The 69,762-nt window shown below is 43.9% G+C and overlaps 5 protein-coding genes across 6 annotated transcripts in view; 3 read left to right on the forward strand and 2 right to left on the reverse strand.

Annotated features, from left to right (window-relative positions):
- Positions 1 to 7,444: 7,444 nt before the first annotated feature.
- Positions 7,445 to 9,072, reverse strand: cdkn1ca (cyclin dependent kinase inhibitor 1Ca). The gene is made up of 3 exons (XM_062989930.1): positions 8,562 to 9,072; positions 8,046 to 8,145; positions 7,445 to 7,918 (listed from the first exon to the last, which is right to left on the reverse strand). Coding segments are annotated over exons 1-3 (612 nt in total). The 3' UTR covers positions 7,445 to 7,917.
- A 3,805-nt stretch (positions 9,073 to 12,877) lies between these two features.
- Positions 12,878 to 27,964, forward strand: trpm5 (transient receptor potential cation channel, subfamily M, member 5). The gene is made up of 26 exons (XM_062989467.1): positions 12,878 to 12,904; positions 14,351 to 14,418; positions 15,542 to 15,695; positions 15,975 to 16,155; positions 16,283 to 16,449; positions 16,553 to 16,730; positions 17,291 to 17,355; positions 17,454 to 17,636; positions 17,832 to 17,931; positions 18,508 to 18,626; positions 18,799 to 19,137; positions 19,426 to 19,569; positions 20,303 to 20,426; positions 20,613 to 20,758; positions 21,359 to 21,471; positions 21,561 to 21,659; positions 22,023 to 22,272; positions 22,361 to 22,479; positions 23,053 to 23,185; positions 23,683 to 23,857; positions 24,667 to 24,835; positions 24,919 to 25,097; positions 25,306 to 25,438; positions 27,210 to 27,282; positions 27,493 to 27,583; positions 27,714 to 27,964. The coding sequence occupies exons 1-26, from the start codon at positions 12,878 to 12,880 to the stop codon at positions 27,755 to 27,757; spliced, it is 3,573 nt and encodes a 1,190-aa protein (XP_062845537.1). The 3' UTR covers positions 27,758 to 27,964.
- A 956-nt stretch (positions 27,965 to 28,920) lies between these two features.
- On the forward strand, positions 28,921 to 49,288 carry LOC134303814 (lactadherin-like). 2 transcript variants are annotated; one of them, XM_062989233.1, is made up of 16 exons: positions 28,921 to 28,955; positions 31,040 to 31,326; positions 32,145 to 32,295; positions 32,444 to 32,602; positions 32,723 to 32,794; positions 32,897 to 32,974; positions 33,484 to 33,847; positions 40,613 to 40,738; positions 41,667 to 41,798; positions 45,959 to 46,072; positions 46,190 to 46,371; positions 46,885 to 47,040; positions 47,383 to 47,527; positions 47,692 to 47,894; positions 48,238 to 48,393; positions 48,518 to 49,288. In XM_062989233.1, the coding sequence occupies exons 2-16, from the start codon at positions 31,040 to 31,042 to the stop codon at positions 48,659 to 48,661; spliced, it is 2,469 nt and encodes an 822-aa protein (XP_062845303.1). In that variant the 5' UTR covers positions 28,921 to 28,955; the 3' UTR covers positions 48,662 to 49,288. The 2 variants fall into 2 exon arrangements, with proteins under 2 accessions (XP_062845303.1, XP_062845304.1); XM_062989234.1 differs by lacking the exons at positions 28,921 to 28,955; positions 31,040 to 31,326; positions 32,145 to 32,295; ... (2 more) ...; positions 32,897 to 32,974; positions 33,484 to 33,847 and adding an exon at positions 37,944 to 38,532.
- Positions 49,289 to 56,977: 7,689 nt separating this feature from the next.
- Positions 56,978 to 61,422, forward strand: LOC134304082 (hyaluronan and proteoglycan link protein 3-like). The gene is made up of 4 exons (XM_062989630.1): positions 56,978 to 57,113; positions 57,208 to 57,576; positions 57,650 to 57,952; positions 60,272 to 61,422. The coding sequence occupies exons 1-4, from the start codon at positions 56,987 to 56,989 to the stop codon at positions 60,547 to 60,549; spliced, it is 1,077 nt and encodes a 358-aa protein (XP_062845700.1). The 5' UTR covers positions 56,978 to 56,986; the 3' UTR covers positions 60,550 to 61,422.
- Positions 61,423 to 63,986: 2,564 nt separating this feature from the next.
- The window catches only part of acana (aggrecan a), an 11,821-nt gene continuing 6,045 nt past the window's right edge, over positions 63,987 to 69,762 (reverse strand). Inside the window, exons 11-18 of the mRNA XM_062989245.1 lie at positions 67,960 to 69,714; positions 67,756 to 67,869; positions 66,983 to 67,096; positions 65,875 to 66,033; positions 65,710 to 65,792; positions 65,482 to 65,626; positions 64,946 to 65,128; positions 63,987 to 64,078 (exon numbers count right to left, since the gene is read on the reverse strand). Coding sequence (XP_062845315.1) covers positions 63,987 to 64,078; positions 64,946 to 65,128; positions 65,482 to 65,626; positions 65,710 to 65,792; positions 65,875 to 66,033; positions 66,983 to 67,096; positions 67,756 to 67,869; positions 67,960 to 69,714 — 2,645 coding nt within the window. The remainder of the gene's footprint in view (positions 64,079 to 64,945; positions 65,129 to 65,481; positions 65,627 to 65,709; positions 65,793 to 65,874; positions 66,034 to 66,982; positions 67,097 to 67,755; positions 67,870 to 67,959; positions 69,715 to 69,762) is intronic.

A 69,762-nucleotide genomic window follows, 5' to 3' on the forward strand; every position in this document is an offset into this window, starting at 1 on the left:
TGGCCAGTCCATCACCTTTACCCTCAGCCTCTTCAATAAAGCAGTGGTCGTCTTAGAGGTGTGTTTGGGGTCATTATCATGCTGGAACACTGCCCTGCGACCCAGTATCCGGAGGAAGGGGATCATGCTCTGCTTCAGTATTTCACAGTACATATTGGAGTTCATGTGTCCCTCAATGAAATGTAACTCCCCAACACTTGCTGCACCCATGCAGCCCCAGACCATGGCATTCCCACCACCATGCTTGACTGTAGGCATGACACACTTATCTTTGTACTCCTCACCTGATTGCCGCCACACATGCTTGAGACCATCTGAACCAAACAAATTAATCTTGGTCTCATCAGACCATAGGACATGGTTCCAGTAATCCATGTCCTTTGTTGACATGTCTTCAGAAAAATGTTTGCGGGCTTTCTTGTGTAGAGACTTCAGAAGAGGCTTCCTTCTGGGGTGACAGCCATGCAGACCAATTTTATGTAGTGTGCGGCGTATGGTCTGAGCACTGACAGGCTGACCCCCCACCTTTTCAATCTCTGCAGCAATGCTGACAGCACTCCTGCGCCTATCTTTCAAAGACAGCAGTTGGATGTGACGCTGAGCACGTGCACTCAGCTTCTTTGGACGACCAACGCGAGGTCTGTTCTGAGTGGACCCTGCTCTTTTAAAACGCTGGATGATCTTGGCCACTGTGCTGCAGCTCAGTTTCAGGGTGTTGGCAATCTTCTTGTAGCCTTGGCCATCTTCATGTAGCGCAACAATTCATCTTTTAAGATCCTCAGAGAGTTCTTTGCCATGAGGTGCCATGTTGGAACTTTCAGTGACCAGTATGAGAGAGTGTGAGAGCTGTACAACTAAATTGAACACACCTGCTCCCTATGCACACCTGAGACCTAGTAACACTAACAAATCACATGACATTTTGGAGGGAAAATGACAAGCAGTGCTCAATTTGGACATTTAGGGGTGTAGTCTCTTAGGGGTGTACTCACTTTTGTTGCCGGTGGTTTAGACATTAATGGCTGTATATTGAGTTATTTTGAGGGAAGAATAAATTTACACTGTTATATAAGCTGCACACAGACTACTTTTCATTGTGTCAAAGTGTCATTTTGTCAGTGTTGTCCCATGAAAAGATATACTTAAATATCTGCAGAAATGTGAGGGGTGTACTTACTTTTGTGATACACTGTATATATATATATATATATATATAATATGTGTGTGTGTGTGGTGTGTGTGTACTATAAATATAAACACACAGGATGAGCACAGCTGCATGACGCAGACCTTTGAACGTGAAGGATTCCCCCTCAGATGAACAGGATGTAAGTGACGGGGGGAAGTGTAACCACTAGCGTTTCTTGTCCCTTGGAGTTTTTCTGCCCCTCGACATAACAACTGTGTCAACAGCGCCGGCAGGCAGCGTGAAGGGCCGGCCCTGCTACAGTGGGGGTCGGGGCCCATATGCCGGCACATAAACGACGGTCCTTTGTTATGCGTTTAAAAGGACGCACTGCTGCCACTTTCTCTACGACCGCTGAGCAAACTCGGGGAGCAAAATGCCATTAATCCACGCTAGTGAACCCTTAGACGTGTATCCAGCCCTGAACGCGCAGCTCACCGCCGACTAGCGCTGGTTTTATGGGCCACATCATTCAGAGAGAAAGAGACGAGCGCTTCAACCCGGATGGAGGCTGAAGTGTTCAGAAGATGGATGCTTCTGCATCTGAAAGGTCGACGTCAGTGAGTAGAAAGAGTCTCAGAGAGGAACATGGGCGAGGAATTCTTAATATTTTAATCACACAAGGTCCCCTGATGTTGTGTTTTGATATGAGAGAACATTAAAATCCTGTTTGAATTGCATAATTAGGAACGTCAGTGGGTTCCCAGTCACGTTTTCTGAAACGAATCTCCAGAATAATATAGAAGAGCTAATGGTCCCACAAATAATGATTCTGATCCGAGTCCTCATTGGGGGGGGATACAGGTTGCTAGGGGTTGACCAGCCGTGGCTCTCTGGGATTTCTGTGAGTCAAACTGGAGGTCCCATGAGCCTGAGGAAAGCATCCATCTGGTCCATGGATCCCACTGGTAACGACTGAGCATATTGATATCATGAACAATCGGGACCTAATTATTTTATTGTGAAAGATCAGATGATGAGGTCTCGGGTTCAACTCTCAGGGCTCGCAAAACTGCCACTGGGGTTCAGATTTGGGTGTAAATGTTTAATTTTTTTATTATATGAATAATATATGTTCAGTTCCCACACTTAAAATAGGTTCCTGCTTCCAGAACTAGACTAGAATAGAAAAATTGCCAAGCTGATCATAACACTTTTTTGACTTATTGCTGTTATAGATGTTTATCTGATGCTGTATATTTTTAAATATCTTTATAAAAACATACACACAATAATATATATGTAATAAATACACAGATTTTAGGAGGTTTAGGGCACCACAAATGCTTTAACTTCCATCACTAGATCACTGGATCTCTCATATTACTTGTTCTTTATTCATTCGGATTGCAAGGTGGAACCCCTGATAGGTTATATCTTGAACCTTCAATGAAAATTGACCCCGTTTTTTTATAAAGCCGTTTTGGTACCAAAAAACCCTTTAAAGCAGTCGAGAAGCTTTAGATCAGGGGTCTCAAACTCAATTTACCTGGGGGCCGGTGGAGGTAGAGTTTAGGAGCGGCTGGGCCGCATCAAGTATTCCACAAAAAAAGGGTTTCAGGTATTCCAAACAAAAGTACAACTGATCCAAACTTCTCAATCTTTATTAATAACAGTTCAGAACATGAACAATTCTTCAGAACATAGGCTTCTTTTACCTACTCTTTGCTGCCAGAAACCTTCAAAGATCCATTATTCCCAGAATTGTCTTACATCTTGAAGGTTTTCTTTGGGTCATTTAGTGAAAGTCACAACACTTGTAACCGTGACTTGTTTTTAGTTATGAGATTTGCATTATGACTGTTGTTTGATATTTATTGGTGATGAAAAGAAGGCTGGTCTATAGAATCCACAATGAATGCCAACTTCAGTGGTTATACAGTCTGAAAATGTTTTATGGGATGTTCTGTACTAAAATGACACATTTACACATCCCTAAATGTTTTAAATGTTCTATCAACATGTTTTTTCTATTATATTTTAATTAAAAACAACTATTGTGAGATACTGTATATCCACTTGTCCTGTTTGCGTTACACAGGAGAGACCCCCCCCCTATTGTTAAGAAAAAATTTTTTTTACTAACACAAGTAACAAAGTAACGTTTACTCTGAGTACGTTTTTAAATGAGTTACTTTTTTACTTCAGTAGGTTTTTAGACTAGTAATTTTACTCGTATTTCAGTAAAAATTATTTAAAGTAGTAGTACTTTTACCTGAGTACAATATTGTAGTACTCTTTCCACCTCTGCCCAATACCTGAGTGTTTGGGATATTATTCAGAAAGCCCTTTCTATATATTCTGAGAGGAATTTGAAAATTTGTTGTTCATAGCTTTTTTGAGCACTTCGTTTTTCTTATCATTATTAAATGTATCTCTCAGGTGTTTATGCATTTCACATTCATAAATAAAGTGATCTAGATTTTATTCTTTTTGTTTACATCCTACATCTGCTCTACCAAATCTCTCCGCCACTGAGCTAACTCTGGTGTCCATGTTACTTCACCTCTCTTAATTCTTAATATCAAGTGCATTGTCTGTTTTATATAATTTAAATTCTTGCTCTTTTTGATTAAATTGTTCTTGGTAAATTCGTTTTCTTTTGCGATCGCACCTTTCTGTCTTCTGTACCTTGCACTGGCTGACAGGATATATTTTCCTTCCACTTGGTGTCGCTCTGAATCACGTTTCAGCCAAGTGACGTTGCTAATACGTTGCTAAGTGAAAAAAATAATAAAATGCGAAGGGTAAAGAGTTGCGCAACGACTCGGCAAAATAGGTGCATGTGAGAAAACCGCGCGGGCCGCACTAACAATGAACTTTGACGTTATGTCGGGGGCCACAAAATATCGGCCTGCGGGCCGCAACTGGCCCGCGAGCCGCGAGTTTGAGACCCCTGCTTTAGATGGTTCTGTAATACAAAAAGAACCCGTTTGACACACATTCTAAGAGGAGCTGGTGCAGATGATGGAATATCATTTGATTATTTGAGGTGCTGCTGCTGGTGGAAGAAAAGAAATTAAATTGGATGTTTATTTTCAAATAAGGTTCCATTTAGCATCTTCACTTTGGCTTTATATGCAGTGGTTTTACACTACGTGGTCAGAAGTATGTGGACACCCCTATCTGAGATACAAAGAGCCCTTTCCTTATCAGTTCCATTCATGCAGCCCTTGATTTCCAGAAGCATCCTCTTCTACAGAGATCTTTAGATGCATTAATCAGGTTTAAATGGCGCAGTAGGTTTGGCGCACATCGATCCTTTTCATCTTCTTCCTTTGTGGTTCGAATCTGCTGATCGACCGATTAGAACTGAAACCCATCGCGCATCCTCAGGGTCTGATCGGGGTCCCGGGGGGTGAGCTCAATACCTTCCTGCACACGACTGTATGTATAGAACAGAAAAGCCAAACCAAACAGAGGATTTGGGGGCGCAGGGCTTCCATTAAGGCGCACCGGCTCATTTGCAGGTGAATGCGATGGCACTCGCTCGGCCTGACGCGCCCGCGGCTCCTTTTGTTCCGCTGCGGCCTTTTTATCCTGACAGATGGTCGGAGAAACGGGAGCCGCCCAAAAGATCCCCCCCACCACCACCACCAACACCTCCTCTCCTCCCACCACCACCACCAAAACCTCGTCCAACACCTCCTCTCCTCCCCCCAACACCACCACCACCGACTGCGCTTCACTACAGAACCATCACCCCCCCCCCCCCCCCCCCCCCCCCCCCACACACACACACACAACCAAACACACCGCGCTCCTACATCAGCTCCATCCCTCCACCAAAAACTGTACAAATATAACTTCATAACATATCACAGCTTATAGTGACTCTATTATACAGATATAACATTAAACCCAAGTGGTTTTAAGTGTAAATACATAAACTTTAAACTTTTTAATCGTTCAAATAAAAATAAAAAAGATAAAGGAAGAAAATAGCGCAAACTCTAAATAATCCTATTATTATTATTATTACTATAATTAATATTACTATTATTATTTAGTATGTTTTGCTATTTTTTCATGTTCTATTTTAACGAAATAAATCATTTAAAAGTATAGATTATTGAAAGATCACACATAAGTTACAATAACCAATAAAACACCTTATCACACACTCGCATTTCTTTTCTTTATAAAAATGATCATAAATATTTAAAAGTTTTGATCAATATCTCTGAGAGCTGCTTTAATGAGAAATATTTACACATTTTCTAGTATATTTAGGTTAAATATTTGAAGCTTTTCTGTACAAATGAAACTAAATGAAACTCATTTAGTTCAGGTTAGATCCGTGCTGTTACAGTAAAATGTCTTTAATTATGATTATTATTATTATTAGTAGTAGTAGTAGTATTATTTATTACTTATTATTGATTATTACTATTATTGTTATTACTACTAATAATAATAATCATAATCATAATAATAATGATTTACTGGTGGTGTAGAATCATGAGTGCAGTTTCCGCTCTGATTTCGTTTTGTTTCTATAAAAGCAGAATTATTATAACTGCTGTTGTACACTGATGTGTGTTTACTCTCCTTCCTTCCTGTGTGTGGAGGTACAAAGTGAGAGGCAGGTGGCCAGTGTGTGTGTGTGTATTTGTGTGTATATATGCATGTGTGTATATGTGTGTATATAGGTGTGTGTGAAAGAGAGCGTGTGTGTGTGTGTATGTGTATGTTTGTATGTATAAATACATGTGTGTATGTGTGTGTGAGAGTGTGTATGTGTATATTTGTATGTATATGTATATATATATATGCATATGCATGTGTGTGTGAGACTGTGTGTGTGTGTGTATATATGCATGTGTGTGTGTATGAGTGAGTGTGTGTGTGTGTGTGTGTGTGTGTGTGTGTGTGTGTGTGTGTGTATGTGTATGTGTGTGTGTGTGTGTGTGTGTGTGTGTGTGTGTGTGTGTGTGTGTATTGTTCCGCGGCTCTGTAAGTGTTTCATTAGTTGAGTGGATGCTGTTGAAATGAAGCTCTTACCCTGTGGGATAAAGCTGCTGGGGGGTTGGTGCTGCTCAGAGGGCACCTGCCTCCTCCTCCTTCATTATGAGGGGAGAAAATGGCCTTTAAATCCCCCAGTAACCGAGCAGCTGTCCGGGGTGGAACAGCTGAGAGGCCAAAACTTTTTTTCTCTTTGTGTTGTTACTCTCAAATGTTCACATCCAACAAGGAAGGGCAAACATTTCATTCAGCACCGTCCACCTCCCCCCAGCCTCTCTAGGTATTGAGACATAGCCAAGAGTGGGGCTCGGGTGGCAGTTTGGTCTTTGTCGTGTGTTTCAGGGACACCACACAGCAGCTGATGAAGCTTCTTAGATTAAAATACCCACATGTGTAGGTTATGCTGGTGTAAAACACACCGTGCCCTTGTGCCAACTAACCCAACATGGCACATTTTTTGTCTTTGTTGTTTTCTGGTATATTATAAATAAACCATTAACCAGAACAACTAACCTAACAATAACATATTCGTTTGCTTATTTCTGAGTATAATGAGTTGGCACTGGTGCCCACCGACCCTGATATGTCTGGCACAGTCTTGCTTTTGTTGTAGATCTCGTTTCATGTTGCAAGTGGCAGCAGCTTCAACTCATTTCTTCTACTGAAATTGTTTTTAAAGTGAGATTATTTCTAATAATGAGGTTGTTTCTATATATTTTTATAAAACATCTCCTGTCCGGCTTTTAAACTTTATACTTTTATAAGTTTAGTTTTTCTAAAGGTAAATACTTCTTTTATTTCTTAATACATTTAACATATTTAGAAAAGAATTACCCCAAATACAGCAGATTGTTCAGCTTAATTATAAATACAGGAGATTTATCGATGTGACCTAATAAAATTAATAGAAGGTTTTTTGTAAATCTCAGTAGCTCAGTAGATAAAAATTGAATTTAATAAATTTTTGAGTTTAAAACTAATTTTAATGTTAGAAAATATTTTGTTAAATGTTGGTCCAGTCATGGCCCCGCTGGTTCCTCTTATATTCACTATAAATAATTTACATTTTCTATATATTCAAATCTTTAGCAGGCTGTAAGGTTTTAACTTCTTGGTTTTTTTTTCATTAATTTATGTTTTAAATTTTAATTTGATTGTTTTTATTTATTAAATATGATTTTGCTGCCGCTCCTCAGCCTTTGTGTTCACCCCCCCCCCCCCCCCAAACCCTGCTCCCCTTTCACTCACAACAAGCACAGATTAAACAAAATATAATTTATTCTTTTTTTCATTCGATCATTCAGTACAAGGCTGAAATATATATAAATATTACAAATGGCATCGTGTGCATCATGAAATTTTTGCGGCAAACTTAAATAAATCATAAGAATATTGCAGTAAATAACAAATGTAAATAAAAACGTGACACTAAAATGGATCATAAATAATAAAACATAAATAAAAGTATAAAAAGTTCCTCCGAATGTAGACAGACCTTCTCTATGGCTCTAGATTCTATTAAACACGATGAATCCTACAAATGAAAATCATACAGAGAAATATTGTACAGGAATTGCACCGTTTAGAACCTGGAACACTGAGACCAGGTCGGTTCTAGTAAAGCCAGGATGCTACATGAAATTAAAATATATATAAAAATAAAATACACAAAATAAGATGAAATGCTTCAGTTCCTCTGGGTTCTTCATCCGCTCAGCAGATTCAACACAGCAACAACTTCTGCATCTTCTCTTCAGTGCAAATCATCTGCAAATCAAATCCAAATCAGACATTATTATCAGACAGGAATCAGAAATTATTCATATAAAACTTCATACAGTAAATGTACTTTTAATGAGAGATCATGAACTGGTGTAGAAGTTCCGACACCTACCATCTGATTCTTTTGCGTGGGGTGACTTCAGAAGGAATGGAGGTACCGGACTGGGGGGTCTGTTTAATATCCAAGGTTCTCTTTCTTTTGGGGAAGAAATCTGGAAGGAAAAAGAAAACGAACTGACATTAGAACCACGATTCTTGTTCAAAAGCGAGAAGATCATCAACGTCCTGATTAACAGCTAAACAATCTTCATCATATCGGTCTGATCTTTCAATAAATCAGAGCTAATCTAAAGACTGCAGAACTTAAAAATAGAAATAGTGGGTTCCTCTGGGGTTCTGTATAGGTGTTGAATCTATTAGATTATTAGATTTTTAAAGCTTCAGTGGTTCAAGATAGAAACAATAAAGCTTCTTTTAAAAGGCTTCGACCTAATGAACCTTCAGAGGAACCAAACAAAGAGCAGAGATGTTGTGAGGTTCTGCTAAAATAGCTTTTATTTACCTGTGGGGAATAAATACAATATTGTGTAATAATAATAATAATAATAAGAAGAACTTCATGCTGTACCTGTGATGTGGGTGTTGTTATTTCTCAGAGATTCTGGACCGGTTCTCTTTCTTCTCCGACACACGGGAGTAACCAAGCCTCTCTCCCTGGCATTAAGCGTTGCTGACCGGTTCTCCTGGTTCACCTCGTTTGTCGGACTCGGAACCTCATTCTGGGTCTCGTTTTTATCCTCTGACTCCACGGTGGACTCGCTTTCCTTTGTGTGGTTGGTCACTACAGTCCTCGCTTTCCCGTTCCTCACGGACTCCTGGTAGAAAGCCGGTACGCTGCCGGTCGTGATCTCCTCCCACTCATGAAGTCCAGGCAGTGGTCGGTTCTGCTCAAAGTTAAAGTTCCAGCGGCTCTGGTCCCGGTCGGAGATCTCCTGCAGTTTGCGGTTCATCTCCATGTTGAGCTCTTCGTGATCCACCGGGCCGAACAGGTTCCTGCAGACCTTGGTTCTGGCCAGCAGAGGGAACGTCCTGCGGGCGGCGTGTCTCTCCCACACACTCGCGGTCTCCACGTTAGCCATGATGGACACTGTTGGTGATGTTTGGGATGGAACCTGCGTATGTGTTCCTGTAGACCTGCAGCTCCATTTATAGCTCTCACTTCGGTCCTTTAAACCCCTGCACGCGTTTGTGTACAAAGGAACGGACGCTGATTGGTTGGGTGAAACCCCAGCCTCTTGGAAAACCCCACCCTCTTTGCAGCTGATTGGCTGGGAGAAGATAAAAGAGCTTTCTTATGTTTATCTGAGATCACGTAAACACCAGCCAGCAGCACATGAAAGCGCATCAGATCCTAAATGCCGTGGGGGGAGGAAGTGTGTGTGTGTGTGTGTGTGGGGGGGGGGGGTCTTTACTATTACACCTACCAAACATCACATCAACACAAATCACTGCCTCAGATTTATTTACTTATTTAAACAGTGTACACATTGTGACGTCACATATTTAGTCGTTCTAAACGTAAATCATGTAGCATTAAAATAAATAAGAAATAATAAAATAAAATAGTGACCTTTGGTTCTTTAGTTTATTCACAATTATATTCATGTTAGTGTTCTATAATGATCAATAATATACACACACAGAACCAAAGTCATCAACACTAAAAGTTTAAAATGATTCTCATCTGTGTTGCACAATCAGAACCTGCTGAAAGATCTTCTAAATCATAAAAGCTTCTTACAGCATAAAAGCATATAAAAGAAAATATTTTCTGCCAACTTTATTACCGAGTTTGTTTTTTGTGAAGCACTAAAACTTTTAGACAGTTTTCGAGAACAGTTACAACCTCTAAACCTCCTGAGACCCCTTAATTATCCACCTTTAAATATCTTTCAAATATTACAGATAAAACCTGAGCAGAACTTTTATTTAAAGAAGGAGTTTTTAAAAACGGAACCCTAAAACAGCTCAAACAGAGGTCAGGAAATTAAAATACGACAGAAACCTAAAAACAATCGTTTTGTTAAAATCTTTTGTATAATTTTTATTTTTATTGTTACTTGGTGGTTCAACAAAAAATCCAAATCCAAACTGTTAAAAGGTTAAAATAATGAGAATGAAGTGGAGCAGTAAAACAATAATATAAAGTGAGAATAGTTCCACCTTAAACTGACCAAACAGTTCATAAGTAATTAGTTGTAAATCTACAGAAGTTTAATACAGAGCAACAGTTTGTTCACCCTCACAATAATAAGAAATGTCACTTCGTTTTTAGAACTGATTTTTTTTTGTAGATAAATTGTTAAAAATGTGTTTTTTGTTCATTTGTTCGTTTTTCTTGAATTCTTCTGTTGAGGTTCATTAAACTAGAACAATGAAATATTTATGGTTTAATTATCAACAAAACAATCATTTTAATACCCTGAGAGACTGAATACAAATTTCCTCACTGTGGATAGTAAATTATTCTATTCTGTTGTTATTCTAAACAAACAAAAAACCTTATTAGCAGTTTGGGGGATTAAAAGAGGTTCTGTCTCACTGATTGGCTGAAGTGGGTTTGGTTTGGTTTGGTTTGTGTTTTATAACCCCGGTGATGCGACATTCGCTTGATTTTCGAGTTCTCGGTTAATAAAAAAACAAAATTAAATAGAACTGCACGAATTCACTCTGCTTAATTATAAATACAGGAGATTTATCGATGTGACCTAATAAAATTAATAGAAGGTTTTTTGTAAATCTCAGTAGCTCAGTAGATAAAAATTGAATTTAATAAATTTTTGAGTTTAAAACTAATTTTAATGTTAGAAAATATTTTGTTAAATGTTGGTCCAGTCATGGCCCCGCTGGTTCCTCTTATATTCACTATAAATAATTTACATTTTCTATATATTCAAATCTTTAGCAGGCTGTAAGGTTTTAACTTCTTGGTTTTTTTTTCATTAATTTATGTTTTAAATTTTAATTTGATTGTTTTTATTTATTAAATATGATTTTGTTCAAGTTCAAGTTTTTTATTATGAACAGAATTTCTTAGATGCGGCTCATCAGGGAGCGTAAAGAGTTTAAACAGAGTTAAAGTTTACAGCAGATACCTGGTGACCTGTAGCACTTATAACAACTATGAAATAAAAAACAATCCTGCAGTACAATCACAGTAACACATCATATAATGTTAAATAATCAAGAAAACAATATTAAAAGTACGTTTTTAATGTAATAAAGCAATCAGTTATGAAGTGATTGTAGATAATGTCTCGACAGATGTAGAAGTAAATAAGTAAATGTCATCTTTAACTTGCTAAAAATTGGTTTGTTCTGATGTTTGTAATCACTGTGTTGTTAAACAGTCTTGATTCTCTGCAAACCTTTAAAAAACTTTAATCCTAAAAATAATAAAGCTATTAAGTTATAAAGCTTTAAAATCAAGCTGATCCACTGTGGGGGGTTTAGGCGTCCTGTCTCCCACACTAAAATGATTACTTTACTGATGGAGCAATTAAAAGACTGATCAAGAGGACATTAACACTAGAAGCACATTCACAAGGTACATCAATCAAATCCCTTCAAATAAAAGCTGCATTTATACTAAAAAATGATCATAAGAGCATCGGTACTTTCATTTGCGTTATATTAATCTGTGTGAAACGTAAATTCATATAAATTCAGTTTTAATGTGATTTTTGATCTCCACAGAGCTCCCAGACCTCAGGACTACTTTATTCTCTGCTGGATTCTGTCACCGAGCAGCTCAGTATTAATGCGCCACCAGTTTAATAGATTTGTAATCACACGCTGCCCTCTAGTGGCTAATGTGGTGAATCACATCGCTTCGTATTTCGTACCTTTATTTATCTCTATTTGAGGCAGGTGGTAGTGTGGGTGCCGCAGGGGAGCAAGGGTTCTATGGAACTGGGTTCAGTCCCTGCCCTGGATTGCTGTTTGTAAGGAGTTTTCTCTGTATCTGTTTGGTTTTTCTACTGTCACTCCGTTTTCGTTTCACACTCTAAATACATGCCTGTAGGTGGACTGGCTGTAAGTGTAAGTAGATTGGTTAGTGTGTGGACCTGTGTTTTATCTTAGTCTATTGGCAGTTGAGTTTGGCATGTTCTCCATGTTATCCTGTGCCCCACACACACACACACAGTATAAGTGCCGCCAGGTTCTATTCTTGTTCTATTCTATTTCCAGGTTGTGTTGAGGTCAAGCAGTGGTTGTTCTACAGGAAGTTCAACGAGACAATAAACATACAAAAGCATCACAATTCACACAAAAGCATCACTGAGGCTTGTACAGCTGGCATCATGCTGGTACGGCTGGGCATTTGTTGACAAAGACCAGGTGAATTACAGTTAATGAATCTACTAAGCTGTAGGAACACAGAGCTGCAGGTTCAGGAAGCTTCGAGTCACCCAGCAACCTTTAATATTTATTTACCCTCCATTATTATTATTACTAACATATAGTGTTGCTTTAGTCCATATTCATCACCCGACAAAAGCATGTCCAGAGTATTCCTGTCTGGTGCCCAGTGTACCCTGCTAGAACAGGGCCCTCTGCAGCCCTGGTCAGTAGTTTTAATGATGGTGCTGAACCGAACAGACCAGAGAGTATAAACACGAACCCACACTGGAGGTATAAAGATGTTTTTATGGTTAGAACTTCAGGAGTTCGTGTGATTTCATAACCGAACAGTGAAACGAAGGTGCACAGGTGTGCAGCTCCACCCACACGGATCCAGGTTACAGGTACAGGTAGGTGGGCTGCGGTCAGTGTGAGCCTCAGCTGAGCTTCATTTCCTGGTCTGACTGAATTGGTGTCCATGCAGATCTCAGTGTTCTGCAGGTGCACGAGCGAAGGTCAAGCGGCGCAGAGACAAGGACCATGCCCGGGTTACAGAACACTCCTATGGTGAGTTTGATCCAGTCTGGATCTCTTTATATGTTTGATATATTGATGAGATGGTGGAGGTCAGGACTGATGTTCTGATGCGGATTTGTTCAGCTGCTTGAGCTGCATCGATGATCAGGAATCAATTCTTCCTTTACTGGTTTGTTTAAATTACATTTAATATTAAATCTTCTTTAATACCTGAATAAATAATAGTGTTTTAATACACATGTGTATAAAATATTTAATACTAACATTATAAGTTAAATATGTAGTTTGATGTTTGATGGGTAGGTGAATGAGATGCTGTGATTTATTTACTTTATTTATTATTTATAGACCTACATGTGCTTGTTAATTCATCTCTGTTTAAGTGTACATATTAAGCTTTAATTTTAAATAAAATAAAATTTTGACATGTTTAGAAAATAAAGTAGATTTAATAATGATTGGTCACGTGACCACGTGACGTTCAGTGTTACAGTATTTGTTTAATATAAAATATTTAGTTCTATTGAATTAGTAGTTATTAAAAGTGCTGTGTTTGAAATGGTACCTTTTTGTTTAACGAAATATTAAGAATAAAGGTTTGATTTGGCTTTTATAAATAGATAAACATGATTAATATAAAGTCAGTAATAAACAGTAAACTTTTATAAATCTGAATCTTACCAAACTAATAACAAAGTCTTTATTATTATATTTATTTCTATTTTTATCCCTGAAGTTAGAATGGATTGTGTAATAGCTGCAGTATATTATTTATATTATTAATTATTATTAATTATATAATTAATTATATTATTAAGGCACCACAGTTTTAAGTTTAAATGTTGTAGGTTTAGTTGTAGGATCTTGTTGTTGCTCTGAGCTCAGATTAAAATGAAAGTTGTTTGTTTTATGGCTGATGAATCTGATCACACATCCAACACTGAAACTAAAACTCATTTTTAAATATGTAATTGAAATTTTGATTAATACACAGTGTAATAATGATATAGTTATTATTTCCAGTAATATCCTCGTCTCTGGTACGTGATGTATCTGATGTAGGTCGTGTGTTATTGAGCTGTGAGATGATTTACACCCTCACTGACATATACAGATGAATTCGGCTCATGTTCCCATGTGTCCACCTCCCAAAATTCATTCTTCTGATTCCCTGAAAAGCAGCAAAACCCCCAAAATCTGCATTTATTACTGCAGTACTTTTGTATTTAGCTCTGAACTTGGTTTATTTAAGCATGAAAAACCAAATCAGCTCTGAACACTCAGTCGTGCTTCCTCCAGTCCAGAAGCCACTTTTGCATGTGTGAAAAAATATGTAAATTCAGCTGCTTTGCATGAAGTGAGCAGCACTGAGAGTCCCTGCTCACCTGCTGCTCACCTGCTGCTCACCTGCTGCTCACCTGAGCTGTACTAGTGCGGGCGGTAATGATCTTTTGGATGTGTGTTGTGTGGATGTAGGTAACGATGCACCAGGGCAGAAGATGTGCAAAATGTGGAGAACCAGTGCTGGAGCCAAAAGAACAAGGGTGAGAACCGGATCCTTTTTATTTTTAGAGAACTGGAATCTGGTGGTTTTGTTCACTGTTCTGATTTAATGATGTAAACATTTATATCTACAAACCCAGTTCCAAACAACAGCAGGAAACATGCAAATACACACATACAGAGAGAAAAATAGTTAACATTTTAACTAAACAACTTTCTTTATTTTGATTTTACACACTTTATTATAACTTTGATAACTATAACACGTTCCAAAAAGGATGGGACAGGGTGTGTAGTTTAATAATTACTGGTCACATGACCATGTTCTGTGTCATTTGCTTAAATATTAAGAATTTTTGTTCTGTTGAATAACTAGTTATTGAAAATACTGTGTTTTTGATTGGACCTATTAGTTTATGTACATTTTAAGGATAAAAATCATTAAAATAAAACCAATTATCAACTGTAAACTTTAATCAGATAAAACTGATTCTTACCGAACAACTAACAAAACCTTCATTTGCTTGTTGGCGCGTGTTTATCACTCTGTAATCGTTTAGGAACTTGTACTTTTTCTAGATTGCTTAATTTAATGCTTCAGTGATGCTTTTAATGATGCTCTACACACAATGTAAGGCAAGTCTAGACTGCAGACAAGCCGGTGTAGCACCTGCACTCTCTTAATACAAAGCCACTCTGTTGTAACCATGCAGAATGTGCAGCGTGACCTTTTACCTGTTTACCTGTTCCGAAGCAGGTAAATTTATTTAATCATTTATTCATTGTCGCGGTGGGTGCAATTCAACACACACACACACACACACCAGGGGCAATTTAGTATCTTCAGTAAACCTGACTGCATGTAAGTGGGAGGAAACCGGAGCACCCAGAGGAAACCCAAGCAGACACAAGGAGAACAAACTCTAAACAGAAAGGACCCAGACCGCTCCACCTGGGAATCAAACTCAGGACCTTCTTAACCTGCTTCTGTCCCAAAATGTTTTGAAATGTGTTGCCTGCATCAAATTCTGAATGATCATGTGTATAAAAATTAATAATACTAACAATAAATCAACACAGACTAAATGTGGTTGGTTCTGGTTGTGTAGTTGCACACAACATTCGACGTCGTGTTTTTAACTCACTGGTGTGTTATGTGTTCAGTGTTGTGTTGGGGTGTCAGTGTTACCGTTCAGATTTCGGGGGTCATGGATCGCTGGGCCACGGCGATAAAGAAGGGCCGAACAGTAAAGCCCACTGGACGGCGGGTCGACTGGGGGACATCGACTTTACTGGTTCCAGCAAGACCAGAGGGAAGGTACGCTACCAGTTCTACTCTCTGTACCAGTGACTTCTTCTCGTACCACTGGTTTTATCTTGTTTTTGGTGAGATGGGTCAATATTTCGGCTTTTCTTATAATTTAGGGATAATGGGATAAACCGCCCAAATCCAGATGTGCAAAGCTTGTAGCGACGTACCCAAGAAGTCGTACTAGCGGCTGTATTTACTGTCAGAGTGGCGTGTAAGCAGTGTCGAATCATTTTGTAATTACTTTTGATTTTTTTTTTAATAATTGTGCTTGTTTTTTGGATTCAGTTCGCCAGGGTCCACTGTTCCACAGAGCCGGACCTGCTCTACAGGCTGCTGACTGAGCAGTGGGGTCTCGCTCCTCCACACCTGGTGGTGGGGCTGGTGGGAGGAGATGAGGTGGCCCAGATGAAGCCCTGGCTCAGAGACACCGTGAGGAAAGGCTTGGTGAAGGCAGCAGAGAGTACAGGTTAGAAACCATCCACAAGGATCACTCATCTTATTCAACACCTACACCAGTGCTGCATGTGAGGGTGAGGGATCTATTAGATGTGGATCTGGTGATCGTCACTGATAATGAACCTTGACCTCCACAGGAGCCTGGATCCTGACCAGTGGTCTGCGGTTTGGCATCACCAAGCACCTTGGCCAGGCCGTACGGGACCACTCTTTGGCCAGCACCAACTCGAAGGTGCGCGTGGTGGCCATCGGGATCGCACCCTGGACCCAGATTCACAACCGGGAAATGCTGCTCAACAGCAAGGTGAGGACAGACAACCATCAACGTCAAGAACTCTTCAGAATCATCGTCCAGGGACGAACAATTCATGTACCTGTATAAATGTGATGTGTGTTTAATCCTGCAGCCCGATCAGCCGGCCTCCTACCCCTCGGAGGACCTCCCTCACGGTGACGTGTACTCTCTGGACTCCAACCACTCCCATTTCATCCTGGTGGACGAGGACCCGCAGAGGCCCGGCACCACCAGCGAAATGCGCGTCAAGCTGCTCAAACACATCTCCCTGCAGCGCACCGGCCACGGAGGTGCCGTCACATCTCAATACACAATCTCCCAAACCAATCATATCCAATTCCTCACTGCACGTCCCTCACCGTCACGACACGTGTCTAATGTGCAGCCACTTCTTATCACCTGACAGTTTAGGGTTCTCACACAGAGCCGGTACGCTTTATGTGACCACCACACCCTTAAAGAGATCGCAGATTGTGTTTGTGTAGACGCCCGGCCGGGTTGACAGCTCTGCTGGCATTCTGTGCAGTGGTGTGCTGGGATTACTCCCTCTGCTGGCTGGTTGAGGTGCTGCACAGAGACGGGGGATAATAGAGATTTGTGTGTGACTCTCCATGCGCAATACAGATCTCCGTATGAACCCTGGTGCAGGTGAAAAGAAGTGGTTGATACTGCACACGTGTTGGAGGGAGTGGAGGTCTGCAGCAGGAGAGAGGAAGTGACACAGTCGAGGAATGGGATATGATTCGATTGGAAGGAAAACAGGGTGAAAGTCCTGGTGCAAACATGATGTTCCTATAGCGACTTTAATAATGTTACTATGGTAACAGCAGCTCATCTGGTTCGTTCACAGGGCCCGGGAGCTTTGCAATCCCCGTCCTGTGTTTGCTGGTTCACGGCGAGCCGAGGATCCTGCAGGTTACACCATATATATTATTTATATGTGATATACGTTCATGATAAAGTCTCTCACGCTGCCCGTGTGTGTGCGTGTGTGTGTGTGTGTGTGTGTGCAGAGGATGTTAAAGACCATCCAGAACTCGACCCCCTGGCTGATTCTGGCCGGCTCGGGGGGCGTCGCCGACATTCTGGTTACGCTGATCAACAAAGCGTGTTGGAACAGCGAGGTCGTTCTGGAGCTGCTGGACGAAACGTTTCCAAACGGCCAGAGCAACGAGAACGCCACCTGGGTCAAGATGGTGAGGAGATATTTATACACTAAATCCACTTAAAATGATATAAAAATAAATACGATAGCGCACAGGCACCGGGGTTCTGGACTCTGGAGTTCGAATCCACCGCTCAGCTACCGGTCGGCTGAGCGCCCTCTAGTGGGTGCAATATTGAACAATATTGAACAATATTTAATAGTTAAATGTGGCTTTTTGTACCAGATTCAGAGGATTATGGATAACGGACACCTACTGACGGTGCACGACCCAGAACAGGAGACGTCAGACCTGGACACTGTTATCCTCAAAGCCCTGGTCAAAGGTTGGTATCCAGTCCTAAATATTTGCCCTTTATTGACCAGTACTTTCTCAGAAAGATCAAAATTTTAGGACCACCTACATACTAATATACTGTCAAAACAACGACCCGCCAAGACATGGACGCCACAAGACCCCTGAACATGTCCTGTAGTCCTGTAAGTTGCGAGGTGGGGCCTACATGGAGCAGGGTTGTTTGCCCAGCCAGTAAAGTAGCTCCTTTACCTCGTACACTCGCTCAGTGGTCATCATCTTCCTCCATGAGATTTTTAGCAGGTTTCTGGTGCGTTCTCCCTCTTTCTGCAGTGTTCAGGCTTCACATACACATGTGGCTACAGGCCAGATCAGGGTGCTCGTCAGTCGTAGCTCAGTGGTGGTGCTGAGTGACGTTTCTTTTTGCTTTCCAAGACATACAAGCACAGATTGATGTTGTGGTTTGTGCTAAACACAGTTACATGTTGCTCTTTCTGTGCTGGTAATTTCTCTAGCTCACATGAGATTATTTATTAGATTAGAAGTTGCTGTTTTTGCATCATTGAGTTGTTAAAAATCTGTTTGTTTTGTTGTTCTTCTCGTTCAGCCAATAAAAGTCAGAGTCAGGAGGGACAGGACTTCCTGGACGAGCTGAAACTGGCTGTGGCCTGGAACAGAGTGGACATCGCAAAGAGCGAAATCTTCAATGGAGATGTGGAGTGGACGGTAAACCGTGTATTTAACTCATGGTGACGTCAGTGAGACTGTTTTTGGATCTGCAGGGTTTATTAAGATCTGTCGCTCGTCTCTCTCGGTGGTGATGAGACTCCTCGGGTGATTTTGAGTCCTAAAATGAGTCGCGTTTCGCTTCCATTCACGTCCGTTTGCTTTCCTGTAGGCGGAGGACCTGGAGGAGGTCATGATGGACGCGCTGGCCAAAGACAAGCCGGATTTCGTGCGTCTCTTCGTGGATAACGGGGTGAACCTGGGCGAGTTCATGACCTACGGCCGTCTGCAGGAGCTCTACTGCTCGGTCCGGGAGAAGAGCCTGCTGTACGAGCTCCTCCTGAAGAAGCACAACGAGAAACAGGCTCTGCTCCACAAGGCTCGGTTAAAGGGCCACGCCCCGGCCGAGGTGGGGGACAAACGGCCCCGCTTCACCCTGATCGAGGTCTCCAGGGTCCTGAAGGACTTTCTGCACGACTCCTGTAAAGGGTTTTATCAGAAACTCCCGGTGGTAAGGAGACGCTTGTGTGGCTGAGAGTCTTATTGCTGAGCTGCTGTTGTTACTAGACGTTTCTAAAAAAAAACAGGGCTCATGATTGGCTAGGGCAGATGCAAATTATAGGGGACCAGTGCACTGAAAAAAACATTTAGGCTCCTAAACTTTGACCCCTTTAACCATTCCACTGGACACCCTTTAGGTTGTTAAATTCAGTGGAACTGACCTAAGCAGTGTGGCTGTAGTTCTTCATAATCATTCCACAGTGTTTTAAACTCTCGTACCCGATTGTGTCCCCGCTAGGAGAGGGTGGGCAAGGGTCGACTCTTCCACGCCCAGAAGGACCTGGTGGATCTGGAGCAGGTTTGTGAGCACCCCTGGCGAGACCTCTTCCTCTGGGCCGTCCTGCAGAACAGACAGACGATGGCCAACTACTTCTGGGCCATGGTGAGTCACGTCCTGCGCTGGGCTCATTTCCATAAACCAGCTTTATTTACATGTGAAGCTTTCGGTCGCTCGAGGGCTCAGCTTTTCTGGACGCGGCTGATCGCATGCAAATGGGTCGCTGGGTGGAAGCAGACAGATTTCGGGTTTTTATTATGGCTGAGCTGAGCGTCCCTCGTTGCTTTTTATGTCCTACACATCACCGCTTTATCCTATTTAGGGTCGCGGTGGGTGCAGTTTAATTGGCAAAAGGCAGGAAACACCCTGGACATGTCACCAGTTCATCACAGGGCAAACACACACACACACACACTCATAATCTGGGTAATTTACTATCTCCAATTAACCTGACTGCACATCTTTAGACTGTGGGAGGAACATGGGAATTGAACCCAGGACCTTCTTGCTGTAAGGCGACGGTGCTACGATTGTTTGGTAATGCACAGCAAGAACTGCATCATATATTCAGGCGGTAGCTCAGCAGTTAAGGTACTGCACTAGTAATCAGAAGGTTGCTGGTTCAAGTTGCCACTGTTGGGCCCCCATCAAGACCATTAAATACATCAATTCGTTGAACTGTATTCAGTCATAATTGTAAGTCACATTAAATAAAAGCGTCCTCTAAATGCAGCATACGTGAATGTAAATGACTGGGTCTCCAGTTGTCCCAGTTTTCCCAGTGTTCCCAGTGATTTCGGTGTACTTACCCCATGTGTCTGGATTTACGGTACCGCAGGGCCCGGAGGCGGTGGCTGCAGCTCTGGTCGGCTGTAAAATCCTGAAGGAAATGGCTCATCTAGAGAAAGAGGCCGAGAACGCTCGCAGCATGAAGGAAGCCAAGTACGAGCAGTTCGCTTTGGGTGAGTCTCGCACCGCACGAGGATTCACTGCTGTTCATGAGCTAGTTATAGCAGATCCACTATAGTGATGCCTAAATACAAATAATTAAAATACAGTAATTATAAAACATCAGTGAATAGATGTAAATTAAATAAATCAGTATATTTAGGAGCAGAACTTTACCTTTATTTCCACTTTTGCTGTAGATCTGTTCAGCGAGTGCTACTCCAACAGTGAGGACCGAGCGTACGCTTTCGTGGTGAGGAAGACCAGCTGCTGGAGCAAGAGTACCGTCCTCAATCTGGCCGCAGAGGCGGATGCCAAAAGTTTCTTCGCCCATGATGGAGTCCAGGTAACGATCACTGTTCCACCCGCTCCTGGTGCATCGCTCCAAATCCTCCAGTCCTAACTCACAACTATTCCAGTTAGGGAAACAGAACAAAGAAAAACAGAATGTACACAGTTTCATCTCTGTTTACCCCAAACGTGTGCCTGTAATCGGCAAAGCTGGCACAAGTACCCCTGTATTATAACTGCAGTCACAGTCATTTAAATATATATTATGTATGTACATATATCTGCTCCCTCTACAAAGTTAAGATATAAACAAAGTGCTTTGTGTAACGTTTGGCTCCATCTCGTTTCCCATCAGTTGTTGATGGCAGGAATGTTCCCCCCACACCCAGGTAGATTTGCCCCCCTCCAGTTCAGTTCATGGCTATGGCTTTGCCCTATATGTTAGATGTTAACCAATCCAAAAAAAGAATGACCGAGTCCTCTAGACCAGAGATGCTCTACAACAGCTGACCCAATTCTTCTGACCCCACTTCCCCTCCCCCCCCCCCTTCCCGGTCATGGGAACTGGGATTCCTAAACCATATAAAACATTATACTGGTCGGTTCCTGTTGGTCCGCACAGACGCTGATCCTGTGTTGTGTTTCTGTTTCTCAGGCCTTGCTCACAAAGATCTGGTGGGGATCCATGACCACAGATACCAAAATCTCCAGACTGCTCCTGTCCTTCTTCTGTCCACCTCTGATCTGGACCAATCTGATTAAATTCAGGTAGTTGCGCTAATAACACCAGCTAATGTTATACGTTTAAGAGTTTGATGAGATGACGGTACGATTCTGTGCTCGTGTTTCTGCCGCAGTGACGAGGCGTCGGAGGATAAAGGAGGAGGAGAACAGTTCGCTGAGCTCGACAGTTTGGAAACGGAGAAAGCCCTGCTGCTGACCGAGGAGGACCCCAAGTTAGTTCTTCTGTATTTTCTCCCAGTTTAGTCGTAGCCAGTTCCTCTCTCTGTGCTGGAGACCCCGATGGTGTACGAGAAGGGTATTTTCTCCCATACACCCATCCTTATACAGGTGTAATAAATCAGTCATATTAGCAACTTTGCAGCAACAGTTTAGGGAAGGCCCTTCCCTGTTCCAGCGTTATAAGCGAGCTCTATAAAGACCAAGAGCCCTGACCTCAGCCCCACTCAACAGCTCTGGGATGAACCGGAACACTGACTGATCAGTTTTGGAATAGTCAGGCATCCACATACTTCTGAAAATGAATCTAATCTTTGCACAGTCTGATAAATGTCCACATTTCTGATGTTTCTTCTCAGTGACGTGGAGGCCGCGGGCACTCCGGCCGTTCAGGGCATGGCCCAGTTCCTCCTGCGCCGCTGGAAGCGTTTCTGGAGCGCCCCGGTGACCGTGTTCCTGGGGAACCTCCTCATGTACTTCGCCTTCCTATTCCTGTTCACCTACGTGCTGCTGCTGGACTTCCGCCCGCCCCCTCCGGACGGCCCGTCTATCGCCGAGATCATCCTGTACTTCTGGGTCTTCACGCTGGTGCTGGAGGAGATCAGACAGGTAACGGAACGGGGAACGGGGGGTCACGACAGCGGAATGGGGGGTAAACGGAGCCTGGTTTAATCCTGCCCTCGCGGGTGTGTTGCAGAGTTTCTTTACAGACGAAGACATGAGCATCCTGAAGAAGTTTAAGCTCTACGTAGAGGATAACTGGAACAAGTGTGACATGGTGGCCATCATTCTCTTCGTCATCGGATTGTCTTGCAGGTATGTGGCTTTAATCAGGCTCTTATATGTCGGACAGTCGCCTGTCAAGGGACACGGCTTTTCTCCGGCCTTGTTTCTAGGATTCATGTGATCACACCTCCCCAAATGTAAAAACACCGGGGTTCTGGACTCTCCAAGTCTGAATCTCAGCTCTGCTACCGGTCAGCTGGGCACCCAATGTAAAGCTGAGAGGGTGAAGGGCCTCGCTCAAGGGCCCAACAGTGGCTGCATAGCAGAGCCAATGCAAGGATTCATACCCCAATGTTTTGTTTGGTAGCCCAAAGTTCCACTCACCTTCTCACCTGTAAGGATCAGATTCTCACAGAGACGCTGTCAGGCTCTCACCCAGCACTGGTGCAGGATCACCGAGCAGACAGCAGAGGTCGCACTTCTGCAACACAGGAGGAGCTGTTCTGTTCTAATACTGAACCTTCAGCTCTCTCAGTTTCTCATTTCCTCTCATGTTTCCTCTTTTTAAACTGTGTGTTAGTGTTTGTGTGATGTTTATTATTGATGCTTGTATACTGATGGTGTGAATCTAAACTAATAAACTGATCCGGTGTGTCTGTGCAGGATGGTGGAGGAGACGTACGAGGCTGGACGTACAGTCCTGGCGATGGACTTCATGATTTTCACTTTGAGGCTCATCCACATATTCGCCATCCACAAACAGCTCGGGCCCAAGATCATCATCGTGGAGAGAATGGTACCCACACGCCATGAACTGGTTCTGGTTCCTTCACTGGTCACGTTCTGGAGCGCACTGACCTCCGCAGGGCTGTTCAGGGGTTTGGTTATTTGTATGTTGTTGTAATTCTGGACCCAGTGGCAGTGTTTTATTCACTGCCAGTAGGTGCCCATTGCTGCCACCCAATCATTTAGTGAACCATGCTTGCTAATATCGAGCAGGGCGTACGGACTGGAACAGCATGGTGAGCATGGTTAGCTGCTCTGTGACATCAGATGAGCCTCAATGCCCAAATGGGCATAGAACCCTATGGGGTCCTTTTAGATGAATAAATAAGGTACAATCAGTGATTGTATAACCACAACATAATCTGTATGTGTGGTAGGTGTACGAGATAAAGTGCTCATGAGTGCACATTAGAATTGTTTTCATTTTTATGCACATTTAATAAATGTCACTGTATGTTATTCGGCGTCTGTCGTCCACATATTGATGGTTTTTCTTTCATGTTTTAGATAAAGGACGTCTTCTTCTTCTTGTTCTTCCTGAGCGTGTGGCTCATAGCGTACGGAGTGGCCACTCAGGCTCTGCTGCACCCCAACGACCCCCGTCTGGACTGGGTGTTCCGCAGGGTGCTCTACCGCCCCTACCTGCACATATTCGGACAGATCCCGCTGGAGGAGATCGACGGTGAGTCCGCTCAGGCTCCCGGTGTTTCACCAGAACGTCCTGTCTTTTAATGTGTGTCCACACATGTAGTTTATATTAATGTACGTACTATTGTTTAGTTTCACATTAATCTCAGCTCCGGTACCGGTCAGCTGGCGCCCCCTAGTGCCTGCAGCAGACAAAATCAGCCGCTAGTCTGCCGGGTGGGAAAAAACAAGCCTAAAAAGTGGGCGGGGTGTTGGAGGCTGTGTAAGGACCCTGGTTAGTAGGGTGAGGTGAACGTGGAGATCAGCGCTTGACTCTCCGAAGTACGGGGGGATAAGAAGGGGTCGGTGGAGGGCACACACGTCGGCGGGAAGGCGTGTCAAGAGAGTATACCCTCCTCGTACACCATCGGGGTCTCCAGCAGAGGAAGTGGAACTGGCTACGACTAAACAGGGAGAAAAAGGGGGGAAAAAAGCAGAATTAAAATAATAAAAAAGAAACTAGCTAATCACCCAACCTAACTCCTACTAAAAAATGAATAAAGAACGTGATGGCCATCAGAAGGACCCTCGTTACCTGGGCAACGGAACACATCAAACCACAACGCTGCAATAAAAAGGAAAACTTACCCTAAACATCAGCATATACATAAAAACATGCGTTTGTTTACATATTTATTAGTACGAAGCTTAAGCTTGGTTGAGTGATTGTGTCTCTTTGCTGTTGGTCTGTATTCACCTGAAGCAGATGGTTGAGGAGTAATTGAGGAGTAATTGAGGAGTAATTGAGGTGTAGACGAGGTGTAGACGTTGTAGATTAATTATTTCCTCTTTGTCTGTTTCCAGCTGCTAAAATGCCAAATGATAACTGCACCATGGATGTGCACGAGATGATTGCAGGAACTCTACCCCCCTGCCCAAACATCTACGCCAACTGGCTGGTCATCCTGCTGCTGGTCATCTACTTACTGGTCACCAACGTTCTCCTGCTCAACCTGCTCATCGCCATGTTCAGGTCAGGCTGGCTTCTGATTGAAATTGTCAATGAGACTAGATTAATTCATAATTTAAAGGTTTTTACCCGTGTTCCTGTCACAGCTACACCTTCCAGGTGGTTCAGGGGAACACGGATATTTTCTCCAAGTTCCAGCGCTACAACATGATCGTAGAGTACTACAGCCGGCCCGCACTGGCACCACCTCTCATCATCATCAACCACGTCTCTCAGCTCGTCCTCTCCCTCTTCAAAAAATCAGAAGCTAAAATCGAGTACCTGGGTGAGTCCCTCTCACCTCTGTGCACTTGATACCTGTTTAAACTATCAACATTAACCATCAATAAAAACAGTCTAAATATGAGTGTTTCATTCTTATGCTAGAAGTTTGTGTCACATGGGCACCTCCTTTCCCATACCACAATTTAATGCACATTTTTAATGATAATGTTAAATTAAGACACTAATAAGACTGATGTGATCATTGACAGAGAGAGAGCTACCACCCGGGCTGGACGAGAAGCTGATGACCTGGGAAACTATGCAGAAGGAAAATTATCTGGCCAAACTGGAGAAACTTCATCAGGAGAGCAGCGAGGAGCGACTCAAGAGCACGTCGTCCAAGTAAACTACACATGCACACACATACATACAGTGTATCACAAAAGTGAGTACACCCCTCACATTTCTGCAAATATTTCATTATATCTTTTCATGGGACAACACTATAGAAATAAAACTTGGATATAACTTAGAGTAGTCAGTGTACAACTTGTATAGCAGTGTAGATTTACTGTCTTCTGAAAATAACTCAACACACAGCCATTAATGTCTAAATGGCTGGCAACATAAGTGAGTACACCCCACAGTGAACATGTCCAAATTGTGCCCAAAGTGTCAATATTTTGTGTGACCACCATTATTATCCAGCACTGCCTTAACCCTCCTGGGCATGGAATTCACCAGAGCTGCACAGGTTGCTACTGGAATCCTCTTCCACTCCTCCATGATGACATCACGGAGCTGGTGGATGTTAGACACCTTGAACTCCTCCACCTTCCACTTGAGGATGCGCCACAGGTGCTCAATTGGGTTTAGTCCATCACCTTTACCTTCAGCTTCCTCAGCAAGGCAGTTGTCATCTTGGAGGTTGTGTTTGGGGTCGTTATCCTGTTGGAAAACTGCCATGAGGCCCAGTTTTCGAAGGGAGGGGATCATGCTCTGTTTCAGAATGTCAGAGTACATGTTGGAATTCATGTTTCCCTCAATGAACTGCAGCTCCCCAGTGCCAGCAACACTCATGCAGCCCAAGACCATGATGCTACCACCACCATGCTTGACTGTAGGCAAGATACAGTTGTCTTGGTACTTCTCACCAGGGCGCCGCCACACATGCTGGACACCATCTGAGCCAAACAAGTTTATCTTGGTCTCGTCAGACCACAGGGCATTTCAGTAATCCATGTTCTTGGACTGCTTGTCTTCAGCAAACTGTTTGCGGGCTTTCTTGTGCGTCAGCTTCCTTCTGGGATGACGACCATGCAGACCGAGTCGATGCAGTGTGCGGCGTATGGTCTGAGCACTGACAGGCTGACCTCCCACGTCTTCAACCTCTGCAGCAATGCTGGCAGCACTCATGTGTCTATTTTTTAAAGCCAACCTCTGGATATGACGCCGAACACGTGGACTCAACTTCTTTGGTTGACCCTGGCGAAGCCTGTTCCGAGTGGAACCTGTCCTGGAAAACCGCTGTATGACCTTGGCCACCATGCTGTAGCTCAGTTTCAGGGTGTTAGCAATCTTCTTATAGCCCAGGCCATCTTTGTGGAGAGCAACAATTCTATTTCTCACATCCTCAGAGAGTTCTTTGCCATGAGGTGCCATGTTGAATATCCAGTGGCCAGTATGAGAGAATTGTACCCAAAACACCAAATTTAACAGCCCTGCTCCCCATTTACACCTGGGACCTTGACACATGACACCAGGGAGGGACAACGACACATTTGGGCACAATTTGGACATGTTCACTGTGGGGTGTACTCACTTATGTTGCCAGCTATTTAGACATTAATGGCTGTGTGTTGAGTTATTTTCAGAAGACAGTAAATCTACACTGCTATACAAGCTGTACACTGACTACTCTAAGTTATATCCAAGTTTTATGTCTATAGTGTTGTCCCATGAAAAGATATAATGAAATATTTGCAGAAATGTGAGGGGTGTATTCACTTTTGTGATACACTGTATATATATATAGTGTATATATATACAGTGTATGTACAGTATATATATTCTTTAAAAGGCTGTGTTTACACTAATTCATTAGTAAAACACAGTAAAAAAGAATCTGTATTGTGCTGGTTTTATTATAATTGTTGTTGTTGTTGTGTTTCAGGGTGCAGAGCTTGCTGATGAGTGTGGCACGACTTAAAGAGCAGGAGAAGCGCATGGCGATCGTGGAGACCGAGGTAAAGTACAGAATGGAATCAGGGCTGGATCAAAAACATGACATTTTATTGTTGGAAAACATAACCTGGCTCATTACCTGGCCATGAATTATTACACTTAAACAGATTTTACATTAGGACAGTTTATTTTGTCCCTGTTTGTCATTATAAGAGCTTTTACCACCACACTGCCCAGTGATCCACTATAATAACCTGTAATTGACCCTGTAGGTGAAATATTGTGGAGAGGTTCTGTCCTGGATGGCCGAGTGCTTTAAAAGGAGCACGCTGAGGTGTGACCGAGAGGCTCCCAAAAGTCCACGTAAGTCTCAGTGGATCTTTTCATGTAAACAAAGGGGCCTCATGGAGGGGCCCAACAGTGGTAGCATGGCAGTACCTTAACCGCTGAACTAGTAGATATCACATCTGTATAACATCTGTATTGTTCACAGGTACCCAGGCCAGTGCTGCAGCTGCCTCGAACCCGAAAAAGTAAAGAGTAAACATGATGACGAGCTGGAGCGGGGAGCCTTACGCTGATCCAGGCCGATAGCACCTCATTCTGTTTGTGTTAATCCAAATAAAACTAAACTAGCCAAAATGTTTGAACTAAAAATGTGTGAGATTTTTGTTTTATGTGTCGTTTGTTGTTGTTGTTTTTTTTTCTATATTGTGTTTATTTAAATCATTTTAAGCTTCTAATTCTAATATAATAATTGTCTGGCAATTTTAGATAACCAATAAAAATGTTTATTTTTAAAATGCTTTGCTGTGGTTTTGTGAAGCATCTTTGTTTTTTTTGGTTTATCACATTATCGGGTTAATTAAAAAAGAATCATTTAAAACATTGCAATAATTCATTAAATAAATTATACTGTTGTTCAAAAAAACAATTAATTATTATATGTAAAAAAATAATATTAAAAAAGATGAATATATATTTAAACAAATAATAAAAATTTTGACATTTATATACATGTAAAAATTATATATTTTTAAAAATTAATTATCTAAGCAAACGCTAATTAGTAAAAATGTAAAATCTTAATTCTACATAATTATTACAAGCAGGTTTGTCTGACTGACCTGACTGCATGTGTTTGGACTGTGGCAGGAAACCAGAGCAGCCGGAGGAAACCCACATGCAAACTCCACAAAGAAAGGGCCTTGGCTGCCAAGGGAATTGAACCCAGGACCTGCCTTTACAATTTGATTCAAATTTTATCATTTTATTAACAAACTCAAAATCAAAAGCTTATTATATTTTTACTAAATTATATTTCTACTATTTTTATTAATCGGTCACGTGTACAGCTCGAGCAGTGATGGCCTACTGAGAAGAATGAAAGCAAAAGAACTCATACCCACTGTACAGAGAGTGTAGAAAACAAATGTCAACATGAAAGTAAAACCCAGAACCAGGAGCTTTCAGGCTGTATTAAAGTGCTGACACATTATACTGCTCAAACAGAGAGCATTCAGGTATGCTATGTCTCTACTATTATAAATAGTTGAGGAATGTCATAAGTCATAGCCTCTAGACGTCAGGAAAACGGCCTGGACGTATGAAAACGAAAAGAAACCCTCCACTGATGTGAATGAGCAGGATTCCGCCCGTTCTGGCAACCCCAGCAACTCTCCACATACGGTTAGCTCCAGGAAGAGGTAGCGCTTTAGCAGACGGTGCTACTGAGGTAAATAAACTTCTGTAGTTTATAGAATTCACTAGTATTTAAAGTAAGTATTATTTTATTTATAGTTTAGAATTTGTAAGTAAAGTGAGATAAGTTACTGTATCGACTTTTTATGTTTGGCGACTGTTTTGCTGTTAGCTCGGTTAGCTAAACTTGTTTAGCGTTAGCATTGTTGCTAACCTAACATTATATTTTATTTTAGTTTGTTTTTCCTCCTCTTTGAGCTTCAGTTTAAACATGACAGAGAAAATAAGTCAGTGTGTGTAAATATTGTACTATTGTCCGAGTTTAGGTTGGTAATAAATGTGAACTTTTTTAAATGTTAAAAAACTTTGTCCAGTCAGCCCCGCCTAGAGTGTGTGTGTGAGGTAGTGTGTGTGTGTGTGTGTGTGTGTGTGTGTGTGTGTGTGTGTGTGTGTGGTAGAGTGTGTGTGTGGTAGAGTGTGTGTGTGGTAGAGTGTGTGTGAGGTAGTGTGTGTGTGTGTGTGTGTGTGTGTGTGTTAGATTGTGTGTGTTAGATTGTGTGTGTGAGGTAGTGTGTGTGTGAGGTAGTGTGTGTGTGAGGTAGTGTGTGTGTGTGTGTGTGTGTGTGTGTTAGATTGTGTGTGTTAGATTGTGTGTGTGAGGTAGTGTGTGTGTGAGGTAGTGTGTGTGTGTGTGTGTGAGGTAGTGTGTGTGTGAGGTAGAGTGTGTGTGTGTGTGTGTGTGTGTGTGTGAGGTAGTGTGTGTGTGAGGTAGTGTGTGTGTGTGTGTGTGTGTGTGTGTGTGTGTGTGTTAGATTGTGTGTGTTAGATTGTGTGTGTGAGGTAGTGTGTGTGTGAGGTAGTGTGTGTGTGAGGTAGTGTGTGTGTGTGTGTGTGTGTGTGTGTGTGTGTGTTAGATTGTGTGTGTTAGATTGTGTGTGTGAGGTAGTGTGTGTGTGAGGTAGTGTGTGTGTGTGTGTGTGTGTGTGTGTGTGTGTGTTAGATTGTGTGTTAGATTGTGTGTGTTAGATTGTGTGTGTGAGGTAGTGTGTGTGTGAGGTAGTGTGTGTGTGTGTGTGTGTGTGTTAGATTGTGTGTGTGTGTTAGATTGTGTGTGTGAGGTAGTGTGTGTGTAAGGTAGTGTGTGTGTATAAGGTAGAGTGTGTGTGTGTAAGGTAGAGTGTGTGTGTGTGTGTGTGTGTAAGGTAGAATGTGTGTGTGTGTGTGTGTGTGTGTGTAAGGTAGAATGTGTGTGTGTGTGTGTGTGTGTAAGGTAGAGTGTGTGTGTAAGGTAGAATGTGTGTGTGTGTGTAAGGTAGAGTGTGTGTGTGTGTGTGTGTAAGGTAGAGTGTGTGTGTGTGTGTGTGTGTGTGTAAGGTAGAGTGTGTGTGTAAGGTAGAATGTGTGTGTGTGTGTAAGGTAGAGTGTGTGTGTGTGTGTGTGTGTAAGGTAGAGTGTGTGTGTGTGTGTGTGTGTGTGTGTAAGGTAGAGTGTGTGTGTAAGGTAGAGTGTGTGTGTGTGTGTGTAAGGTAGAGTGTGTGTGTGTGTGTGTGTGTGTAAGGTTGTGTGTGTGTGTGTGTGTAAGGTAGAGTGTGTGTGTGTGTGTGTGTGTGTAAGGTAGAGTGTGTGTGTGTGTGTGTGTAAGGTAGAGTGTGTGTGTGTGTGTGTGTGTGTGTGTAAGGTAGAGTGTGTGTGTGTGTGTGTGTAAGGTAGAGTGTGTGTGTGTGTGTGTGTGTGTGTAAGGTAGAGTGTGTGTGTGTGTGTGTGTAAGGTAGAGTGTGTGTGTGTGTGTGTGTAAGGTAGAGTGTGTGTGTGTGTGTGTGTAAGGTAGCGTGTGTGTGTGTGTGTGTGTGTGTGTGTAAGGTAGTGTGTGTGTAAGGTAGTGTGTGTGTGTGTGTGTGTGTAAGGTAGCGTGTGTGTGTGTGTGTGTGTGTGTGTGTAAGGTAGTGTGTGTGTAAGGTAGTGTGTGTGTGTGTGTGTGTGTGTGTGTGTGTGTGTTCCCAGTAAGACCGCTTTTATTAGGGACGTTTGTTCCCGCCCCCTCTCCTGTGCCGCTCTCAGACGCGCGTCCAGCGTGACGGTCGGGCTGAATCGGAACTCTGACTTGCGTCTCCCGTCTAGATGGCGTGTAGCGACGCTCACAAGTCCAGCTTCGATGGCGCGTGCGGCGACTATCCGTCGAGCTGCGCGGCGGCTCTGGAGAAGGAGTACCTGAGTCCCACAGAGAACCCGTCCACCCTCAGCGTGGCGTCCAGCCTGGAGACGGAGCAGCAGGGCTACGACGTGGAGTTCGAGCCGCCGCTGGAGAGCAAGTACGAGTGTCCCATCTGCCTGATGGGTCTGAGGTCAGCGGTCCAGACGCCGTGCGGTCATCGCTTCTGCAACAACTGCATCAGGAAATCCATCAGGTCAGCAAATACACATACCATATACACCGGTCAGTCATAACATTAGAACCACCTCCTGGTTTCTACACTCACTGTCCATGTTATCAGCTCCACTCACCATATAGAAGCACTTTGTAGTTCTACAATTACTGACTGTAGTCCATCTGTTTCTCTACATGCTTTGTTAGCCCCCTTTCACCCTGTTCTTCAATGGTCAGGACCCCCACAGGACCACCACAGCGCAGGTATTATTTAGGTGCTGGATGATTCTCAGTACTGCAGTGACACTGACATGGTGGTGGTGTGTTAGTGTGTGTTGTGCTGGTACGAATGGATCAGACACAGCAGCGCTGCTGGACTGAGAATAGTCCACCAACCAAAAACATCCAGCCGACAGCGCCCCGTGGGCAGCGTCCTGTGCCCACTGATGAAGGTCTAGAAGATGAGCGACTCAAACAGCAGCAATAGATGAGCGATCGTCTCTGACTTTACATCTACAAGGTGGACCGACTAGGTAGGAGCGTCTAATAGAGTGGACAGTGAGTGGACACGGTGTTTGAACACTCCAGCACAACACACACTAACACACCACCACCATAATACCTGCTCTGTGGGGGGTCCTGACTGTTAAACAGAAGAAACAGATGCACTACAGTCAGTAATTGTAGAACTACAAAGTGCTTCTATATGGTAAGTGATAACGTGGACAGTGAGTGTGGTGGTTATGGGGTTGATGGGTGTGTGTATACAGTATAACTCTATATAGTCATGAATGAAAGCTCAGTGTAAGTTCCCTGTACACACTCTCACTGTGTTCTCTCTCTTCTCGGTTCTGGTAGGGACACGGGGCAGAAATGTCCAGTTGATAACGAAGTGCTGACCGAGGACCAGCTATTTCCAGACAACTTTGCCAAGCGGGAAATCCTCTCTCTCATGGTGTGCTGCCGAAACTTTGGCTGTATTGAGAGGATGGAACTTCGAGACCTCGAGGTAAAGCCAGTAAATCTGGTAACCCGATGCATGATCCTCAAACCGCTGATCCTGATTTTTATTTGTAGTTATAAACACTGACAGAACTTTTCTCTTTAAGGCCACCGCTGAGCTGTAACCCCTCCTGTGTTCTTATCCTCCTCTGTAGAATCACCTGCTCCACTGTAAGTTCGCTCGGGTTCCCTGCCCTCAGTGTCACGAGTCTGTGGGTAAGACTAGGTTAGAGGAGCACCGGAGCCAGGAGTGTTTACAGCGTCTCATCACCTGTCCTGACTGTGTTGAGAGCATCGTCTATGCCGACAAACAGGTAACGATCTCCCTCCAGATCAGGGATGCTGTAGCCTAGCGCTTAAGGTTGGGTGAAAAAAGGCACACAAAAAAATCTTCTGTATTAAAGTTTGTGGACGTGTTTTGTTTTTGCCCGCAGTATCACGAGCAGACGTGCCAGTTCGTGAGCACAGTGTGCGATTACTGTAATAGGGAGTTTATCCGGAGTCAGGTACAGCTTCAGATGCTAAAATATCAGCTTATACTTAATAAATCACCCAATAAATCCAAATCAGTTCAAGAAAATGTTGTTTGTTTTTATTTTGGGTTCCAGTTGACGTCCCATTGTGCCACGGACTGCCTGGAAGCTCCGGTCGCCTGCTCCTTCAGCATGTTCGGTTGTCAAGAAAAGGTAACGCCTCACACGTCTCACACTGCACCGTGAACGGTCAGTTCTTGATGTTTTTGAGGGTCATTGACGAGCGCCACGTTGTCAGAGCGTCTCCGAAACTGCAGGTCTTGAGATGTGAGGTTCCCGATCGCAGAAAAGATCTACGTAGTGTAGCAGAAACTGCTAAAGAAGTTCATTCTTAGCTACAGACTGGTCAGGGTTCCCATGCTGACCACCTGTGCACGTGCCTAAAGCACCTATAACAGCATCAGAGCTGCACCATGGAGCGACAAAATAACGTGTATTGTGGCACCCCCTAGTGGGAACGATCGTCAGTGCAGCAGACAGAATCGGCCAACAAAGTGGGCGGGGTCTTCGATGCTGTGTAAGGACCCGGGTTAGTAGATCAGCCGACCTGAGAGAGTATGCCCTCCTCGTACACCATCAGGGTCTCCAGCAGAGGAAGAGGAACTGGCTACGACTAAACTGGGAGGAAATGCAGAAATAAACTAGACCGTCTTGTTTTCCAGATGCCCAGGAACGACTTGGCCGTTCACATGCAGCAGTTCACCCAGATGCACCTGCGCTACATGGCCGAGTTCCTGCGTAACCAGTCGGTGAGCGGCCCCCTCTCGCTCCAGCCGTGCACGCCGGGGTGCGCGCCCTCTCCCGAACACGCCGGCTGCTCCAGGCCGGGAGAGCAGTGCCACTGCAGGCAGGAGATGCAGCAGCTGCGCGAGACCGTGGTGGAGCTGGAGAGCCGCCTGGTGCGGCAGGACCACCAGATCCGCGAGCTGAGCATCCGCAACGAGACGCAGCACGCGCAGATGATGGAGCTGCGTGGCAAGCTGACGTCGCTGGACGAGAGCACGCTCGAGTACCAGCAGTACCAGGGTATGTACATCTGGCGCCTGGTGAACTTCTCGGCCTACCTGCGGCAGCAGGAGTCCGGCCAGGCCGTGGTGCTGCACAGCCCGCCCTTCTACACCGGCCGGCCGGGCTACAAGCTGTGCCTGCGGCTGCACCTGCAGACGGCTAACGCGCTGCGCTGCTCCAACTACGTGTCGCTGTTCGTGCACACCATGCAGGGCGAGTTCGACGGCAAGCTCTCGTGGCCCCTGCAGGGCACCTTCCGGCTGGCCGTGCTGGACCAGCTGGACCAGCTGCACCACATGGAGGTGATGGAGACCAAACCGGACCTGCAGGCCTTCCAGAGGCCCACCATGCCGCGCAACCCCAAAGGATTCGGCTACGTCACCTTCATGCAGCTGCAGGAGCTGCGCCAGCGAGGCTTCGTCAGGAACGACGTGATGCTGGTGCGCTGCGAGGTCATACCGCGCTCCGACGTCAGCCTCAGGAGAGAGGGGGTGCAGCCCAGGGGCCCCGAACCCTCGCTCTGAGCCCGCGCTCGTTCTGTCCTTTTGGTGTTTAACAGTTCTCAAAGACACGCCCGGTTCTCACGACATTATTGATTCTTTAACTTTTGTAAACATTTTTATGAATACCTAATTTTTTAAGCTTGTGTCTGAAGCTTCGAGGCTTTTCAGGTGTAAAACACAAATTGACCAGCCAGGAAAAAATAATAACGATTAAATAAACGTGTATGCGAGCGCCCCCTTGTGGAGGCTTCATGTTACGTCTTGTAAACCAGCAGAGAGTAAGATGCATCGTTTAGTTGCCTGGCTCACGTAAAATCATGGACTAAATGTGGGTCACTGTAGGGTTTCCGGGTGGAGCACTGGTGGAGCACTGAGACCTACGACACCAGCAGCACCTACCGGCAGTAACGTCCGTGTGTTGGTAAAATGTGGCGCGTGTGGCGTGAACCCAAACAGCTCTGTGATTTCTGTGTGAAATTTAAAGCTACTCTTCTAAATCAGCCGTCGGCCTTTTACAATTAGTAAATTTAAACCGGTGTCCTTTTTATTAGTGTGTGTGTGCGTGTGTGTGCGTGTGTGTGGGTGTGGGTGGGGGGGGTGTAAATACTTTTTCTTCTCCTTCCTGTTGACTCCTTGTTTTGATATCATGACTCCAATCATCCGCTGATGTAGTAGAGTAGTACAAGAAAATAAAACCAGCCAATATTAAACAGTGAAGTGAAACAGAACCACTTTTAACAACATGTATTGGAATATGCTGTGCGGCCAAAAGTATTCGGACGCCCGACCGTGAGCTTGGTCGTCCCATTTAAAAAACAAACAGTATTAAAACAGAGCTCCTGCTGTGTGATCGTTTCAGCCAAGTCTTACAAGACTTGGAAGTGTGTCTGTGAGAATTTGTGCTTTTATTTCTTCGTACACAAGGGCACAGCATGCCGGAACAGTACAGGGCCTTCCCTAAAGTGGTTGGTTTATTACACCTGTTAGCCACTGTACTGGCTGGAACACATAAATTCAATCATTAGCATGGGTGTCCCAATACTTTTGTCCATGTAGTGTACCTGTGCTGACAATGCTAGCTTTTTAATTCAGTGAATAATTTAATATATGATGAATAAATATGTAAACAATGTTTTCCTGATGTCTTTTTGGGAGCGTTTGTGGATTATGGTGTAAATGTGTCTCAACAGCTTTGGCTTTCAAATCTCCTGCGCTCTTCCAAACAGTGCTGCCGGCTCCCTCCTCACTCCATCTCCGGAGACCCAGGACTGGTTTCTCCTCCATAGCCTGTAGAAGTGAGCCTGTAGAAGTGAGTCTGCAGAAGTGAGCCTGTAGAAGTGAGTCTGTAGAAGTGAGTCTGCAGAAGTGAGCCTGTAGAAGTGAGTCTGTAGAAGTGAGTCTGCAGAAGTGAGCCTGTAGAAGTGAGTCTGTAGAAGTGAGTCTGTAGAAGTGAGCCTGTAGAAGTGAGCCTGTAGAAGTGAGTCTGTAGAAGTGAGCCTGCAGAAGTGAGTCTGTAGAAGTGAGCCTGTAGAAGTGAGTCTGTAGAAGTGAGCCTGCAGAAGTGAGCCTGCAGACTGTAGAAGTGAGCCTGTAGAAGTGAGCCTGTAGAAGTGAGTCTGTAGAAGTGAGTCTGCAGAAGTGAGCCTGTAGAAGTGAGTCTGCAGAAGTGAGTCTGCAGAAGTGAGCCTGTAGAAGTGAGTCTGTAGAAGTGAGCCTGTAGAAGTGAGTCTGTAGAAGTGAGCCTGTAGAAGTGAGCCTGTAGAAGTGAGTCTGTAGAAGTGAGTCTGTAGAAGTGAGCCTGTAGAAGTGAGCCTGTAGAAGTGAGTCTGTAGAAGTGAGTCTGTAGAAGTGAGCCTGTAGAAGTGAGTCTGTAGAAGTGAGCCTGTAGAAGTGAGCCTGTAGAAGTGAGCCTGTAGAAGTGAGCCTGCAGAAGTGAGCCTGCAGAAGTGAGTCTGTAGAAGTGAGTCTGTAGAAGTGAGCCTGTAGAAGTGAGTCTGTAGAAGTGAGCCTGTAGAAGTGAGTCTGTAGAAGTGAGCCTGCAGAAGTGAGCCTGCAGAAGTGAGTCTGTAGAAGTGAGTCTGTAGAAGTGAGCCTGCAGAAGTGAGCCTGTAGAAGTGAGCCTGTAGAAGTGAGTCTGTAGAAGTGAGCCTGTAGAAGTGAGCCTGTAGAAGTGAGCCTGTAGAAGTGAGTCTGTAGAAGTGAGCCTGTAGAAGTGAGCCTGTAGAAGTGAGTCTGTAGAAGTGAGTCTGTAGAAGTGAGCCTGCAGAAGTGAGTCTGTAGAAGTGAGCCTGTAGAAGTGAGTCTGTAGAAGTGAGCCTGCAGAAGTGAGCCTGCAGACTGTAGAAGTGAGCCTGTAGAAGTGAGCCTGTAGAAGTGAGTCTGTAGAAGTGAGTCTGCAGAAGTGAGCCTGTAGAAGTGAGTCTGTAGAAGTGAGTCTGTAGAAGTGAGCCTGTAGAAGTGAGTCTGTAGAAGTGAGCCTGTAGAAGTGAGTCTGTAGAAGTGAGCCTGTAGAAGTGAGTCTGTAGAAGTGAGCCTGTAGAAGTGAGCCTGTAGAAGTGAGCCTGTAGAAGTGAGTCTGTAGAAGTGAGCCTGTAGAAGTGAGCCTGTAGAAGTGAGTCTGTAGAAGTGAGTCTGTAGAAGTGAGTCTGTAGAAGTGAGCCTGTAGAAGTGAGTCTGTAGAAGTGAGCCTGTAGAAGTGAGCCTGTAGAAGTGAGCCTGCAGAAGTGAGTCTGTAGAAGTGAGTCTGTAGAAGTGAGCCTGTAGAAGTGAGTCTGTAGAAGTGAGCCTGTAGAAGTGAGTCTGTAGAAGTGAGCCTGCAGAAGTGAGCCTGCAGAAGTGAGTCTGTAGAAGTGAGTCTGTAGAAGTGAGCCTGCAGAAGTGAGCCTGTAGAAGTGAGCCTGTAGAAGTGAGTCTGTAGAAGTGAGCCTGTAGAAGTGAGCCTGTAGAAGTGAGCCTGTAGAAGTGAGTCTGTAGAAGTGAGCCTGTAGAAGTGAGCCTGTAGAAGTGAGTCTGTAGAAGTGAGTCTGTAGAAGTGAGCCTGCAGAAGTGAGTCTGTAGAAGTGAGCCTGTAGAAGTGAGTCTGTAGAAGTGAGCCTGCAGAAGTGAGCCTGCAGACTGTAGAAGTGAGCCTGTAGAAGTGAGCCTGTAGAAGTGAGTCTGTAGAAGTGAGTCTGCAGAAGTGAGCCTGTAGAAGTGAGTCTGTAGAAGTGAGTCTGTAGAAGTGAGCCTGTAGAAGTGAGTCTGTAGAAGTGAGCCTGTAGAAGTGAGTCTGTAGAAGTGAGCCTGTAGAAGTGAGCCTGTAGAAGTGAGCCTGTAGAAGTGAGCCTGTAGAAGTGAGCCTGTAGAAGTGAGTCTGTAGAAGTGAGTCTGTAGAAGTGAGCCTGTAGAAGTGAGCCTGTAGAAGTGAGCCTGTAGAAGTGAGTCTGTAGAAGTGAGCCTGTAGAAGTGAGCCTGTAGAAGTGAGCCTGTAGAAGTGAGTCTGTGAGTTAGAATTAGTGCTAGAACTTTGCTCATCTAGAACTTGGGTTCCGTTTGATTTTGCAGTCTGATGAGTAAAAGAGACCTTGTGCTAAATGATAGAATTGTAACATGAATGTGGTTTGCCATGCCAGTGCTAATGCCACACGTTCAGCCCTGGTATTTTTGGTGCAGAACTTTGCCGTAGGTCAGAGCGTATTTCATTTCTCAGGTATTTGAGATGTAGGCCAGTCTGTGGTGTAGTGGTGTCCTGGTTCTGCTACTGTACCGTGTTTATTTATTCACTATGTACCACTGTGGCCTTTTAATAGAGACGAGACGGGCGGTACAGCTCAACGTGATACGCTGATAATGTGCAGAACGTACTCAGGTTTTCATTCAGCAGGTGGATTTGTTCAACTCATGAGAAGCTCTTTAGAGTTACACAAACCACTCTTCCAGAAAAGTTGGGACATATTTGTTCCAGACTCCAGTCCATAGTTTTATTCCAGACTCCAGTCCATAGTTTTATTCCAGACTCCAGTCCATAGTTTTGTTCTATCCCCCAGTCCCCAGCCTTATTCCAGTCCACACTCATGCTGGAGACATAAACACTCCTGGGACTCCAGTGGAAAGAGAGTGTCAGTGGTAGAAACTGAACCATCATGGGGCTGAAGAGTTCTCCCGGCTCCTCCGGGTTGATTTTTGCAGGATTCATGATTTGCTGGGTTTGGGGCGTGAGTGGTAAGTTGTGAGCTGATCAGTGTGTGTGTCTGATTCTGATCAGTGTGTGTGTCTGATTCTGATCAGTGTGTGTGTCTGATTCTGATCAGTGTGTGTGTGTGATTCTGATCAGTGTGTGTGTCTGATTCTGATCAGTGTGTGTGTCTGATTCTGATCAGTGTGTGTGTCTGATTCTGATCAGTGTGTGTGTCTGATTCTGGTTTTGGGTGTGTTTAGATAAACTCAGTACATGAAATGATCTTGTTATTGATGCTGTGATTGTCCAGAAGGAAAAGACTGCAGCTAATATAAAGAACAAAGAAGAATTATTTGTGTATCAGGATTTTATTTATTTATTAAATTTCTCAATGGGAGCTGAACTCTGGAGCTGGAGCTGAAACTGGTATTGGCAGTATTTGTGGCAGTATTTTTCTATTGTGTTGCTAAAACTGATTAGATATTTATTTTCTTTCGGCTGATCCTGTATTTAGGCGTCGCCACAGCAGATCTGGCCCTCATACCAGACTGGGTACAGCTTTTACACTGGATGCCCTTTCTAACCCTAACTTTACTACTTCTATCTGGGCTTGGGACCTGTACTGGGAGCGCACTGACCAGTGCACCTTTTCTTGGATATTAGCCAATCGTGTCCATGCAGAAGCCTGACTGGCTGATAGCACCACTGAGATTTGAACCCTGTATCTCCAGATCTCAGCCGTTGTGCCACCCAAGGCTGCCCATCCAATTTTATCATTATTACGTCCGTGTTGATGGACGCCTTGATTTGTCCTATAAACATCTACAGTACGTGTAGAGTACAATTAGAATCCCCAGTTGTCCGGCGCCTCTGCTCAAAGGCGCAACAGTGGCTGCACGGCAGAGCCAAGATTCAAACCCATAACCTTCCATTAGGGTAAACCACAGCTCCACCCACTAGGCTACAATTGTTGTTTTGTTCTTAACTCTAATGCTCTGCTCAAACAGTCATTCCACCAGACTGGTCGTCAGTCTATCTCAGAACTTCAGCCTCCCCCCGGAGACATAGCCAATCATAGACTGCTATAGACCGCTGTGCCACCCGAGAGCCCTTGCGGTACATTTTATGAGGTGAAACAATAAATCACCAACATTCCCTTCAGCACTTGATTGCTAATAAGCAGCTCACATCAGATCACTGTTTTAGTTTCATGTATTTAATATAGTAGATCATTTGGTTGATCTTCACTTGGGTAAAAATAATCTGTACCTAAATAATCCTGTTTGGGTCGTATCTACTCCCTACTTAACGTGTTAAACTCAAAAATATTGCTAGATGGTTTTAAATAAACAGCCTTTCTAACCTTTATATCAACTTGAAGCTGCAGCTTGAAGTTGGATCATGTTTGTGATCATCTGAACTGTTTATTAGAGGCTCATTAATAATACTGTGAGCACTAATAACAAAATAATAAACAGTTTGTTGTTGGTAGAGTCCCAAGAAACTAAGACATGCAAAGAATTAAGTCTTTAAACATTATTAAAGGGTTAAAACATCCACCAAAATAAAAATGTTTGATGTTTTGATGTGTGACGGTGGAGTCCTGGTTCCGGTGCTTGTTTAATCCTGTAGGTTTAGTACCACAGGTCATAAGTTTGTCCTGCATCTGTTAGTCCTTCTGTTACTGATGCTTCTTACTGAAATCTGTGTCCCAAATCCGACCTAAAACCTTTACAAATCTTCCCCACACGTGTCGGATGGCTCTCAGCTTCACGTCTGTCCTACAGACACAAAACAGTGCTGAGTGATCTTTGTTTATGATCAGATGTTTGTCATTATCACAACTAAACATGGAAAACTTTACTTGGCACTTTGGTTGGATGGTTGGCCAAACAGCCCTGGTCTGTATTTGCGTTCCCAAATGTGATCAGCCCCACCGGCCCCTCGCAGCTCAGACCGTCACAGCATAAGTACCGTCGCCCCTCAATTCATCTGTTTGGGAAGCGTTCCCCTCCCGTTCATCCTTTATTCTCTGCTGAAACTTAGCATGCAGGACCAGTCCATCCTTTCCCAAAACGTGTCAAAAGAGTGCTCACCCCGTGCACCAATCTTCTTCCCTGCTAGGAGATTACTGCGAGGTGAACTTGTGCCATAACGGAGGGACGTGCGTGACCGGGGTCGGGGAGGGACCCTTCATCTGCATCTGTGCTGAAGGCTTTACTGGGGATACCTGCAACCTGAAGGAAGACGGTAACCATCATCTCACGTTCGTTTAGTATTATTATTATTAATCTGTGGAGGGTAACGGATTATAATGCATCTCTAAAAATAAAATTATAAAATAAATTATAAAAATAATTTATAAATAAGCAGAATTAGATCCAGGTTCTTCTGACATCCCAAAATATCAAACGTTATATGCGTTTATCCTGTAGAAAGAAATTAGTTTGTATTTGTAGAACCAGATATGTAATGATTAGTTTGATTACAGTATTTTGAAGCACATGATCATTCCACTCGTCACCCTCAGACATAGCCAATCATGTCTGTGTAGATGCCTGGTCATTTTAGACCGCTGTGCCACCCAGATGCCCTTGTGGTATATTGTTAGGGGTAAAAATGATAAGCGTTCTCAAAGTTCCGTCAGTCCAGATCAGAAATGTTCAAACTTCAGCCTGTGGGCCGTTCACACCCTGTTACCATTTCTGAAACGGCTCGTGAGGTATTTTAGAAATAAAATTAAACCTGTGCTGCTATTAATCAGGTTTAAAAAACAGCTTGAACTGTTTGACCTCTGCGTGGCGCTCTCACATAAACCAGATCTAAATCTCCCCCCCGTCTACTTTCCCCCCCGACTCAAAACATTAACGTTCCCCAGATTCTGGATAAATGCGGCGGCTCCAGAGAAACGAAATCAGACGCCGAACGCGGCTGAGCTCAGAGGGAAGTGGGTATGTTTAATATAAAGAAGTATAATAATCTTGAGGTTAGGATTACGAACTGGTGAGTGAAATCACGACACTGATGATAGATCATTATCGATCAGGAGCTCTGTTATATATTTGTTTCTTTATTAATAGACTCTGTGGCCCCGTGGTTGTGGCCCCTTGGTTGTTTGGACCCCCCTGGTGTAAAAATATTGGCCTGTAACACTCTGGACGTGATATTCTTCCTCCAGGTCCTTGTAGACCAGACCCATGTCAGAACGACGGGCAGTGTGAGGTGATCTCCAGCTCCAGACGGGGAGACGTGTTTAATGGCTACGTCTGCAAGTGCCAGCCGGGATTCGAGGGCACAAACTGCCAAATCAGTGAGTACAGCACCCTTATTACACCACCTGACTGTCCTTTAGGTGTTCGAGCGTTACATGCTGTGTAATTGACGTGTCTGTGAGTAGTTGCCTCGTGTGTGGCTCGTTACTGAACGGGCACAAGTTCCCATACACAGAGACGCTTCAAAATCTAGTGAGAAGCTTCTGTGTTCTAGCTGAAAGGATTACACAGAGGTACCGTTTGATTTTGAAATGGGACACACAACCACCTTATGGTCAGGTGTCCAAATACTTTTGGCTCTGAATGTGTACGATTCAAGATATCAGGGATTTCACGTCAGTCATTAAGTGACTAAGTGAATAAATAGAAGCTACGATACCCAGACCTCTGACCCAGATTGCTTGTAAGTCTGTTTTCAGGGGCCGGGGCCCGATCCCGGCTGATTCTGGAGCTGTCTTAAGTTCACAACAATCCTCTTTAGAGAGCTTTAAACAGCAGGAGCACCCAAACAGTCCATGCTGACGTGAGGAGGGATTAGCTCTGGACCGCGTTCAGGACCGCTCCACACTAAATATAGGGCGTGTCTGTAAAAGTGGCTCAGGATTATTGTCCATTTTTACACTTACTATGTAAAGCAGGGGCCAAAAGTGTTAAAAAAAAAAATGCTTCAGATCATCAAATCAGCAGATGAACTTCAATACACCCCAAAAAATAATGATGTGTTTTGTGCAGACGGTTTTATCCAAAGATTGAACACAATCCAAGCAACTGGGGACTAACTGATGTGCTGAGGGTCAGTGGTGGGGCTGGAACAAGTCAAGTCAAGTCAAGTCAACTTTATTTATATAGCGCTTTTTACAATAGACATTGTCTCAAAGCAACTTTACAAAATCCAGGACCAACAGATACAAAAACCCCTGTTGAGCAAGCCGAGGGCAACTGTGGCAAGGAAAAACTCCCTGAAAATTACAGGAAGAAACCTTGAGAGGAACCAGACTCAGCATGGCCCGTCCTTCATGGGTGGCCTGGAGGATACTTTAAATAAATACACGATTTACACAAATCATACAAACACAGAATTAAATGATCTAAAAGTCATAACTGGTAATAAATAGATAAATAAACAATTAAATAATAATAGAGTTGTTATCCACTCTAGTCTTCAATAAAGTCTGTAGTGATTTCTTGTCGTTGCAATTACTCCAGACCCGTCACATCTGACAGGAGCAGCATCGTTGTCCCGGCAGTCTCGACTTTAATCCTTAACCTCGGCGGGTAAACAGGTTTCCATCAGAATGCCCTCGGGGTAAAACAACAGAGAATGTAGTTAATAATGTACAATGCTAGTTGACAAACAGTTTTACAGAGAGTTTTAGACTCCGGCAGCCCTAATTATTACAGCATAACTAAAAGGGAGAGCGAGCAGGTAACAAGGTCATGAAGGCTTTCACAGGACATCAGCGCCCATTTCTCCTACCCAAACCTGAGTGATCGGACAAGAGAGGCAGAACGACAGCGACCCAACATCCCTGATCACCACAAGTTTCTATGACCAAGAACCCCCAAGCTCTGCGCCTTTGTCTATACTAATCAAAAGCCTGAGAAAATAAATATGTTTTCAGTCTAGACTTAAACATTGAGACTGTGTCCGAATCCCGAACAGAGGCAGGAAGATTATTCCAGAGTTGTGGAGCTTTGTAAGAAAATGCTCTTCCACCAGCCGTGATCTTTTTAATTTTAGGAACTATAAGTAACCCTGCATCTTGTGAACGAAGTGGACGCGCTGGGCTGTAGTGATTAATAAGTTCACTCAGATACTGTGGTACAGACCATGTAGCGCTTTATAAGTTAGTAAAAGTATTTTGTAATCAATGCGAAATTTAACTGGCAGCCAGTGTAGAGACGATAGAACAGGACTAATATGGTCAAATTTTTTAGTTCTAGTTAGCACTCGAGCTGCTGCATTTTGAACTAACTGGAGTTTGTTTAAGGATCTACCAGAGCATCCAGTTAGAAGAGCATTACAATAATCTAACCGAGAAGTTATAAACGCATGGATCAGTTTTTCGGCGTCATTAACAGATAGTATATTTCTTATTTTAGAAATGTTACGCAAATGATAGAAAGCAACTCTAGTAATATTATTAACGTGTGTATCAAATGAGAGATCTGAATCTATTGTGACACCTAAGTTTTTTACATCTGGGCTGGGAGTAACAGAGAACGTGTTTAAGTTTAGCACCAGGTTAGACAATTTGTCTCTTGCAGCTTTAGAGCCAACAAGTAAAACCTCTGTTTTATCTGAATTAAGTAAAAGAAAAAAATTTTCAAGCATCCTTCTGATCACTAGACCAGTATTTAACCACCGCCCTGCACACAGAGACCAGTCAGACCATAATAAACCAGCCCTAATACAGCTCAGAACCGTTTATGGCTCATGCTCTGCTCTCTGTAGTCCCAGTGCGCCCCCTGCTGGTGTCTTACCGCCTGTGCACTTCAGGCTTCAGGTTTTATCTGAGGTCGTGACCCTGATTGTGCTTTACACTCCCAAGCTTTTGTGATTCTGCAGCCTCTGTAATGTAATGAAAAGGTTTACGAGCCCTGATTTGCATTCAGTTCAGAATTTGGGGGAACGTTTACCTTCCTCACACATGCCGTCCCCTACAGGAGCACGTGTGGAGCAGAGGGACTCGTTTAGCCTCCTTTTTATGCACTTCTGTAGCACAAAGCAGATAAAAACCTTTTAAAAATCCCCCTCACACTCCTTCTTCTGTACTGAGAGCGCGTCAGTAGGACTGCACACTATAACAGGAGAATTAGTTTTCTGTAGAAAATGTTTCAGCTTTTTTATTCTTTGAACGACGGGACATTTTTCAGAACTTGGGAGACTTGTTGTTTAGTGCAGCATTAGTATTTCAGCACAAATTCTAACATTATTTGATCTGTTTTTGGATATTTTACATTTTCCAAATGTTAAAAACATTCAAAACATTACAACCAGCCACCTAACAGCACGTCTGAACAGCTCTGACATCAAAATGCTGAGACATCTGAAGGTTCTGTGGTATCCGGTACCAGGACGACACCAGCAGCTCCTTCAGCTTCTGTACGTTCTGAGCCGGATTATGTACAGAGCAGGTTTATCGAACCCTGAGCCAAAAAATGGGTCATAAGGAAAAAAAATAATAATAATTATACAGTATATATAAACATGTACGCGAGCGCCCCCTTGTGGAGGCTTTATGTTACATCTTTTAAACCACAGAGAGAGTGAGATGCATTGTATCGCCTGGGTCATGTAAAAATCATGGACTAAATGTGGGTAGCTTGACAAAACGTTTAAAACCCTGATCTACAGAGCATCCTGGGAAAAAACATGACCCATCAGACCAGTCCAGTCCCATATATACTATATAACATACACATACACACATATGTATAAAATGATCCTGCCATGAATGTAACCAATGTGTTGACATGACGTTAAACCAATAAATAAACAATCTTTCAGTGCACCAAGGTCCGGTTCTGCTGCCTGTGTGGTCATTGTAGGTACATCTAACAGTGCACAGGAGATGCATGGGCGCTCTGACTGGCACATAAGGGTTTGATGCTCTGTGTGTGGTGCCATGTTCATCTCATCACCGGGATTAAATTCATCCCCTCACCCTCACATGCACCAGTGCTGCAGAATAAATAAACTGGCGTCTCTTAAACGCCCAGTGAGTGAATGAGTGAGTGTAGGACTAGAATAAGACAGATACTGATAAGTAATACATGACTAAATGAGGTGGAACACTGTATATATTGTAGAGCAGCGTGAGGAACCTTCACCCAGCGTCCCGAGGAACCTTGTGAAGATGATTCTTCTCGATGATTGATGCCGTAAGTTGAGGTTTGATGAGGATGGAGCACCTGCATCCACACAGTCTCCACATTGTAACCCCCACCGGCCACTCGGCACAGACCCGCCGGGCGCACCAAGCTAATCTAGCGCGTCATTAAACGCTCCGAAAAAAGCTTTTAGCGGGTCGTGATAACACGGAGGACCAGACGCCACAGTCAGGGTGCTACAGTAATGGACGCTTTACAGCACGTGTGTTTCTATTATTGAAATAAAAGATTATAGTATATATTATATTGAACATATAGAGAGTATATACATTATAAAGAGTATATAACACTCTATTTATTACAGATGTGAATGACTGTGATACGCAGCCCTGTCAGCACGGTGGGGCGTGTCGGGATCTGGATGGAGACTACGTCTGCCAGTGCCTGTCCCCCTACGTAGGAAAGCAGTGCCAGCTGAGTGAGTATTTGTGTGATGGGTGAGACAGTGTTTTGTGTACAGGGTGGCACAGTGGCATGAGGACTGCACTAAACTCTGAATGCCGTTGGCGCTGATGCCTCCCTGTGCCCGTCGCAGGTTGTATATCTCTGTTGGGGATGGAGGAAGGTGGCATCGAGGAATCCCAGATCTCTGCGTCCTCTGTGCATTTCGGCATCCTGGGACTGCAGCGCTGGGGCCCCGAGCTCGCCCGACTCAACAACCAGGGCTTCGTCAACGCCTGGAGCTCAGACCCTCAGGACAGGAACCCCTGGATTGAGGTTAGTCCTGGACTGTCTGTTCTAGAATAGTGACCCGCCCTGCTCCCCTCTACCTACCTGATCAGCTGCCTCAGTTGAAGCATTTTAAGGGATCTGAGAATTTAGACATGCCCTCTTCCCGGGAGTGTAGGATGATGCGAAATCTGTGTAGAGAGAGAGCTAGGTTTACACACAGACCCAGTGTGTGTGTGTCTGGGTGTGTGTGTGTGTCTGGGTGTGTGTCTGGGTGTGTGTCTGGGTGTGTCTGGGTGTGTGTCTGGGTGTGTGTCTGGGTGTGTCTGGGTGTGTGTCTGGGTGTGTGTCGGGGTGTGTGTCTGGGTGTGTCTGGGTGTGTGTCTGGGTGTGTGTCTGGGTGTGTCTGGGTGTGTGTCTGGGTGTGTGTCTGGGTGTGTCTGGGTGTGTGTCTGGGTGTGTGTGGGTGTGTGTCTGGGTGTGTCTGGGTGTGTGTCTGGGTGTGTCTGGGTGTGTGTCTGGGTTCCTGGTGGGGTTTTAATCCCGTGACTGGTGTTTCAGATCGACCTGCAGAAGAAGATGCGCCTGACTGGCATCATCACGCAGGGAGCCAGTCGCATGGGCGCGTCCGAGTTCATCAAAAGCTTCAAGGTGGCTTCCAGCTTCGATGGCAAACTGTACAGCATCCACAGAGCTGCTGGTCAGAGGAAAGATCAGGTAAGGACTGTAGATAAAGCACAGGTGACTAATAACCGTCTAATAACAATAATCAATGTTCCGTTGTAGCCTAGTGGTGCATGGACTGGACTAGTAATCAGAAGGTTGCAGGTTCAAGCCCAACCACTGCCAGGTCGCTGCTCTTGGGCCCTTGAGAAAGGCCCTTAACCCTCAATTGCTTGCTTCAAACTGTGACAGTACAGAGTGTTGTGCCTAACAGCCTTACACTTCAGCCCAGTAGTCTGACCATGACAATCTGGTCCTGATCCAAGTCCCTCAGGGACTACTTTTAATGACGTTTTTTACTTTAATGTTTATTTCTCTTCTGTTTGTTTGTTGTAGGTGTTTGTGGGGAACATAGATAATGAAAGCACCAAGACAAACTTGTTTAACCCCCCGATCGTGGGCCGATACGTCCGTATCATTCCTGTGGTGTGTCGCAAAGCCTGCACCCTGCGCATGGAACTGATCGGCTGTGAGCTCAACGGTAAACCAGCTTACACCATTTAATAATTACGTTTAATTTACTGTACATTTAACAAATCAGGTTTCGTGAGATGGGGGCTTTTTTACACCTCGCGTCGGAGGGAGGGCGCGTCAGGACAATACACCCTCCTCGTACTGAACTGGTTTCGATGTGCGTGTTGACAGCTCACCCCAGTGCGACGGTCTGCACCGATTCCCTGGGTATGAAATCTCGTCTGATCTCCGACCACCAGCTCTCGGCTACTAGCGCCTTTCGTACCTGGGGCATAGACAGTTTCACGTGGCTTCCGCATTATGCCCGTCTGGACAAGCAGGGCAAGATCAACGCCTGGTCTCCAGCCAACAATAACCGCTCAGAATGGCTTCAGGTAAACAATCATTCATATAAAATCACTTTAAATGATCTGTTCAGGTGTAAAAGGGCTAAAAATGGTATTTATAAATATTATTTACATTATTATTTATTGGGGTTGATTAAATGCTCATGGCTAGTAGTAAACATAACAGGTTAATAAAGCAGCTTAAAAAACACTTTTGGTGTTATAAAGGGGGTGATTATTATTAACTGGTTACTGGTGACCACAGTAGCTACAGTGAAACATGATGGTGGCAAATCTATTCAACATCAAACCCACATCACAATAAGGTCAGAACCACAGTGGAGGGGTGTGAATACTTTCTGATTTCAGTGTGTTTCCCCCTCGTTATCAGCTGGACTTGGAGAAGCCGAAGAAAATCTCAGGCATCGTCACTCAGGGAGCTAAAGATTTCGGAGTGGTGCAGTTCGTCTCCGCCTTTAAGATGGCCTACAGCGATGATGGTCAGTCCTGGACCATCGTCACAGATTCAGCCACCGGAACCGACAAGGTTTGTGTCACATTAGACCTCGTCTACTGGTGTGTGTGTGTGTGTGTGTGTGTGTGTGTGTGTGTGTGTGTGATATCAAACCCTCCTCAGACTCACCGAGCGTGGAACATCCGCTCTGTTTCAGATTTTCCAGGGTAACATCGATAACAACACCTACATGAGGAACTGGTTCGAGCCGGCGTTCGTGGCGCGGTTCGTGCGCTTCCTGCCCTGGGAGTGGCACGAGCGCATCACGCTCAGGATGGAGCTCCTGGGTTGTGACGCTTAGACGGCGTGAGGATCACGTGTAGGATCAGCGCTAACCTACTGACTCACATCCCAACCTTTTATACTTCAAACGTAACGTAGGACGATAGGAACGTAGTCAATTCTGTTATTAAAGAGCAGCCGTAGGTTCGCAGAGAAGGTATCGGACTGTTAATCGGAAGGTCATTGGTTCATTCCCCATCATAAGAGTACTTTTAAAACCCTTCATGTTCTCGCCCCTTCCAACTGCAACCTAAGATCCTCTGTCTCAGACCTTGTAGATGTAGATGTGGGTTTTAGTTCCTCAACCCCCAGTTTTTGGAACTCTGGAACTCTGGAACTCCCTTCAACAATCGATTTGTGACTGTTCCTCCATCTCCTCCTCCAAAGGTCGACTTGAACGAGTGTCCCTGGGTGTGTAGGGCGTCTATAAATTGAAGTTATTATTATCATGGCCTGAGCAAGACCCTGAACCTTTAAGTTTTTGCTTTAAGCTTTCACTACGTGCTATATATGTACATTCAATTTTAATGCAACCCTAACTCCAAAAATATTGGGACAGTAGGAACAATTCCATTTTAAGCAGACAGAAATAATTTGCAAATCATTTTTGTCCTTCGTTCAATTAAACACAATACTTCTTCTTCTTCTTCTTGTCCTTGTTTGGTGTTGTCATTATGCGCTCCGGCATTCCATCAGTTTTCCTTTGAACAGAGGTCTGTTTTGCTTCACGAGGTGGGAACGGGATTTTATTCCTGGCTTCCACCACTGCTTTATTTTGCTTCAACGAAGGTGCTACCGACCTATCCAGGTGCTCAGCAGTCACAGTTGGGCGTTTTGGAAAGAGCGAAGGTCGAACGACCCCTGCAAAGCTGAATGCATGCAAGTCGTCACCCACGAGCCAAAAAAATGGGCCGCAGAGAAAAATAAGAATAATTAAATAAACTTGTATGTGAGCGCCCCCTTGCGGAGGCTTCATGTAAGCCACAGTGGGACCAGATTGTACGGAGAATGAGATGTATTGTTTGTCTTGCCTGGGTCTGGAAAATGATGGACAAAATGTGGGTCGCTTGTTTGAAAAACGCTGCTTTATCCCCTCATGCTAATAAAACGTAAAGCCATGCTCCACGACGAGCTACAGATTCCTAAATTCCTGAAGGTCAGCGTTTTAGAACCTGAAGCAGATCCCAAAAGCTCCTCCGGCTCGTTTTCCCCCGGCTTCTCGGTGCAGATGATGTAAATTTGGGGCTTTTATAATCACTTTAGCCGCCGCTCCTCCAGCACCCTACGGTTTACTGCACAAATTACAGGCTCCTCCTCGGCTCCCTGCACCTCCTCGGCATTCCTACCCTGGAGCCAAAGCTTTCATCTGAAGCAGTGAGCGTACACACGCCGCCTTTCCTCTCAAACCCACCTACCGGCCCCCACTGTGTGAGGACAGACGGGGGAACAGAGGTGCGCTCCGACTCCCAAACAGACAGCTGACGAATCAGGAACGGGCTCCACCCGCCCCCCCTTTCCTCTCCTGTTGGTGCAGATCTGTATCTCCCCAGGTGTTTGGAGTCTGAGTGCCGGCGGGGACACGTCACTCTTCACGTCGCTCCTCAGACCCGGACTGCTGCACTCCGTTCCATTTCTGCAGGTCTGAAGCAGCTCCAGGTGAGATGATGTTCCTCTTTTGTTCTTGTTTGTGTTTATTTAGCACCTTGACGCTGGTCAGATCTTCTGAAGCTCTGGGAGCAGCTGGATAACGACGCTGTCGCCGTCTCGAAGCTCTTATCAGCGCGTGCCACTTCCACAGCCTGTAATCAGATCCGTGCAGAGCGGACGAGCAAACATCCTTTTTATCTGGGTACTGTGGGCCAGCCGTTTCCTGCTGTGTTGTGCTTTACACCGTTCAGATAAACCTGACCTAAACAATGAGCTCAGATAGAGAGAGCACAGAGTGGCAGAACTACTGAGGGCCAAAAACGTCACGCTTATGTGAGGTGATGAGAACAAACTCCGTCCAGTTTTTCACATTTCACATTTTTCCTTCATTATTTCAGTTAGAACAACAGCTGTGTGTGGGAATTTGTGCCATTCTGTCAGCATTTGTATTTATACGGCTGGTCGCTGATCGACCACTCGATGTTCCGGTTCATCCCAGACCTGCTGAGTGGGGCTGAGGTCAGGACTCTTCTTCATGCTGGAACAGGAATGGGCCTTCCCTAAACTGTTGCTGCACAGTTGGACGCATATCATTTCCTTTAAATCACTGATTTATTATACTGGGGCGTCCCAATACTTTTGTCCATATCATGTATGTATCTCCAGAGCTGTAGATCTGTGCTGCTCATGAGCTTCTGTATTCAGGTCTATTTTTTGGAGATATTTCTGAGGAAGGTGGATCTATAAGATCCGATTGGTCCGGCATGGGTGCAGAAGATCCTCCACCGTGGTTCCGGCTTATTTAAATATGTTAAAGCTGTGAGATAAGATCCTCCTCCAGCAGCTCTGTTTCAGCTCACGTCCCACTTCACTTCTGTCTCCTCTTATCTGTCCTGCTCTTAGCTCAGCTTTATGTTCTCCCTCTTTATCCTGAGTTTAATTACAGCCACAGGGACACAGAGGAGCCCAGAGGAACCGAGAGGAGCCCAGAGGAACACTGAGGAATGCAGCTACCACTGGTCTGGACACCACCGTGAGTACTAAACCGTAAACTATTTATTTGGTTTCCAGTCGTCATTTAGGAAATGAGTTTTTTAACACGCAGAAGCTCCTCAGAGCCAAATGACCAAGTTCTACCTTAATCAGCTCCTCACCAGAATGGGATTTATTAACCTATTGTTTGAAATATTGTAGAATTATAAGGGTGAATTGAAATGAAAAGTGTGATTTTAGTTCCACAGCTCATCAGACCTGCTTCACATTATAGTTGATTATAAGTGTGCTGGCCAATATTTCAAAGAATATTTGGAGAACAAGAGTCTTAAAGAGGCAAACTGACTCTTGTACACATACAGTGTATCACAAAAGTGAGTACACCCCTCACATTTCTGCAGATATTTAAGTATATCTTTTCATGGGACAACACTGACAAAATGACACTTTGACACAATGAAAAGTAGTCTGTGTGCAGCTTATATAACAGTGTACATTTATTCTTCCCTCAAAATAACTCAATATACAGCCATTAATGTCTAAACCACCGGCAACAAAAGTGAGTACACCCCTTAGTGAAAGTTCCTAAAGTGTCAATATTTTGTGTGGCCACCATTATTTCCCAGAACTGCCTTAACTCTCCTGGGCATGGAGTTTACCAGAGCTTCACAGGTTGCCACTGGAATGCTTTTCCACTCCTCCATGACGACATCACGGAGCTGGCGGATATTCGAGACTTTGCGCTCCTCCACCTTCCGCTTGAGGATGCCCCAAAGATGTTCTATTGGGTTTAGGTCTGGAGACATGCTTGGCCAGTCCATCACCTTTACCCTCAGCCTCTTCAATAAAGCAGTGGTCGTCTTAGAGGTGTGTTTGGGGTCATTATCATGCTGGAACACTGCCCTGCGACCCAGTTTCCAGAGGGAGGGGATCATGCTCTGCTTCAGTATTTCACAGTACATATTGGAGTTCATGTGTCCCTCAATGAAATGTAACTCCCCAACACCTGCTGCACTCATGCAGCCCCAGACCATGGCATTCCCACCACCATGCTTGACTGTAGGCATGACACACTTATCTTTGTACTCCTCACCTGATTGCCGCCACACATGCTCGAGACCATCTGAACCAAACAAATTAATCTTGGTCTCATCAGACCATAGGACATGGTTCCAGTAATCCATGTCCTTTGTTGACATGTCTTCAGCAAACTGTTTGTGGGCTTTCTTGTGTAGAGACTTCAGAAGAGGCTTCCTTCTGGGGTGACAGCCATGCAGACCAATTTGATGTAGTGTGCGGCGTATGGTCTGAGCACTGACAGGCTGACCCCCCACCTTTTCAATCTCTGCAGCAATGCTGACAGCACTCCTGCGCCTATCTTTCAAAGACAGCAGTTGGATGTGACGCTGAGCACGTGCACTCAGCTTCTTTGGACGACCAACGAGGTCTGTTCTGAGTGGAACCTGCTCTTTTAAAACGCTGGATGATCTTGGCCACTGTGCTGCAGCTCAGTTTCAGGGTGTTGGCAATCTTCTTGTAGCCTTGGCCATCTTCATGTAGCGCAACAATTCGTCTTTTAAGATCCTCAGAGAGTTCTTTGCCATGAGGTGCCATGTTGGAACTTTCAGTGACCAGTATGAGAGAGTGTGAGAGCTGTACTACCAAATTGAACACACCTGCTCCCTATGCACACCTGAGACCTAGTAACACTAACAAGTCACATGACATTTTGGAGGGAAAATGACAAGCAGTGCTCAATTTGGACATTTAGGGGTGTAGTCTCTTAGGGGTGTACTCACTTTTGTTGCCGATGGTTTAGACATTAATGGCTGTATATTGAGTTATTTTGAGGGAAGAATAAATTTACACTGTTATATAAGCTGCACACAGACTACTTTTCATTGTGTCAAAGTGTCATTTTGTCAGTGTTGTCCCATGAAAAGATATACTTAAATATCTGCAGAAATGTGAGGGGTGTACTCACTTTTGTGATACACTGTATATATATATATATTGTGATCTGCTTATTTTATTTATTTATTTATTTCTGAAGCTGGGGTTCTTGGGTTGAGCAGTGGTAAAGTATGCTAACCCACTACTGCTGAGATCTGGGGATCTGAGGTTCGAACCTGCCGGTGTAGAAACTGTACCAGGTCTGATATACAGACCAGAACCGCGGCAGAAAGAACCAAAACATGTTCCAGTTAATAATAATAATAATACATTTTATTTATATAGCGCTTTTCAAGATACTCAAAGACGCTTTACATAAGACAAATAATCAAAACAAATACGTACATACACCATACAAATCATAGTACAAAATCAAAATAGTACATCAACATCAAGAATAATTAAGATAAAAACAAAGAGAGCAGCATAAGACAGTTCATTAAAAATTAGCTAAATTATGAGAGAGAACAACAAATATAGAACAATTTCTTAAAATTAGACAGAAACAGGACAGATTTACATGCAATCAGGAAACTGAAAACTTTACAAGTTTTAGGATCTAGGACTTCACATTTCTGTCGTGATCTAAGTATAAAAACTATTAAAAAGAATAGCAAAAATAAAAGCATTTATTTCGTGTTGTTACAAGTTAAATGCCATATTGAATAGATGAGTTTTGAGAAGTGACTTGAATTTGGACAGGTCAGGACAATCTCGTAGGTGTTTGGGGAGAGCATTCCATAAAGATGGAGCAGCTATGGAAAAGGCCCTGTCACCCCAGGTCCGGTGCTTGGTCCTAGAGGGTATGGACAGTAGGTTAGCCTCAGAAGAGCGAAGGCTACGGGAGGGAATGTGCTGATGGAGCAGGTCGGTGAGGTAGGATGGGGCCTGATTATGGAGAGCTTTGTGAGTGAATAGAAGAATTTTGAATTGAATGCGTTGAGCAACGGGAAGCCAATGAAGTTTTTGTAGAACAGGTGTAATATGATCACGGGAGCGAGTATGAGTAAGGAGGCGAGCAGCTGAATTCTGGATATACTGAAGTTTTTTTAGGATTTTGTTAGATGTACCATAAAGGATGCTATTGCAATAATCAATTCTGGATGTAATAAAAGCATGAATCAAGGTTTCGGCGGCAGAAAAGGAGAGTGATGGACGTAGACGTGCTATGTTTTTTAGATGAAAGAAAGCAGTTTTGGTGATGTGATTTACATGGCGGTCAAAAGAGAGGTTGCTATCAAAAATTACACCAAGATTTCGGATGTTAGAAGACGGAGACAAAGTGTCATTATCAATGGTAATTTGAAAATTTTTTGTGGTTTTTGCCAGGGTTGTAGGACCTACGATGATCATATCTGATTTTTCACAGTTTAATTTGAGGAAATTAGCTTTCATCCACAATTTCATTTCAGTGATGCAATTTGTCAGAGTGGAGTGAAGTTCAGTATTAATGGATTTGGAGGAGATGTAAAGCTGAATATCATCAGCATAGCAGTGGAAATGTAAACCATGCCGACGTATGATGTCACCAAGGGGGAGCATATAAAGAATAAACAAAAGGGGACCTAACACTGAGCCTTGGGGAACGCCTTGGGACAGTGGAGCAATGGCAGAACTACAATTGTTGATATTAACAAACTGTTGTCTGTTTACGAGATATGACCTTAACCACAAAAGGGCAGTACCAGTGATGTTGACAGAGGATTCAAGGCGGGACAGAAGAATGGAGTGATTAATGGTGTCAAAAGCTGCAGTAAGATCAAGGAGGACGAGAATATTAATTTGTCCAGAGTCTGAGGAAAGAAGAAGGTCATTTGTGACTTTGAGGAGGGCTGACTCAGTGCTGTGCTGGGGGCGGAAACCAGACTGAAATGATTCAAATAGATTATTGGAATTTAGGTGATCTTTGAGCTGTGAGGCAACAACACGTTCCAGTATTTTCGACAGAAATGGAAGATTGGAAATGGGCCGAAAGTTACTCATAATGTTAGAGTCAAGTCCAGGTTTTTTAAGTATGGGAGTAACAGCAGCCAATTTGAGTGATTGAGGGACTGAGCCAGAACTAAGAGAGGAATTGATTATCTCTGTGATAAGTGATGAGATAACTGGAAAACAACCCTTAACAAGTTTTGATGGAGCAGGATCCAAAACACAAGTGGAGCTTCGCATCCCTGTTAAGATCTCAGATAGGTCCAAAAGAGACACAGGTGAGAACTGAGACAGAGGCTGGGTAATAAATTGAGGTGAGATAAGCGGAGAAACAGAGATGACAGGGGAAACTGTCAGAAAATTGTGGATATTCTCAACTTTTGTTTGAAAAAATGAGAGGTAAGAGTTACACTTGTCAACTGTAAAGGAATTGGTAGTATTGTCAACTGGTTTGAGAAGTTTATTTATTGTGGAAAAGAGAGTCTTAGGATTTGTTGATCCAGCATGTATGAGTTCGGAATAGTAAGTGGATCGGGCTGCCGTAAGAGCGTCTTTGTAATGTTGAAGATAATCAGAATAAATCTGATAATGTACTGTTAGACCGGTTTTCTTATAAAGTCTTTCAAGCTGGCGTTTACGGGATTTCATTTGGTGAAGCTCAATTGTGTACCATGGTGCGGAATGACTAAATGAAACAAATTTGGTTCTCAAAGGAGCCAGCTCATCAAGACATGAGGCGAGTATGTCATTATAGTAATCGACAAGGTCAGATGAATTACTAGACAGTACAGGACAGACAGACATCTTTTTAACAAGAGAATCTGAGAAAGCAGAGGGAGAGATATATTGAAGATTCCTGAAGGATATTTTACGTTTAGCTCTAGTGATGGGCTTAGTGACCTCAATGTCCATGATGATTGTCAAATGATCAGAGACAGTAAGGTCATGGCTGGACGGCTGATGAACTAGGACACCAGTTCCCTGAGGAACCATTCTCTCCTTTTTAATCTTTATTGTTCTCAAATGAAAACATGTCAGACTCACACTGTACATGTAAATCTGCACGATTGGTTATGTTTAAAAAACATGGAACATCATTATTATTATTATGTTTATTGTTATAAGTATTATTATTACCATTATTATTATATTAGTAGTAGTAGTAGAATTTTTACTATTTTTCTTAATATTATTAATGCCATTATTTTTATTACTATCATTATGTTTATTGTGACTTATTATTATTATTATTAATGTTATTATTATTACTATTATTACCATTATTATTATTAATATTATTAATATTATTATTTATTATTATTATTATTATTATTAATGTTATTATTATTACTATTATTACCATTATTAATATTAATATTATTAATATTAATATTTATTATTATTATTATTATTATTAATGTTATTATTATTACTATTATTACCATTATTATTATTAATATTATTAATATTATTATTTATTATTATTATTATTATTATTATTAATGTTATTATTATTACTATTATTACCATTATTATTATTAATATTATTAATATTATTATTTATTATTATTATTATTAATGTTATTATTATTACTATTATTACCATTATTATTATTAATATTATTAATATTATTATTTATTATTATTATTATTATTATACTTTTAGACTTAATCATAAATTTAATTTGAGACCAAAATGCAGTATGTGATCATGTTGTTTAAACTCTTTAACGTCATTATTTATTTGGGTTTTTTATGTAATTATTTATATCTGCTGTAACTCTGTATTAGGGGATTTTCTACTAGAGCTGCTCCTGATCAAATGATGGAGAAAGTTCAGGTTCTTCTGCTCTCCATCATCCAGCTGCTCTACTGGAGCCACACAGTTGCTTCATCCTCCAGCGGTTTCTTTTACCAGGATATCATGAACAGCAGCGCTAACAGAGACAGTGGGTTTATGGGAGTGTGTGCTGATTAATGAATCATTCTGATGTTAAAATCCTGATAAATAAATAATGTAAATCTCTCGGTGTTTCTCCTCAGTCCACCTCTCTGGTGTGAGACTGCGGGTCCAGGCTCAGCCTTGCTCTGTGTTCACTGTGAGGGGCGCTAATGCCACCCTGCCGTGTCACTTTTGGCACGAGCCCCCGTTGACCAGCCCTCGCAGTGTGCGGGTGAAGTGGTCCTGGGTGCCGGTGTCTGGAGGCCGCGAGCTGGACGTCCTGGTGGTGTCCGGTCGCCAGCGGCGCAGCTTCGGAGACTTCAGGGATCGAGTTCACCTTCAGCGGGAGCTTCCAGGAGACGTTTCGCTCGTCATCACTGACGTGGGCATGAACGACGGCGGGCGCTACCGCTGCCAGGTCATCGACGGTCTGGAGGACGAGAGCGTGGCGGTGGAGCTGGGGCTCAGAGGTGCGGCGTGTCTTATTTCTGTCCCTGTAACCCTGATAAATAAACACGCTGAGACCTTGTTGGTGTGTTCCAGGCGTGGTGTTCCCTTACCAGCCTCATTGTGGGCGCTACCATCTGACATTTGTGGAAGCTCAGCAGGCCTGTGAGGATCAGGACGCCGTCATCGCTACGTCTGATCAGCTCTACGCTGCCTGGCAGGAGGGACTGAACTGCTGTAACGCCGGCTGGCTGGCAGACGGAACGGTGCAGTACCCCATTACCAAGCCCCGGCACCAGTGTGGAGGCACGGGCGTGGCACCTGGCGTACGGAGCTACGGTGCCAGGCACAGACAAAGACAACGCTTTGATGTCTTCTGTTTTACCTCCCCTCTCAGAGGTGAGATTTTCTTTCCTTTTTTGCGTTAGTCTTTGGATATACCCAATTTCCCTGCACGCTCTTGTGGAAAGGGAGTTCAGCAGGCTGGCACATGCCATCCTCCTGCCATCCTGAGCTGCCAGACGCATCTGTACATGCCAACGCCTAGCAGTTTGTCAGTTCCTTCTGTCCTTGACGCTCGCTCTGGCTGCTTCTGTCTGCTCTCCGCTTGCTTTTAGTTTTTAGTTATTTTTTATCTTTTATTTCTAAAATATAGAGCTCAATCAGCAAACACCGACGATAGATCGGCTGGAAAGGCACAGAATTACAGAAATACATTAAACTAGACACTTAGTTAACGGAGTTTTCCACTAGCCGTCAGACTGAACTCGGGCACAGTTATAAGGACTATCATGGCTCCTATCACTACAGCGGGTTCTCCGTGCTGCTCCAACTGCTACAGACTCCTATGGAAAATCGCTGTGCTGGAGACAAAAATGCTCACGATCCTACCTGGAACGGACAGGAGAAATGGTTCCAGATCACTCGAGGGTGAGTCAAAATCTAACACAGAACAACCAGCTAAGTTAAGGCTAGACAGCTTAACAGACTTCAATCAAAACGGGAACAGAAAGGAGCCATGTGAGAGAATAAGTCGGTGGCAAAGACTTGGAGCAAAACCAAAAGCACAAAACTCAGCAGAAACATCACAATCATCCTCCAATTTCTCTCTCTCAACAACATCACCCCCCCCCCCCCCCCCCCCCGTTCTCTGAGGCCACTTCAGCACCGTCAGCAGCAGCCTTGTCCTTCATCTCCTCTGGCTGTACGTCGTGATGTGTTCAGGGTCCTCGCTATAGCAGATATGATACTGACAACAGTTCGGAGAGTAAGCTTGGACCCAGTATGTCTGAAATGTTTTCTATTCCTGTGTTGATTAGAAATAGAAAGAATAGAACGCATTCAGCATATCAAGTCAACCAGTCTAACCTCTCACCTGTACCACCACAACCTCGCCCTGTCCCAGGGGCTCCTGTGGTTCCTCTAGCTCTGCTTAATATTAGATCTCTAACCAACAGATCATTTTTAGTGAATGACATAATTCTATCCTACAGTTTAGATGCTGTGTGTTCCACCCCGGTGGGAATCAGACGAGGCTGTGTGATACCGTCTGGCCCATAGTACTAGAAAAGGTGACGCTGTGTGTTCCACCTGACCCGTAGTTTAAGGATAAACAGTAAAGACGTCTGGGACGCCTGTCTATGTAAGACAGAGGTATCACCATGGACGAAATCGCTATATGAGCGCCAGTGTGTGGCAGTAGAACTGGAACTACTGGTACTATTGGTGACGACCGGTAGTATAAGTTACTTTGTCTGCTGTCAGTCTGTGGGATAGTCTTAGTATTTAGTACTGTAATCTCCCTGTTAATATGTATAATTAATCCCTTATAATAACGTGTATCTCTCTGGTTTTAATTTTATATTCTCTAAACTGTAGGGTATATTTTACTATATTTTCCTTTAGTTTTCATGTTCTTAATTTTTATCTCTCGTTTGAATTTCATATTCTCTTAATTGTAACTAAATGTTTGCAAGAAGTCTTTCTGAGGTTCTAGATCTCAGGAATGTTTTAATGCTTTTAATTTTTCCTTATGTAAAGCACTTTGAATTGCCACTGTGTATGAAAGGTGCTATACAGATAAACTTGCCTTGTTCTGATGGTTTTAATGCTGCAGTGCTGTACACCTGCGCCCTCTGCTGTCCAGTTCATGCACCTGCACTAGGATGTTTTCCAGAATCATTTTCTTCACCTTCATTTTTATTTCTCACAAACAGAAACATGTCAGACTCACACTGTACATGCAAGTCTGCAACATCTTAAACATCTGTACATGTTTATAGCGCCCTCTGCTGTCCAGTTGAGGCACCTGCACTAGTGATAGATGAGCCCTGCACATCAGTCACACATTGATGAGAGCTTCCAGTTGGGTTTTAAATACGACCCTGCTCTGGTACACTTGGACCCTGGTCAAGAAGGGTAGCCTGATTTAGAAAGGGTGTTTAGGTACAGTACAATACAGATCATGTGACGATGCAAAACGAAAACGGCGCCCAGGTGGTGCAGCGGGATATTCCGCTAGTGCTGGGATCTCAGCTCTGCTACCGGTCGGCTTGGCGCCCCCTAGTGCCCGCAGCAGACAAAATCAGCCGCTAGCCTGGATGTAAGGATGTGGTGTCTTGGTGTCTACATACTTTTGGCCAGCGGTAATTAGTCTTATATATTTAGGTATACTTAGCCTGTGGTGTTTTTCAGACCGTTTCTCTCCTTGCTTCTCAGGCCGGGTGTACTTCCTGCAGCCTCCTCTCAGCTTCAGTCGGGCGGGGCAGGCCTGCGCCGAGGACGGAGCTCAGATCGCTAAGGTAGGCCAGCTATTCGCAGCGTGGAGGTTTCAGGATCTGGACCGCTGTGAAGCAGGATGGCTGGCCGACGGCAGCCTGCGCTACCCGATCGCTCACCCTCGCCCCCACTGTGGCCCCCGGGAGCCGGGCGTGCGCAGCTTCGGCTTTCCCCCGGCGCACCACGAGCACGGCGTGTACTGCTTCGGATCCAGGTAACCGGCGCATTCACCGAGGTCGGATTCACCTGCCGGTCGGATTTTTTTTAAGGGGAAATGATTTAGCTTCGAATTTAAAGGACTCGAGAAATAAACGTGGAATTTAGACACGACGTTATCGTATAAATCCGACGAGACTGAACTGAGGGACTGATCTCGGCTTTATTATTCACTTACAGAATCATAAATATTACAATCATTTTATTTTTCGTTTCTTCCCTACACAAGAGAAGCGGGAATCAGAAGTATTCACACCCCTCCATTGTGTTTATTATGTATATTTTTTTACCATTGATCTGCCCTCAATCACCCAGACTGATGTAAAATCATACTGTATAACTTCCCTCTCTGGCATCAGTTACAAGCTTTGCCCGGCTGGATTTGGGCGGTTTATCTCGTTCTTCATGGCAGATCCTCTTAAGCTTAGTCAGATTGGATGGCTTGCTCCGAAGCCACTCTAGTGTTGTTTTGGCTGTGTGCTTCAGGTCACTGTTGTGTAAAATCTGTCCTCTGCTGCTGGTGGAACCCTGATTGTGGGTGAGGTGGACTCACGCCTCCTCTTACCCCCACCCACATAGTCCGGTCATCCCTCCCTAGCAGAAATGTGTCTGCAGCAGGCACTGCCAATTATGTCCGCTAGATGGCCTTTTATTACATTCTTTGATTGAAACTATTACAAAAATCAGTGGAAATTAGGAGTGATGTATTGTTTTTATTTATGTAATAATTAACACTTGTGATTATATATATTATTGTAACCTCCAGTATATTCGTGCTCAAGAGAACAGGACTGGCTTTTTTGTCCTTAAAGTCGTTGCTTTTCTGCAACACCGATCCTGTTAATAAAATGTTAAAATAAAAGATGTGAAGATTATTGGAGTTTTGCTCTTTTTGTCTGTGGTGTGACCAGTAACACCATGTACAGTTTATTTCTCATTATTATCGGGGGTCAGAAACACCAGAGACAAAAAATATATACAGACTTAACACATTTATTTAACACATTAAAACCACCTCCTTGTTTCTACACTCACTGTCCATGTTATCAGCTCCACTTACCATATAGGAGCACTTTGTAGTTCTACAATTACTGACTGTAGTCCATCTGTTTCTCTACATACTGTTTTAACCTCCTTTCACCCTGTTCTTCAATGGTCAGGACCCCCACAGGACCACCACAGAGCAGGTATTATTTAGGTGGTGGATGATTCTCAGCACTGCAGTGACACTGACATGGTGGTGGTGTGTTAGTGTGTGTTGTGCTGGTATGAGTGGATCAGACACAGCAGCGCTGCTGGAGTGTTTAAACACCGTGTCCACTCACCGTCCACTCTATTAGACACTCCTACCTAGTCGGTCCACCTTGTAGATGTAAAGTCAGAGACGATCGCTCATCTATTGCTGCTGTTTGAGTCGCTCATCTTCTAGACCTTCATCAGTGCTCACAGGACGCTGGTTGGTGGACGATTCTCCTGTGGGGGTCCTGACCATTGAAGAACAGCATGAAAGGAGCTAACAAAGCATGTAGAGAAACAGATATAGAAACTACAAAGTGCTTCTATATGGTAAGTGGAGCTGATAAAATGGACAGTGAGTGTAGAAACAAGGAGGTGGTTCTAATGTTATGGCTGATCGGTGTATATGGTTTTACTGTAGAATCTTTAAGTTAAAATTTCTCATTTTGTTGGCTGTAGCTGAAATGATATGCAGGGTCACGCCCACTGTGTTTCTAATTACTTTAAAATAATGATAGAAAATAAAATCTGATTGATAAAGTAACGTAATTCTACACACACTCACATTGGTCAGGTGGTAATAAAATGTTTATTTCATATATTTCAGATTTAAAGCCAACGGCAAATCATAATAATAAAAATAATAATATTAATATAATAATAATCATCTTTTAAATTTCTATTGAAACCCTTATTAACCCTGATTAATGTTATTCTGATTTCCATTAGAAGCCATGAAATGAAACCAGTACTGCCAGTAGGGGTCTCAGAGCAGGTGATGATGAAGGAGCCCTGGGTAAGCCAGGAGAAGGGGCGCCGTGCACGATTCAGGCCCTAAAAGAGCCCATTCAGCCGGGCTGCACGCCGCCCCTCTCAGCACACTGTACACTCTTGTCATTTTATTTATTTACTTTAACCAACATCAGATTCGACCTGCTGAACGGACTTTCTGTTAGTGCTGAAGTGTGAATAAGTTCTCTGAGTGAAAAACCAAAAAAACCCAGCGCGTACAGAGAGTTTCATTAGTGGAACCGTGTGTGTGTGTGTATAAGGCGTGAGTATGAGCGTAGTGTTAGAGGTGATCTGTGGAACGGTAGAAGCAGAATTTCTAACTGAACTGCTGTAATTTTACAACGTGGATGATAAACGCGTGATAAATCTACGTAAGCGTGGGTGTAATGCTGGGACAGAGAGGCACTGCCTCTCACTAACAGTACAACGTAGAACCTTCACTAGCAAGGCGTCTATGCAGCTCTTCCTAAAGCGGAAGGATCTTGAAAAGCGTTCCGGATAAAACAGAAGCATCTCTGAGCTTTTAGAGAACTGACAGTTCACAGCAAGAGCGTTCAGCCGAGTGTCACGCCGGTCTTACAGCGCCGCGCCCCGCACAGCTAACAGTAAAACTATAAAAACATGGAGATCAATGGTACCAATCATTTATCACGCTATTCATAATGGGATTGACAGGATCCAGCTATCCAGCACTGCTTCACACACGACCGCGGCTCGGAGACGTTTGTACGATCGGAATATTTTAGGGCTGAAATAAAAACGGCAAAGCGAGTCAAAGTGCAGCAGGATAGCGTGTTAATGAAATGAGAACTCAATAAATACACGTCATTTCACATTATGTAGAACACCGTCCCCGGTTTAGGAGTGACGTTCAGGTTTTTTCATCTATCAATGATTTAAAATAAATTATTTAAATGTAAACTCTTCATTCATGACTATAAATTCACTGTGAGAAATTTTACCATGACTTGAGGTCTCTGGTGCGCTACGTTGCACACGGTAAGTGCTATCATTGAACCAGGCAGCTGAACACCACACTGTCCCAAAACAAGTGAAAAGCGTGATTCCAGAATCCTCTCAGAAGGACCGCACCATCCAGTCTTAGCTGTTCCTTTTCTTTTGAAGAGTTCCAGACCGTCTGGGTGTCGGATCCTCCTCCGGAAGCTTCTGTAAAGTTCAACTGTTCATGTGTGGAGTTCAGGCTGAGGGAAGGTGTTCAGACGCGAGTACAGAAATCCAATCAGACTAGCTACGGGAAGTTATGCTACCTCTGTAAACGTGACTGTATATACAGGGGGAGGATTTGTATTCAGAATAGCTCATTTTAACATAACTGCTGCAATCGATCGATTCGAAGACGTAAAGAAAAACGCTTCGGATCTTTAAAAAAAAAAAAAAGAAAACAAATTTCTTAGCTAGCTCTGTTTAACTCCTGCTTTCCCAGTGATGTTCTCCGGGCAGACCGATACCTGATGGACCGCTTTCGTAGTCGTCTGCTGGTGTCTGTGGTAAAGGAAAAAAAGATGTGACATAAAAACACATTTTTAATTTTTCTAATCGTTTTTCTTAGACCTACAGAGCAGCATTTACATGAAATTTTATTGTACAGTTAGTGCATGGTTGTGACATGGTGAACTGTAAACGTGTCATTAAGCTTTTAATTTTTATAATTAATACAAACAAATGCATTTGTTGTGTTTCAATTTCATAAAAAACCAACCACACAGAGTTCCGTTTATTTCAGTGAAATGTGCAAATGGTTTTAAATTGCATCGTAAATAAATTTCACTTCTCAGAGGTACCGAACATCTGCACAGCAGATCCAGACTAAAGGACTGAGCATTATGCATTATTACATTTTTGACATTTAGCAGACACTTTTATCCAAAGCGACTTACAGTACAGTGACAGTATACAGTCTGAGCAACTGAGGGTTAAGGGCCTTACTCAAGGGCCCAACAGCAGCAACCTGGTAATGGTGGGGCTTGAACCAGCAATCTACTGATTACTAGTCCAGTACCTTCACCGCGAGGTTACAGCTTATGCCAGTCAGACATTTCATTATTCCATTAAAAAAATATGAGTAACTGGATTTGGTGGTATTACTGATTTAACCTGCGTGAACTCGGACAGGTTGGTGGGCGGGGCAGATTCTCTTAATCTGCAAAATTGAATGTATAAATCAGACTAATTTTTATCTGCTCATTTACTTTCGGAAAGGTTAGGTCGAAACCTTCGATCACAGCTGATATGCAAATCACGGCTTGTGGGTGTAAAAGTCATTCGAGTTTTCTCATGAGACTGAAAAACTTCCTAAAATATGTTCACGTCTTCCTGGCCGTGCATTAAGCATTAAAGATAATAACTTACGGGCTTTACATTCCACCTGTGGCTTCTCCCACTGTCCGTTTCCCATACAGCGCACCACAGGTGGATGGCGCTGTCTAAATCCGTCAGTACACTGGTATCTGATTATAGAGTTGACCAGGTAACGCTCCCTCTTGTTCCCAAACGTTCTGGTGTTTTTCACTTCCGGAGGCTGGTCACATGTGACTATGGATGAAAAACATGATTGGATCACTGGGATGGATGTGCAATGTTATAGGTAATCAAACTGTAACTGATCAATAGATCAAAAGTTCAGCTCAGACTGTACCAAGCCAGTCATGACCGGAAGTGGATATTATTGATGTTCCTGTATTGTTTACAGTGACACTAGAGCCAGTCCAAGGAATCTGTAAGCTTGTGTACAAAATGGGCTTAGTCAGTGGCCTTTTGGTTGGCTGTACAAATCTCGAAGGAAGCATGTGCTATCCATCAGCCAATCGTTTAACAGAGGAGAGTCAGCTTGTGGGTAGAAATTTGCAACAGTTAAATTGGGAGTAAAATTGGGTGGAACTACGTACCTGGGCCTGTTTTGCAGGTAAATGGTAGATGGTAGTTGCAGGGCACATCGTTCCACTGGCCGTTTTCATGCCAGATCATCACCACACAGTCCTCGCCGGAGTTGAAGTAGTTATCGGGCTGATTGGGCCTCCAGTTCTCGTATTGCTGGGAGGAGAGATTCGATCACAGTCAAGCTTCGGACTAAACACTAGACTTTAAAACTAGAGAAAGTTCAGAAGTTGGGGTACCATGGGTGTTCCATCCGACCACTGGAAATCGTTCTCGAAGGTCTTATCGTTTAGTCCGATCCACTGGTAGTCCTGGGCGTGGGCTGAGCGGGGAGAGACGGTAGAGAGTCAGAGGCGGTCAGGAATTGTCCATATAAATACGGACACTGTGCTGACTGTACTCACAGTTGACGAATGCTTGCTCCTCTCGGTTGGTGATGCTGACCAGGTGGGCGTTGAGGCTTCGGCAGTGCTGCTCGGCGTCCTCCCACGTTTCTCTCGTAGGGAAGTGCAGGTAACAGTGGCCCTGAAACTTAACCCAGCCCTCCTCACAGGTTTCCACATCTGGAGCAACATACCAGGAGGTCGGAGTCACGTTATTTATTTTTAAGCCAAGTTAAGAGATCCAGTCACTGCAAACTTCAATGATCTAACGTTTAGAGGTGCTCGTTTCCCCTCACTCTCAATTTCCTAGGGCTGTAAGACTCAGAGGCAGCAGCGGCTGATGCTTTCTGACACGCTGAAACGCTGCTCAGTAATGAGAAGTGGCCAAAATTACTCAAGAAATGCAGAACTATTACGTATCTGTGGGAAGCTTTTACCTGTATGGCTGATCAGTACCAAGAACGAGAAGCAGAAACTCAAATGCAATAAAGTAAATTCTGTTCATTTCATTTATTGCTTTAAATGAAGAAGAGTTTAGAGATTGTACCTCAAATCTCTCTCTCGACAAACATTTCTTGCTGAATTAATCACAAGTTTACAAGAAATTTGTCTGAGTGAAAACAAACCTGTGGTGTGACCGTCCACCAAACCAGCACAGGATCAGGTTTAGACCCGAGCATTCGGACTAAACATGAACAGGCTCTAAAGTCGCATGGTACCCGAGTTCATGCACTCAAAATAATTTAATAATTTAGAACAGTAATGCTTCCTGTGAAGTCCTCTGGGACTAATGTAACTTACCGGGTATCTTCATGTGAATTTGGAAATAAACTCTGCAGAGAAATGAAGAGAGACCAAATCTCCCTTTTCAGAAAATATAAATACAGCCACAGTACTAAGGACGGGACCTCGGCGTTCGCTTTATATTAACTGTAAATGCAGCATTACTTCCTTTCATTTTTTTGTTTAGTTCCTCCTATGAGCCGCTTTTCCAGCCACTTACCATCAGCTAAACAACAAGAGTTAAAGCATACAGGTGCTACTGGAGCATTAAGCCTGCAACTAATAGCATCAGCCTGGGTGTTTTTTAAAAGATTGTTAGTACAATTAGCTGAAGCCGAACTCGTACCGATCTCACAGCGATCCCCTCCATAGCTGGGCAGGCATAAGCATTTGAAACCGTCCTTTACCTCCACACACGTGGCTCCATTGGCACAAGGGTTTGATTGGCACACATCAACCTCTGAAAATAAAGGTTCTGCGATTAAGACTAACAAAACTACAGAGACCCGCGAGTCGGGTCGTGCTTAGGTAGAACAACGCGGCTGAATGAATCAGGAATCATGAACGATGCAACATCTGTACCGTCCACATTTAACAGTAAACGATCCCGTTATCACTGTCAGTACCTGGATGGTTGGAATCTTAAACGTTTCTAAGATGTTTCATCATAAGATGGATCACTGGATGTTGCATCAGTTCAGGGTTCAGATTCATGTTAAGGAAAAGGAGAAGTGGGCATGTACCAGTTGTTAGCGGGAGTGCAGCAGGCTGGAAAATGGAGTGTTGATTAAGCCATACTTGAGCAAAGGCAGAGCTGAACAAAAACAACACACAGGGGCACATTAATTTAAAAAACGGGTCACTGCGAGGTCCTGTAAATATGTCAGGTAGAATCGGGTATCCATACACATGCCAGACAACCGCTAATACAGACGTCTCGACGGACGGCGATCAGGCACGAGTGTACAGGTCACAACATGAAACATTCACTCACGAAGAACAATCAGAGACAGGAGAGATTATTCCAGGAATTCATGGCAGAAATATTGATAGTATTAAATACGGTTAAATAGTTCATACAACAGGAACTTTCTGATAAAACAAGCTTTACAAACGTACCAACGTGGCACTCTTCTGCCGTCTGCCCGGGGGTGCAGTGACACACAGCGATCCCATCCTGCACGGAACATGCAGCAGTGCCACAGGGGTTTGGGTCACATGGGTTCACAGCACCTGTATGCAAACAGGAGAACAACATAAATAAAAATATACCAAGGTAGGACGTTTATCATCTGCACTGGTTACACTGGTGTTGTAACTTACCAGTTTCCACAGCAGGCATTGAAATAACGGCTGGAATCTGTAAGGTGAATGCAGGGTCGGTGGAGGAGCCGGTCACAGGAGCAGGAGTCGTATATTCTGATGTCCAGATGGGTTGAGCAGCTTCTGACATGATGTCTAGCTGTCCAGCAGAGTTACCCAGCAGCCCTGAGGGAACTAGAGGTGGTACGACTGTTGGCTCATCAACCACTGATGGGTCTTCACTGGGGAAGGCTGTGGTCTGGTGGTCTCCAGTTTCTTTCATCGTTGTGAAGTCGCCGCTGCCTGAGGACAGTCTAATCTCAGTCCCGCTGTGCTCGATGGGTCCCTTCCTGAGTTCGTGGCTTTGGGTTGGTTTGACAGAAACCTCCATTAAGTTCTCTTCAGTAAATAATATCACATCCCCACTGGCTGATGCTCCTGATGTGTCTCCTGATGGAAGACCAGAGGTTCCAGAGAGATCGCTGCTACTTTCTCCTGATCCAAGCACCACAGCACCAGAAGCTTCTTCTCCACTCGATTCCTTTGTAATGTCAGTGAACCCTGATTCCAAGAAGGTGATCACGGGGAATCCTGAGCCACTCCCAGAACCACTTAGGTCACCGCTTCCCCCGGAGAAAGAGCCACTCAGACCAGACCCACTAAAATCCACCTGTCCTCCACCCATTTCCTGAGCTGTGAGAGTGGGGGCCGTGGACAGCTCTACCCACTGGCCTTCCACCATAACAATTTCACTGCCACTGATCCCAGAGAAACCACTTTGGTCCCCAGACGTCATGCCTGATGGAAGTCCGCTGAACCCGGAGAACTCCCCACTGGAGCCAAAGGCTGAAGAAATGCCAGATGATTCTCCACTTCCATCAATTCCACTTCCTGAGCCGCTGAATGAACCTGACGTAGATCCGCTCCATTCTACATCAAGACCTGAGCTGGTTCCGGATCCAGACCCCTCTCCGCTGAAGGAGCCGGAAAAAGTAAATATCTCTGCGCTGCCCTCCCCAGCTTCCTGAGGTGCCCCAGAAGCGGTTGAATCTCCAGATAAGATTGACTCGCTTCCTGAGAAGGTCACAATTATACCTGAACCATCACCACTGAGGCCTGAGCCAGACATCTCAGGTTCGTGATCACAAAATCCAGATCCGAAAAAGCCTCCACTTGCCCCAGATCCTGAGATGTCGCCACTTGCCCCAGATCCTGGGATGTCGCCACTTGACAGAGATCCTGAGATGTCGCCACTTGCCCCAGATCCTGGGCTGTCGCCACTTGCCCCAGATCCTGGGATGTCGCCACTTGCCCCAGATCCTGAGATGTCGCCACTTGCCCCAGATCCTGAGATGTCGCCACTTGCCCCAGATCCTGGGATGTCGCCACTTGACAGAGATCCTGAGATGTCGCCACTTGCCCCAGATCCTGGGATGTCGCCACTTGCCCCAGATCCTGGGATGTCGCCACTTGACAGAGATCCTGAGATGTCGCCATTTGCCCCAGATCCTGAGATGTCGCCACTTGCCCCAGATCCTGGGATGTCGCCACTTGCCCCAGATCCTGAGATGCCGCCACTTGCCCCAGATCCTGGGATGTCGCCACTTGCCCCAGATCCTGAAAGATCTCCAGATCCTAAGCCAGATGCCCCACTATGTTGCTCCCCACTTCCACTAGCTGATGCATTAACAGAGGTTTCATTTTCCCCTGGTGGCAGATCTTCTGAGCCAAAACTGGTGGGCTCCACGTACATGGGTGGAGCAACAGAAGGTATAACTGTGGACATGAAAAAGAAAATAGGATTAATGATCTGACAAAAAATAA

Source organism: Trichomycterus rosablanca, chromosome 27 (genome assembly GCF_030014385.1).
Source record: "Trichomycterus rosablanca isolate fTriRos1 chromosome 27, fTriRos1.hap1, whole genome shotgun sequence".
Classification (NCBI taxonomy): domain Eukaryota; kingdom Metazoa; phylum Chordata; class Actinopteri; order Siluriformes; family Trichomycteridae; genus Trichomycterus; species Trichomycterus rosablanca.

Excerpts from the sequence above, each read along its gene's own strand:
- cdkn1ca (XM_062989930.1), bottom strand. The coding sequence starts at position 9,072 with ATGGCTAACGTGGAGACCGCGAGTGTGTGGGAGAGACACGCCGCCCGC. Across the intron at positions 8,146-8,561 it reads TAACAACACCCACATCACAG|ATTTCTTCCCCAAAAGAAAG; the intron begins GTACAGCATGAA and ends TTTTCCTTCCAG.
- trpm5 (XM_062989467.1), top strand. The coding sequence starts at position 12,878 with ATGCCCGGGTTACAGAACACTCCTATG. Across the intron at positions 20,427-20,612 it reads GTACGAGCAGTTCGCTTTGG|ATCTGTTCAGCGAGTGCTAC; the intron begins GTGAGTCTCGCA and ends CTTTTGCTGTAG. Across the intron at positions 22,480-23,052 it reads GTCATCGGATTGTCTTGCAG|GATGGTGGAGGAGACGTACG; the intron begins GTATGTGGCTTT and ends GTGTCTGTGCAG.
- LOC134303814 (XM_062989233.1), top strand. The coding sequence starts at position 31,040 with ATGGCGTGTAGCGACGCTCACAAGTCCAGCTTCGATGGCGCGTGCGGC. Across the intron at positions 32,975-33,483 it reads TGTTCGGTTGTCAAGAAAAG|ATGCCCAGGAACGACTTGGC; the intron begins GTAACGCCTCAC and ends CTTGTTTTCCAG. Across the intron at positions 46,073-46,189 it reads AGGAAAGCAGTGCCAGCTGA|GTTGTATATCTCTGTTGGGG; the intron begins GTGAGTATTTGT and ends TGCCCGTCGCAG.
- LOC134304082 (XM_062989630.1), top strand. The coding sequence starts at position 56,987 with ATGATGGAGAAAGTTCAGGTTCTTCTGCTCTCCATCATCCAGCTGCTC. Across the intron at positions 57,114-57,207 it reads CAGCAGCGCTAACAGAGACA|TCCACCTCTCTGGTGTGAGA; the intron begins GTGGGTTTATGG and ends GTTTCTCCTCAG. Across the intron at positions 57,953-60,271 it reads TTTTACCTCCCCTCTCAGAG|GCCGGGTGTACTTCCTGCAG; the intron begins GTGAGATTTTCT and ends CTTGCTTCTCAG.